The sequence below is a fragment of the Scyliorhinus torazame genome, chromosome 1 (assembly GCF_047496885.1).
Source record: "Scyliorhinus torazame isolate Kashiwa2021f chromosome 1, sScyTor2.1, whole genome shotgun sequence".
Taxonomy (NCBI): domain Eukaryota; kingdom Metazoa; phylum Chordata; class Chondrichthyes; order Carcharhiniformes; family Scyliorhinidae; genus Scyliorhinus; species Scyliorhinus torazame.
The window spans coordinates 328,117,276-328,189,364 of record NC_092707.1 but is presented as its reverse complement, the minus strand read 5'-3'; positions in this window follow the sequence as shown (position 1 = coordinate 328,189,364).

Sequence of the window (72,089 nt, the reverse complement as noted above, 5' to 3'; positions counted from 1 at the left end):
TGGCAGGTGTTAGGTAAGATCCCAGATCTCCTTAGAGTCACAAAACCTGATCATGGGAGAAGACTTTAACACAGTCATTGATCCGGAATTGGACCGGTCAAAATCCAGGACAGGGAGGAGGCCGGCCGCGAAAAGGAATTGAAGGGGTTTATGGAACAGATGGGGGGAGTAGACCCATGGAGGTTTGCACGGCCAAGGGCAAAGGAGTTTTCTTTTTTCTCACATGTCCACAAGGTATACTCTCGCATCGACCTTTTTGTTCTCAACAGGACGCTAATACCGAAGGTGGTGGATACTGAGTACTCGGCAATCGCAGTGTTGGATCATGCCTCAAATTGGGTGGATCTAGGGCTTAGTGTGGAGAGAGGGCAACGCCCGCTGTGTGGAATGGATGTGGGGTTGCTAGCGGACGAAGCGATCTGTGGGCGGGTTAACAAGTCCATCCAGAACTACCTGGAAACAAATTATACGGGGGACGTCTCTGCAGCGACGGTTTGGGAAGCTTTGAAGGCAGTGGTCAGAGGGGAATTAATCTCGATACTGGTCCATAGAGAAAAGGTGGAATGGGCTGAGAGGGATAGATTAGTGGAGGAGATACTCCAGGTGGACAGGAGATACTCGGAGGCCCCGGACGCGGGGCTACTGAGGGAGCAGCAGAGGTTACAGGAGGAGTTTGGGTTGTTGACTACAGGGAAAGCAATGGAACAGTTGAGGAAGTCAAGGGGGGCGATTTATGAGTACGGGGAAAAGGCAAGTAGAATGTTAGCTCAAGAAAAGAGAGGCGGCCAGGGAGATAGGTAAAGTATAAGTAGAGGCGGGAATACTGTCCTGGACCCAGTGAGGGTGAATGAGGTGTTTAAGGACTTCTATAATAAATTATATGAGTCGGAACCCCCGGCTGGGGTGGAGGAATGAGGCAGTTTTTGGATCAGTTGAGGTTTCTGAGGGTAGATGAGGATCTGGTGGAAGGGCTGGGAGCCCCAATTGAGATTGAGGAAATAATCAAGGGGCTGGAGGACATGCAGTCAGGCAAGGCCCCAGGGCCTGGCGGCGACCCGGTGGAATTCTATAAGACGTTTTCAGAGAAATTGAGCCCACTGCTGGTGAGGACATTCAATGAAGCAAGAGAGAAGGGAGTCCTCCCCCCCCCGCCAATGTCGCAGGCCTCAATTTCATTGACCCTGAAACGGGAGAAGGATCCGGAGCAATGAGGGTCATACGGGCCAATTTCTCTACTGAATGTGGACGCCAAACTGCTGGCTAAGATACTGGCCACAAGGATAGAGGACTGTGTACCGGGGTGATAGGGGAAGACCAGACGGGATTTGTTAAGGGCAGGCAACTCAAGGCCAATGCTCGAAGGCTTTTGAATGTTATTATGATGCCCTCAGAAGGAGTGGAGGTGGAGGTGGTGGTAGCGATGGATGTGGAGAAGGCTTTTGATTGGGTGAGTGGGATTACCTGTGGGAGGTGCTGGGAAGGTTTGGGTTTGGTGAGGGCTTTATTGACTGGGTGCGGTTGCTCTATCAGGCACCAGTAGCGAGTGTGCGTACGAACCGGCTGAGGTCGCGGTACTTTAAACTACACCGAGGGATGAGGCAAGGGTGCCCCCTCTCCCCGTTACTGTTTTCTCTGGCCATAGAGCCATTGGCCATGGCGTTAAGAGCCTCTAGGAACGGGAAAGGGCTGATTCGGGGGAGTGTCGGGGTTGAGCACCGGGTCTCGCTTTACACAGATGACCTGCTCTTGTCCATTTCAGACCCGTTGGGAGGGATGGGGGAAGTCATGCGAATTCTGGGGGGATTTGGCAATTTTTTGGGGTATAAATTGAACATGGGGAAAAGTGAGATGTTTGCGATCCAGGCAAGAGGACAGGAGAAGAGACTGGGAGAGCTGCCGCTTAGAATGGTGGGAAAGAGCTTTCGGTATCTGGGAATCCAGGTGGCCCGGGAATGGGAGGCACTGCACAAGTTAAACCTATTCCGGCTGGTATAACAAATCGAAGGGTCTTTAAGAAATGGGACATGCTTCCGCTAGCCCTGGCGGGGAGGGTATAGACTGTGAAAATGACGGTCCTTCCCAGATTTCTGTTTGTCTTTCAGTGCCTCCCCATCTTCATCCCTAAGGCCTTTTTAAAGTGGATGAATAAGGTTATTTTAGGCTTTGTGTGGGCGAGTAAAACCCCGCGAGTGAAGAAAGTGTTGCTGGAGCGCAGTCGGGGGGAGGGTGGGTTGGCGCTGCCGAACTTGTGAAATTACTACTGGGCGGCTAATATAGCCATGATTAGGAAGTGGGTAGTGGGGGAGGGGTCGGCATGGGAGCGGATGGAGGCGGTGTCATGCAAAGACACCAGTTTGGGAGCACTGATAACAGCACCTCTTCCGTTCTCGCCGGCAAGTCTGGTGGTGGTGGCGGCTCAGAGATCCTGGGGGCAATGGAGGAGATATAAGAGAGTGGACGGAGCATCGGTTTGGACCCCGATTTATAATAATCATCGGTTTGTACCGGGTGGGTTGGATGGCGGGTTCCGGAGTTGGCAGAGGGCAGGAATTGGAATGATGAGGGATCTATTTATAGACGGGAGCTTTCCCAGCTTGAAGGCTTTGGAGGATAAATTTGAATTGCCAGCAGGGAACAGGTTTAGGTATTTGCAGGTGCAAGACTTCCTGAGAAAGCAGGTTCCGGCCTTTCCGTTGATGCCGTCACGGTGGATACAGGATAGAGTAGTCTCCAGTACCTGGCTGGGAGAGGGGAATGTTCCAGATATTTATCAGGAGCTTTTGGAGGCGGAGGAAACCCCGGTGGAGGAGCTTAAGGGCAAGTGGGAGGACGAGCTAGGAGGAGAGATAGAGGCGGGTCTATGGGCGGATGCCCTAAGCAGGGTTAATGCCTCCCCATCATGTGCCAGACTTAGCCCGATACAATTTAAGGTAATCCACCGGGGACACATGACAGTGGCTAGGATGAGCAAGTTTTCCGGGGTTGAGGATAGGTGTGCGAGGTGCGCGGGAAGCCCAGCAAATCAGGTCCACATGTTTTGGGCATGTCCGAAGCTTTGAGGGTTTGGCAGGGTTTTGGTTAGGCAATGTCCACGGTACTAAAAACAGGGGTGTTGCCGAGTCCGCAGGTAGCGATCTTTGGAGTGTCGGAAGAGCCGGGAGTTTAGGAGGCAAAAGAGGCTGACATCTTGGCCTTTGCCTCCCTGGTAGCCCGGAGACGGATCTTGTTGATGTGGAGGGACTCGAAGCCCCCGAGTGTAGAGACCTGGGTTAGTGACATGGCTGGGTTTCTCAGTCTCGAGAAGATAAAGTTCGCCTGAAGAGGGTCAATGGTCGGGTTCACCCGGAGGTGGCAGCCGTTCATCGACTTACTCGGGGAAAATTAAAATGTCAGCAGATGCAGTATTCCAAGGGTGGGGGGGGGAGAGGGCCGGTGTGGCGCACAAAGACTCCGTGAGACGAATAGAGTGAAGTCGATGAGGCTTTATTAAGCGTGTCTGTTCCCCAGCAGCCCGATAGTAAACTGGCCTGTGGGGGAAGGCACCGGCTTCTTATACTTCGCCTTCAGGGGGGAGCATGAGGTCAACGGCCAACCAGGACCCGGGATCTGTCAGCCAATGACATTAGGGCTTCCAGTCCCACATGACCCCCAATACATACTACCACATTCACCCCTTGTCAAAAATGAACCCGGCGGGGTGATGCTTCGTATGGTGGTAAGGGTTTACAGGGCTGGTCCTGGGAGGATAGAACAGTTACATGGTAGTACAGTATTGGACAGTATCGTCCTGTTACAACTATTTACAGAGGGTATAGGAAAAACAAAATGTTCATTGGACAGTCCATCTTTGTTTTACATCGACGCCACGAGTCGGTCGGGCGGTCTGGTCGTCCGTGTCGATCGCCTCGGCCCTGGCGGTGGTGGTGGTGCTTGTACCAGCGTTGTCGCCTCCGGGAGCCGCACGGTTTCAGCTGTCGGTGCAAAGGGGAGGGGGACTGATCCTCCTGGGAAGGGGGCGGTCGCGGGGTGCGGCGGTGGCAGGAAGGGGGGACGGTTGGGTTGATGGTGTCGGGGGAGTGTGCGTGGTGCCGGCGGGCGCCAGATCCCGCAGGGAGACCGTGTCCTGTCGGCCGTCGGGGTACTCCACGTAGGCGTACTGGGGGTTTGCGTGGAGGAGGTGAACCCTTTCGACCAACGGGTCCGCCTTATGTGCCCGCACGTGCTTTCGGAGCAGGATGGGTCCTGGGGCCGCCAGCCAGGTCGGCAGCGACGTTCCAGAGGAGGACCTCCTAGGGAAGACAAGGAGACGCTCGTGAGGCGTTTGATTAGTGCTTGTACATAATAACGACCGGATGGAATGGAGAGCGTCCGGGAGGACCTCCTGCCACCGTGAAACTGGGAGATCCCTGGACCGTAGGGCCAGTAGGACGGCCTTCCAGACCGTGCCGTTCTCCCTTTCTACTTGCCCGTTTCCCCGGGGGGTTGTAGCTGGTCGTCCTGCTTGAAGCTATGCCCTTGCTGAGCAGGAACTGGCGCAGCTCGTCACTCATGAAAGAGGACCCCCTGTCGCTGTGGACGTATGCGGGGTAACCGAACAGCGTGAAGATGCTGTTCAGGGCTTTAATGACTGTGGCCGCGGTCATGTCGGAGCAGGGAATGGCAAAAGGGAAGCGGGAGTATTCGTCCACTACATTAAGGAAATACGCGTTGCGGTCGGTGGAGGGGAGGGGCCCTTTGAAATCGAGACTGAGGCGTTCAAAGGGGCGGGAAGCCTTAATCAGGTGCGCTCCATCTGGCCTGAAAAAATGTGGTTTGCATTCTGCGCAGATGTGGCAGTCCCTTGTGACTGTACGGACCTCCTCTAAGGAGTATGGGAGATTGCGGGACTTGATGAAGTGGTAAAACCGAGTGACCCCCGGGTGGCAGAGGTCCTCGTGGAGGGCTTGGAGGCGGTCAATTTGTGCGTTGGCACATGTGCCGCGGGATAGGGCATCGGACGGCTTGTTCAGCTTTCCGGGCCGGTACAAGATCTCATAGTTGAAGGTGGAGAGTTCGATCCTCCACCGCAAGATCTTGTCGTTCTTGATCTTGCCCCGCTGTGCATTATCGAACATGAAGGCTACCGACCGTTGGTCAGTGAGGAGAGTGAATCTCCTGCCGGCCAGGTAATGCCTCCAATGTTGCACAGCTTCCACTATGGCTTGGGCTTCCTTTTCCACTGAGGAGTGACGGATTTCTGAGGCGTGGAGGGTTCGGGAGAAGAAGGCCACGGGTCTGCCCGCTTGGTTAAGGGTAGCCGCTAGAGCTACGTCAGAGGCGTCGCTCTTGACCTGGAAGGGGAGGGACTCGTCAATGGCGCGCATCGTGGCCTTTGCGATGTCCGCTTTGATGCGGCTGAAGGCCTGGCAAGCCTCTGTCGACAGAGGGAAAGTCGTGGTCTGTATTAGGGGGCGGGTCTTGTCTGCGTACTGGGGGACCCACTGGGCGTAGTATGAAAAGAACCCCAGGCAGCGTTTCAGGGCTTTTGGGCAGTGCGGGAGGGGAAATTCCATGAGTGCGCGCATACGTTCGGGGTCGGGGCCTATTATCCCATTGCGCACTATGTAGCCCAGAATGGCTAGCCGATCGGTGCTAAAAACGCACTTGTCATCGTTGTACGTGAGGTTCACGGCTTTGGCGGTCGGGAGGAATTTTTGGAGGTTGGCGTCGTGGTCCTGCTGGTCGTGGCCGCAGATGGTTACATTGTCGAGGTACGGGAACGTGGCCCGTAACCCATGTTGATCAACCATTCGGTCCATCTCCCGTTGGAAGACCGAGACCCCGTTTGTGACGCCAAAAGGGACCCGGAGGAAATGGTATAATCGCCCGTCTGCCTCGAAGGCTGTGTACTTGCGGTCACTTGGGCGGATGGGGAGCTGATGGTAGGCGGACTTGAGGTCCACGGTGGAGAAGACTTTATACTGGGCAATCCGATTGACCATGTCGGATATGCGGGGGAGAGGGTACGCGTCTAGTTGTGTGTACCTGTTGATGGTCTGGCTATAGTCAATGACCATCCTTTGTTTCTCCCCTGTCTTCACTACTACCACCTGCGCTCTCCAGGGACTATTGCTGGTCTGGATTATGCCCTCCTTTAGTAGCCGCTGGACTTCGGAGCGAATGAAGGTCCGGTCCTGGGCGCTGTACCGTCTGCTCCTAGTGGCGACGGGTTTGCAATCCGGGGTGAGGTTCGCAAACAAGGACGGGGGTTGCACCTTGAGGGTGGCGAGGCCGCAGATAGTGAGTGGGGGTATGGGGCCGCCGAATTTAAACGTAAGGCTCTGTAGGTTACATTGAAAATCTAAGCCCAGCAAGGTGGGGGCACAGAGTTGGGGAAGGACGTTAAGTTTGTAGTTTTTGAATTCCCTCCCCTGTACCGTTAGGGTAACTATGCAGAATCCCTGGATCTGTACGGAGTGGGATCCTGCAGCTAGGCAAATCTTTTGTGCGCTGGGGAAGGTAGTTAAGGAACAGCGTCTTACCGTGTCGAGATGTATAAAACTTTCCGTGCTCCCGGAGTCGACTAGGCATGGCGTCTCATGGCCGTTAATTAGGACCGTTGTCGTCGTCGTCTGGAGAGTCCGGGGCCGAGCCTGATCGAGCGTAACCGAAGCGAGCCGTGGTTGTAGTAGTGGGGTGGGGTCCGTTGTTGCCGTCCAAGATGGCGTCGGGGATGGCCAAAATGGCCACCCCCATACATCGCACGTGGCTGAGGGGTCACAAGATGGCGTCGGGGGTGGACAAAATGGCCGCCCCCATGCGTCGTACAGGTCGGGGGCGGTCCAAGATGGCGGCGCCCCTCCTCCCCTTGTGGTGGTCGGGACCCAAAATGGCGGCGTCTGCGGGTCGCACATGGTGTGCTGGGGGGTCTGGGGAGCGCTAGGACCGCGCGGAGTTCCTGCATTGCGAGCGCCAGGGCCGCGGGCGCTAGGACCGCGCGGAGTTCCTTGACTGCGAGCGCCAGGGCCGCGGGCGCTAGGACCGTGCGGAGCTCCCTCGCCGGGGACAGCGGTGGTCGGGGCCCAGGCCGGCGGGTCAGTCGTGGGGCCGCGAGCGCTGGGACGGTGCGGAGCTCCCTCGCCGGGGACAGCGGTGGTCGGGGTCCAGGTAGGTTGCGCCGGCGGGTCAGGCGTGGGGCGCGGGACAGGGGTGAGGGTCCAGGTCGGCGGCGCCGGCGGGTCAGTCGTGGGGCCGTGAGCGCTGGGACCGTGCGGAGCTCCCTCGCCGGGGACAGCGGTGGTCGGGGCCCAGGCCGGCGGGTCAGGCGTGGGGCGCGGGACGGGGGTGAGGGCCCAGGTCGGCGGCGCCGGCGGGTCAGGCGTGGGGCGCGGGACGGGGGTGAGGGCCCAGGTCGGCGGCGCCGGCAGGACAGGCGTGGGGCAGCGAGCGCTAGGACCGTACGGAGCTCCCTCGCCGGGGACAGCGGTGGTCGGGGTCCAGGTAGGTTGCACCGGCGGGTCAGGCGTGGGGCGCGGGACGGGGGTGAGGGTGGCGTTCGGGATGCGAAAAACCCCTTCCTCTCCGTGGAGAGTGTTGGCCGGCACCCAAATCGGGAGCGCCGGCGGCGGGTCGTACATGGGCTGCGGGGAGGGGGGTTGGGGAGCGTAGGCGGCGTGCAGGGCTCCCAGTTCTCCCGGGACCGCGGTGGTCGGGACCCAAAATGGCGGCGTCTGCGGGTCGCACATGGCGTGCTGGGGGGGTTGGGAGGCATCGACTGCCTGTAGGGCTCCCTGTGGCCCTGGGACGGCGGCGACCTTGCGGGACCGGCACACAACCGCATAGTGGCCCTTTTCCCCGCAGCTTTTGCAGATAGCTGCGCGGGCCGGACAGCGTTGTCGGGGGTGCTTCGCCTGGCCGCAGAAATAACAGCGGGCGCCCCCGGTGCGACTCGGCGTTTGGACTGCGCAAGCCTGTGGGGTGTCCGGGGGGGGGGGTAGGGGGTTTGGCGCGGCGGGTACGTATGGGGCCCAATGGCCTGCCGCGCGGTCGGGGCCGTAGGCGCGGGTATTACGCGCGGCTACGTCCAGCGAGGCTGTCAGGGCCCGTGCCTCTGAGAGTCCTAGCGACTCTTTTTCTAGAAGTCTCTGGCGGATTTGGGAGGATTGCATACCTGCCACAAAAGCATCGCGCATTAACATGTCCGTATGTTCGTTTGCATTCACCGACGGGCAGCTGCAGGCTCTTCCCAAAATCAGCAGCGCGGCGTAGAACTCGTCCATCGATTCTCCGGGATCTTGCCGTCTTGTCGCGAGCTGGTAGCGAGCGTAGATTTGGTTAACTGGGCGAACATAGAGACTTCTCAGTGCTGTGAACGCCGTCTGGAAATCGGCGGTGTCTTCAATGAGGGTGAAAATCTCCGTGCTCACCCTCGAGTGCAGGACCTGCAGTTTTTGTTCGTCTGAGACTCGGCCTGTGGTCGATCTGATGTAGGCCTCGAAGCAAGTCTGCCAGTGTTTGAAGGCTGCTGCCGCATTCACTGCGTGGGGGCTGACCCTCAGGCATTCTGGAATGATCCTGAGCTCCATAGTCCTTTTTAGGCACGCTTAATAAATTGTGGCACACAAAGACTCCGTGAGACGAATAGAGTGAAGTCGATGAGGCTTTATTAAGCGTGTCTGTTCCCCAGCAGCCCGATAGTAAACTGGCCTGCGGGGGAAGGCACCGGCTTCTTATACTTCGCCTTCAGGGCGGAGCATGAGGTCAACGGCCAACCAGAACCCGGGATCTGTCAGCCAATGACATTAGGGCTTCCAGTCCCACATGACCCCCAATACATACTACCACAGCCGGATTGTTGTTTAATGGTTGGGATGTGTGAAGATTGAGATGGGGGTGGAAATGTTTATTGTACCATGTTTATGTCATTGTTATTGTTATTATTTTAAAAATTCAAATACCTTTAATAAAAATATATTTTTAAAAAAGAATATGCAATGGATAATGATTAATTCAAAGTGACCAAACAGATTCCCTTATGCCTCATGATTTCAAGATGTTAGGAACATAATCAAGAAATCCCAAGTGCCTAAAGATTTATATTTCACATGCATTTTGAATCATATCGCTGCGACATGGTAAAATAACAACTAAAAGATAAAATGATAGACTGTGTAAGCTGCTAACATTTCTAGCTTTGTGCTATCAGACAGGCATACGTGACCCCAAAATCGAAATCAGCACCAGGAATCCCACCGGACGTAACCACCTACCTTCCACAAGGTCAGGCTGACCTTGCTGACATTGGGTCCCGGGACCAGACAGAAGCAGCCGCCGACTAGCAGCAGCCAGAGCAGTGGCACCACGGCTGGCTCTGATGTTCAGAAGGGAGGGTCAAAGCGCAGAAGAGTAATAGTAATAGGGGACTCTATAGTCAGGGGCACAGATAGGCGCTTCTGTGGACGTGAAAGAGACTCCAGGATGGTATGTTGCCTCCCTGGTGCCAGGGTCCAGGATGTCTCCGAACGGGTAGAGGGCATCCTGAAGGGGGAGGGCAAACAGGCAGAGGTCGTTGTACATATTGGTACTAACGACATAGGCAGGAAGGGGCATGAGGTCCTGCAGCAGGAGTTCAGGGAGCTAGGCAGAAAGTTAAAAGACAGGACCTCGAGGGCTGTACTCTTGGGATTACTCCTTGTGCCACGTGCTAGTGAGGCTAGAAATAGGAAGATAGAGCAGCTAAACACGTGGCGAAACAGCTGGTGTAGGAGGGAGGGTTTCCGTTATCTGGACCACTGGGAGCTCTTCCGGGGCAGGTGTGACCTGTATAAGAAGGACGGGTTGCATCTAAACTGGAGAGGCATAAATATCCTGGCCGCGAGGTTTGCTAGTGTCACACGGGAGGGTTTAAACTAGTATGGCAGGGGGGTGGGCACGGGAGCAATAGGTCAGAAGGTGAGAGCATTGAGGGAGAACGAGGGAATAGGGACAGTGGGGCTCTGAGGCAGAGCAGACAGGGAGAAGTTGCTGAACACAGCGGGTCTGGTGGCCTGAAGTGCATATGTTTTAATGCAAGAAGTATTACGGGTAAGGCAGATTAACTTAGAGCTTGGATTAGTACTTGGAACTATGATGTTGTTGCCATTACAGAGACCTGGTTGAGGGAAGGGCAGGATTGGCAGCTAAACGTTCCAGGATTTAGATGTTTCAGGCGGGATAGAGGGGGATGTAAAAGGGGAGGCGGAGTTGCGCTACTAGTTCGGGAGAATATCACAGCTGTACTGCGGGAGGACACCTCAGAGGGCAGTGAGGCTATATGGGTAGAGATCAGGAATAAGAAGGGTGCAGTCACAATGTTGGGGGTTTACTACAGGCCTCCCAACAGCCAGCGGGAAATAGAGGAGCAGATAGGTAGACAGATTTTGGAAAAGAGTAAAAACAACAGGGTTGTGGTGATGGGAGACTTCAACTTCCCCAATATTGACTGGTACTCACTTAGTGCCAGGGGCTTAGACGGGGCAGAGTTTGTAAGGAGCATCCAGGAGGGCTTCTTAAAACAATATGTAGACAGTCCAACTAGGGAAGGGGCGGTACTGGACCTGGTATTGGGGAATGAGCCCGGCCAGGTGGTAGATGTTTCAGTAGGGGAGCATTTCGGTAACAGTGACCACAATTCAGTAAGTTTTAAAGTACTGGTGGACAAGGATAAGAGTGGCCCTAGGATGAATGTGCTAAATTGGGGGAAGGCTAATTATAACAATATTAGGCGGGAACTGAAGAACATAGATTGGGGGCGGATGTTTGAGGGCAAATCAACATCTGACATGTGGGAGGCTTTCAAGTGGCAGTTGAAAGGAATTCAGGACCGGCATGTTCCTGTGAGGAAGAAGGATAAATACGGCAATTTTCGGGAACCTTGGATAACGAGAGATATTGTAGGCCTCGTCAAAAAGAAAAAGGAGGCATTTGTCAGGGCTAAAAGGCTGGGAACAGACGAAGCCTGCGTGGAATATAAGGAAAGTAGGAAGGAACTTAAACAAGGAGTCATGAGGGCTAGAAGGGGTCACGAAAAATCATTGGCAAATAGGGTTAAGGAAAATCCCAAGGCTTTTTACACGTACATAAAAAGCAAGAGGGTAGCCAGGGAAAGGGTTGGCCCACTGAAGGATAGGCAAGGGAATCTATGTGTGGAGCCAGAGGAAATGGGCGAGGTACTAAATGAATACTTTGCATCAGTATTCACCAAAGAGAAGAAATTGGTAGATGTTGAGTCTGGAGAAGGGTGTGTAGATAGCCTGAGTCACACTGAGATTCAAAAAGACGAGGTGTTGGGTGTCTTAAAAAATATTAAGGTAGATAAGTCCCCAGGGCCTGATGGGATCTACCCCAGAATACTGAAAGAGGCTGGAGAGGAAATTGCTGAGGCCTTGACAGAAATCTTTGGATCCTCACTGTCTTCAGGGGATGTCCCGGAGGACTGGAGAATAGCCAATGTTGTTCCTCTGTTTAAGAAGGGTAGCAAGGATAATCCCGGGAACTACAGGCCGGTGAGCTGAGCCTTACTTCAGTGGTAGGGAAATTACTGGAGAGAATTCTTCGAGACAGGATCTACTCCCATTTGGAAGCAAATGGACGTATTAGTGAGAGGCAGCACGGTTTTGTGAAGGGAAGGTCGTGTCTCACTAACTTGATAGAGTTTTTCGAGGAGGTCACTAAGATGATTGATGCAGGTAGGGCAGTGGATGTTGTCTATATGGACTTCAGTAAGGCCTTTGACAAGGTCCCTCATGGTAGACTAGTACAAAAGGTGAAGTCACACGGGATCAGGGGTGAGCTGGCAAGGTGGATACAGAACTGGCTAGGTCATAGAAGGCAGAGAGTAGCAATGGAAGGCTTTTCTAATTGGAGGGCTGTGACCAGTGGTGTTCCACAGGGATCAGTGCTGGGACCTTTGCTCTTTGTAGTATATATAAATGATTTGGAGGAAAATGTAACTGGTCTGATTAGTAAGTTTGCAGACGACACAAATGTTGGTGGAATTGCGGATAGCGATGAGGACTGTCAGAGGATACAGCAGGATTTAGACTGTTTGGAGACTTGGGCGGAGAGATGGCAGATGGAGTTTAATGTGGACAAATGTGAGGTAATGCATTTTGGAAGGTCTAATGCAGGTAGGGAATATACAGTGAATGGTAGAACCCTCAAGAGTATTGAAAGTCAAAGAGATCTAGGAGTACAGGTCCACAGGTCATTGAAAGGGGCAACACAGGTGGAGAAGGTAGTCAAGAAGGCATACGGCATGCTTGCCTTCATTGGCCGGGGCATTGAGTATAAGAATTGGCAAGTCATGTTGCAGCTGTATAGAACCTTAGTTAGGCCACACTTGGAGTATAGTGTTCAATTCTGGTCGCCACACTACCAGAAGGATGTGGAGGCTTTAGAGAGGGTGCAGAAGAGATTTACCAGAATGTTGCCTGGTATGGAGGGCATTAGCTATGAGGAGCGGTTGAATAAACTCGGTTTGTTCTCACTGGAACGAAGGAGGTTGAGGGGAGACCTGATAGAGGTCTACAAAATTAGGAGGGGCATAGACAGAGTGGATAGTCAGAGGCTTTTCCCCAGGGTAGAGGGGTCAATTACTAGGGGGCATAGGTTTAAGGTGAGAGGGGCAAGGTTTAGAGTAGATGTATTACATAGAATTACATAGAACATACAGTGCAGAAGGAGGCCATTCGGCCCATCGAGTCTGCACCGACCCACATTAATCCCTCACTTCCACCTTATCCCCGCAACCCAATAACCCCTCCCAACCCTTATGGACACTACGGGTAATTTATCATGGCCAATCCACCTAACCTGCACGTCTTTGGACTGTGGGAGGAAACCGGAGCACCCGGAGGAAACCCACGCGGACACGGGGAGAACGTGCAAACTCCGCACAGACAGTGACCCAGCGGGGAATCGAACCTGGGACCCTGGCGCTGTGAAGCCACAGTGCTAATCACTTGTGCTACCGTGCTGCCCTGGAGGTAAGTTTTTTACGCAGAGGGTAGTGGGTACCTGGAACTCGCTACCGGAGGAGGTGGTGGAAGCAGGGACGATAGTGACATTTAAGGGGCATCTTGACAAATACATGAATAGGATGGGAATAGAGGGATGCGGACCCAGGAAGTGTAGAAGATTGTAGTTTAGTCGGGCAGCATGGTCGGCACGGGCTTGGAGGGCCGAAGGGCCTGTTCCTGTGCTGTACATTTCTTTGTTCTTTGTTCTTTGTTGACCGAGGAACTGAGGGAAATGCGGTGGTCTGCAGGTGAGAGCAAAACAACACGGTTTCAAGTCTCCTCTCCCCAGCGTACCCTGGCGAACGTGAAGCGATTGAAAAATAGCTGGACGATCTTAACGCTAGATTTACCTCAGAGGGAAGTAAGAGACTGCTGTGTGCTCTGTATCACGGAGACATGGCTCGCCCCTGCGTCACCCGGACTGTGCCATACAACTTGATGGTTTCTCAATACACCGGATGGACCGCATCATCGGGCAAAACGAAGGGTGGAGGGGTTTGCCTCCTCATTAATTCCTCCTGGTGCTCGGATGTGATGACCCGGTCTGGAATACCTGACTGTGCAATGCCGCACATACTACCTTCCACAGAAGTTCACTTCAGCCATTATCAGTGTGGTCAACATCCTACCCCAGGCAGAAGTGAAGAAGGCGCTTGATGAATTGTACACCTCTATAAATAACAGTGAAACAGAGCACCCGGAGCCTTGTTCACTGTAGCTGGGGACTTCAACCAGGCCAACCTCAGAGTGTACTGCCAAAATTATACCAACACATCTCCTGTCCCATCAAGGGTGGCAACACTCTCGACCACTGCTGCACAAACATCAAGGGTGCCTACCGATCCATCCCCCAACCGCACTTCGGAGAATTGGACCATAAGACGGTGCTCCTTATTCTGGCATACAAATATAAACTTAATCGGGAGAATCCGGTTAAGAAGGTTGTGCAATGCTGGTCTGCTGCAACAGATGAGCTCCTACAAGACTACTTGGAGTGAGTGGACTGGTCCATAATCAAGAACTCAGTGGCCAACCTAAACGGGAATGCCACCACTGTTACAGTCTTCATCAGCAAGTGTGTAGAAGACTGCATGCCAAAGAAGGTAGTACATACGGTCCCCAACCAGAAGCCATGGTTTAATATGGAGATTCACCCCCTACTGAAGGCCAGGTCTGAGGCGTTCATGACAGGTGACCCTAACCTATACAAGAAAACCAGGTACAACCTGCGCAAAGTCATCAGGGATGTCAGGAGATAATATCGGACTATGCTAGAGTCACAAACTAACGACACAGACTCTTGTCGGTTGTGGCAAGGCTTAAACAACAAAACGGGCTACAAAGCAAAGCCAAGTAGAATCTCTGGCAGCACGCACCCCGCCCCAATGAACTCAATGCATTCTATGCTCAGTTCAAGCAAGAAACCATCAAACTGCTGTCAGCTGCCCCATACTCACCGTCACAGCTTCCGAAGTCAGATCGGCCTTCTTGAAAGTGAACCCTCGGAAGGCGACGGGTCCTGACGGAGTCCCTGGTCATGCACTCAGATCCTGCGTGGACCAACTGGCAGGTGTGTTCACGGACATCTTCAACCTCTCCCTACTCCGTTCCGAAGTTTCCACCTGTTTCAAAAAGACCACCATCATACCGGTGCCAAAGAAGAACCAGGCAACATGCCTCAATGACTACCGTCCGGTGGCCTTGACATCTATCATTTTGAAGTGCTTCAAGAGGTTGGTCATGAGACACATCAACACCATACTCCCAGAATGCCTTGATCAACTGCAATTCGACCACCACTGGGGCTCTCCAGGGGCTGGTACTAGACTCAATGATCCCCTCTCGTAGGAGTCGCTGGACCTCCGACCTGATAAAGGCCCTGTCCCGGGCACTGTATCGTCTGCTCCTAGTAGCGACGGGCTTACAGTCCGGGGTGAGGTTAGTGAAGAGTGAGGGTTGGGCGACCTTAAGGTTACAGACGGTGAGGGGAGGCAGGGGTCCACCGAACTTTAAAGTAAGGCTTTGGAGGTGGCACTGGAAGTTGAGCTGCAGTAATAGGGCAGCGCAGAGATGGGGAAGGACATAGAGCTTAAAGTTAGTGTACTCTATGCCTTGTGTGGTAAGGGTCGCGACACAGTACCCCTGGATTTCTATTGAATGTGATCCGGAAGCCAGGAAGATTTTCTGGGTCGCGGGTAAAATTGGGAGGGAGCAGCGCCTTACCGTATCTGGGTGTATGAATCTGTCTGTGCTCCCGGAGTCGAAAAGGCAGGCCATCTCGTGCCCGTTGATCTGGACGGTTATCGCAGATTTTGTGAGGTGATGAGGCCGGGACTGGTCGAGCATGATGAAGGCGAGTTTCGGAAGGTGATGGGTAGGCCGGTTGGAGGTGGCGGCGGCTAGCGTACGACCGGGTGAGCAGGGCTCCCGGGAGGCTGTGGAGTGGTCCCAAGATGGCGGTCCCCATGGGTCGCGTGAGGCGGGTGGCATCGGAGATGGCGTCAAAGATGGCGGCCCCCGTGGGTCACTCGTGGCGGGTGGAGTACAAGATGGCGTCAAAGATGGCGGCCCCCATGGGTCGCGCGTGGCAGGCAAAATCGAAGATGGCGGCAAAGATGGCGGCTCCCTCGGGTCACGCATGGTGGGTGGCGCGGCAGTTGGGGGCGGCCCCGACAAGCAGCAGGCAGCGCTGCTGGGCCGAGGAGTTTTAGGGAGAGACTGGGCCTGGCAGGCTTTCGCAAAGTGGCCCTTCCTCCCACACCCATTGCAAGTCGCGTTCCGTGCAGGGCAGCGTTGTCTGGGATGCTTACCCTGGCCGCAAAAGTAGAACTTTGGGCTTCCGGCGTTGGCGGGCTGCTGCGCGGCACAGGCTTGTGCCGCACCCGAGTCGGATGATGGCGGCGCGTGGTCGGAGGTGTAGGCCTCCATGTTCTGGAAGGCGACCTCCAGCAAGTTTGAGAGCTGCACTGTCTCTGGGAGGCCGAATGTACCCCGTTCTAGCAATCGCTGGCGGATGTAGTTCGATTTCATGCCTGCGACATAGGCGTCCCTGATCAACAGCTCCGCATGTTGGGTAGCCGATACCGCCTGGCAATTACAGTTCCAGCCGAGTACCAGCAAGGCGCGCAGGAATTTTGCTAGTGATTCCCCAGGGCGTTGTCGCCTCGTGGCAAGAAGGTGCCTAGCATACACCTCGTTTACAGACTTTACATATTGTCCCTTCAGCAGCATTATCGCCTCCGTACACAAGAGGGCATCCCTGATGAGAAGGAAGACTTGCGGGCTCACATGTGCGTAGAGGATCTGCTTCTTTTGGAGGTCAGTGAAGTCTTCGGTGGAGGATCCGAGGTAAGCTTCGAAGCAGCTTAGCCAGTGCTCGAATGTTGCAGTGGCGTCGGCTGCCTATGGGTCCAGCTCCAGGCGATCAGGCTTGAGCGATGAATTCATCTTAGAAGTTTAGTTTATTAAATTGATGTGCCATCAATGAACACAGAACGAGTAGTGAATGTAACTGAAGCTTTAATAAACTAAACAGAAAGCCTCCTGGCCTCTGATCCTGAACTGGGTCAGAGGCGGAGACCAGCCACCTTTATACCGGGCTCGAGCGGAGGCGTAGCCATCGGGCAGTGGTTTACCACATTACATGTAATACAGTAGCCGTTTACCACAATACACGTATTATATACTACAGTGGTTTACCACACGTACGTAGCACCCTACTATACTCCCTGTAAACACATGACTGTGTCGCAAAATGTGGCTCCAATTCCATCTATAAGTTTGCTGATAACACAACCGTAGTGGGTCGGATCTTGAACAACGATGGGTCAAAGTACAGGAGGGCGATAGAGAACCTAGTGGCATGGTGTAACAACAACAATCTCTCCCTCAATGTCAGAAAAACTAAAGAGCTAGTGATTGACTTCAGGAAGCAAAGTATTGTACACCCTCCTGACTGCATCAACGGTGCAGAGGTGGAGATGGTTGACAGCTTCAAATTCTTAGGTGTAAACGTCACCAATAATCTGTCCTGGCCCACTCACGTTGACACTACGACCAAGAAGACACAACAGCACCTATACTTTCTCAGGAAACTAAGGAAATTAGGCATGTCCACATTGACTCTTCCCAATTTTTACTAACAGGTCCAAAAATGGCTTCTTCCTTGCTGCTACCAGACTCCTGAATGATCCTCTTATGGCTGAACTGATCTCTTCACACATCTTCTGTACTGAGTACTGCTACACTCCGTATGCTCACCCGATGTCTATGCCTATGCATTTATATTGTGTATTTATGCATGTCCCATGTTTTGCATGTATGGAATGATCTGTCTGGACTGTATGCAGAACAATACTTTTCACTGTACCTCGGTACACGTGACAATAAATCAAATTCAATTCAATTAAAAATCAGACTCTTAAAATTGAGATATGGAGGAAGGTATGTTATGAGCAGTTGGAAATTCTCGATTGCATTATTGGTTGTTCCCACCAGAAATGTAAGTGAACACCTGATATAGAGAATTGCAGGAAACAGAACAGGCCTTCAGTAATGGTTTAATCATTATCTTGCAAGCCACCCTTTGTAAAATGGAGACCCACATGTATTTCTGAGGATGACTGAATCTAATAATTTAGGTTGGCTAAGTTCAATGATAATTTTTTGCAGCAGCAAAAATTGAATATAATTTAAATATATAATTAATCTCATCATCCAAAATAATCATTGGAGTTGAATAAAAGTTGTTCGCCATGTGGTTTTCTCTTTTAAGGTGCATCTAGGGTCAGTTATTTTCCTAAAACTCTGAGGAAGCTATAATAATGAAAATAATAGCATGAACTGCTGGTGTGTGGAATTACTACCATGGATTACTAACCTGCACATTTAATTCTCCCTCTGCTATATGGGTTCTCATTCAACCTACTGATAGAAACATTTGCTAGGAAAGGAGTCTAACCATGCTGCTTACATATGCCCAAATGTTCACTCTGTCATACAGGAATGCGTTTGATTGCAACAGTGCTTTCAAAAGCAACTTGAAGGTGTGAATTATCTTGAACCAATGCCCTCAGAAGTACTTTGTTCTCTGAAGGGTCTTGAGATGCTTTCTATGTGCAAAATACTACCCAAATTGGGCTGGATTCTCCACAGTCTGACGCCATAATCGCGGGTGGCGCCGGGGCAGAGAATCCAGTTTAACGCCGAAATCGGACCCGCGCCGGTCCGTCCATTCTCCGGGCACCAAAAATCGGCATCATCGCGGAGGCGCGGCTGGGGCCCATTGCCAGATGCCCGCTCATCGAACCTCCGCTCCCGACCAGCCAAGTTCCCGACGGCGTTGAACAACCACCTATTGCCGGTCGGGAGGCTCGCGTGGTGGCTGCGGACTGAGTCCGCGGCCGCCCTGGTCAGCGGGGGGGGGGGGGGGGGCGGATTGGACACCAGGGTGGGGGCCTTATAGGCGGCCAGCGATTAAAGGCGCGCGGCCTATTAGGGGGTTTATTTTTTTTGTCTGGCTCCGTGGCCCGAATCCGCCATGGAGCACAGCGCGGCCCCTGGAGGTCGCCGCCGTGCGCATGCGCGGCCTCTGACCCGGAAGTGCAGGGGCCCATACCTGCAGCAAAAGCTGGGAGATTCACTCCGGGTCCCTGCTAGCCCCCTGCAGGGCATTGAATTTGTCTAACTTTTTTCTAGGAATCTCGGGAGTAAAACTCCACCGTTCTTACGCCGGCGTGGGGACATAGTCTCATTTTGGGAGAATCCATCCCATTGTTCTTGAATTTCTTCAACGATTTCATAATAGTCAGTGTAACATCATTGTGAGAGAAATGTGCACCAGGTGCTTATAGACCAGTTACCCTCATGTGTGATGAAGGCAAACTCTTAAAATGAACATTTTGAGATAAAACTATAATGCATTTGAAAATGTATTGTTAATCAAAAGCACTCAGCAGAGATTTTTAAAGGCAAGTCATAATGGTCAAATGTGATAATTTTTGAAGAGAAGTCTGATTGGATGAAATAGCAGATAGAGTTCAATCTGGACAAAAGATGCATTTTGGAAGATCAAATTCAGGTGTGAATTATACAGCTAATGACAGAACCCTTAGGTGCATTGACATACAGAGGGATCTGGGCGTTCAGGTCCATAGTTCCATGAAAGTGGCAATGCCGGTGGATAAGATGGTCAAGTAGACATACAGCATTCTTGCCTTCATCGGCTGGGTCTCTGAATACAAGAGTTGGCAGGACATATTAGAATTGTATAAAAATTTAGTTAGGCCACATTTGGAATATTGCGACCATTCTGGTTGCCACACTAGCGGAAGGACGTGGATGTTTTGGAGAGAGTGCAAAGAAGGTTTACCAGGATGTTGCCTGGTCTGGAGGGCGTTAGCTATGAGCAGAGGTTAAATAAACTTGGATTGTTTTTGTTGGAAAAGCGGAGGCTGAGGGGAGACCTGATTGAGGTCTATGAAATTCCGAGTGGTATAGACAGGGTGAATAGTCAGAAGTTTTTCCCAGGCTGGAAGACTCAATTACAAGGGGGCACAGGGTCAAGGTGAGAGGGGGAAAGTTTAGGGGAGATGTGCGGGGAAAGTTTTTCACGCAGAGGGTGGTGGTGCCTGGAACCCAATGCCAGTGGAGGTGGTGGAGGCAGGCACGATAGCAACGCTTAAGATGTATCTAGATAGACACATGAACGGGCGGATACAGATCATTTGGGCAATAAGTAGTAGCTCTAAATAAGGAATCTGGATCGGCGCAGGCTTGGTGGGTCAAAGGGCCTGTTCCTGTGCTGTAATCTTCTTTGTTCTTTGATAAACTGAATTAAGTGGATGTAGATTTTCAGCAGGTTTTTAGTATGGTGTGTCATGGAATACTTGTTTGAAATATTCAGGTGCATGGAATCAGGGGAATGCAATAGAAAGTTGGTCAATGACCATAAAGCAAAGTGTTAGGGTGAAAGAATGTTGCTTAGACTGGAGAAGAGATGGAAATTCTGTACCCTAGAGGTCAGCAGTGGATCCACTTCTGCTCTTGTTGGTCCAGAGGCTTTCAGTGGTCATCAACATGACAGAGAATATTGAATGTTCATAGTATTATAGAATTTACAGTGCAGAAGGAGGCCATTCGTCCTGCACCAGCCCCTGGAAAGAGCACCCCACAAGCCCACACCTCCACACCATCCCCGTAACCCAGTAATCCCACCTAACCTTTTTGGACACTAAGGGCAATTTACCATGGCCAATCCAGCTAATCTGCACATCTTTGGACTGTGGGAGGAAACCAGAGCACCCGGAGGAAACTCACGCACACACGGGGAGAACGTGCAGACTCCGCAAAGACAGTGACCTAAGCCAGGAATCAAACCTGGAACCCTGGAGCTGTGAAGCAACTGTGCTAACCACTGTGCTACTGTGCTTTAATTGTCTGTTAGCTTTAATTGTCAACATACATACATTTAAACATGGGGTGGAATTTTGCAGAAGTGGGATTTCACTTTTAAAAATTTTTATTAAAAAGGTGGTCCTGCAGAGGGGATGACTGGGCCTCCCAAACATACTGTACCACTATTGGGCGGCAAATGTGGAGAAAGTGTGGGGCTGGATTAAGGAGAGGGAATCCGGTGGGTTAAGATGGAGGCAGGCTAGTGTAGGGGGTCAGGGTTACAGGCGCTGGCAATGCCCCCGCTTCCGGTGGCTCCAGGAAGGTACTCAGCGAGTCCGGTGGTGGTGGCAATTTTGAAGAACTGGAGGCAGTTTAGGCAACATTTTAAGCTGGTGACCGGGTCAGGGGGGATGCCGTTTAGGGGGAATCATGGGCTCGAGCCGGGGAGGATGGATGTGAGATTTCGGAAATGGGATGAGAAGGGTATTGAAGGATTTGTTCCTTGATGGGGGATGGGTGTGGGTGTGGGGTGTGATTCGCGAGCCTGGAGGAGTTGGGAGAGAAGTATGGGTTGGCGCAGGGGGAAGGATTTAGGTACCAGCAGGTTTGGGATTTTGCAAGAAAGGTTTTCCCCACATTCCCGATAGCGTCGGGCTCTTCGTTGCTGGAGGCGGTGCTGTCAGCGGGAGGGCTGGAGAGGGGGGGCTGTTTGAGCGATCCATGGAAGGATCCTGGAGGAGGACAGGGTGTCTATGGACGGGATTAAGGCAAAGTTGGAGGAAGAGCTGGGGGGGCGTTGGAAGAGGGTTCGTGCTGTGAGGTGCTGCGGAGGGTGAATGCATCGACCATGTGTGGGTGGCTGGGAATGGGGGCGGGTCCTGTTGGGATGGATGTCAGTCTCTCCACGGCATGGCGGAGGGACCTGCTGGATTTTTGACCCTGAGGAAGATGAAGTTTGAGCTGAGGGGGGTGTAGGGGGGGTTCTATAATTGTTGGGGTTTGTTCATTATGCACTTTCGGGAGTTGGTTACCGATGACTGTTGGATGGGGGGGACCGGGGGGAGGGGGGTTTTCTCAGGTTTGGGTGGGACTGTTTCCTTTTATATATTGTTGAGGTTGTTCTTGTTTTTCTTTTGTATGAAAGGAATCATTTGATTAGAGATAGTCATCACGGTTTTGTGAAGGGTAGGTCGTGCCTCATGAACCTTATTGAGTTCTTTGAGAAGGTGACCAAACAGGTGGTTGAGGGTAAAGCAGTTGATGTGGTGTATATGAATTTCAGTAAAGCGTTTGATAAGGTTCCCCACGATAGGCTACTGCAGAAAATACGGAGGCATGGGATTCAGAGAGATTTAGCAGTTTGGATCAGAAATTGGCTAGCTGGAAGAAGACAAAGGATGGTGGTTGATGGGAAGTGTTCAGTCTGGAGTCCAGTTACTAGTGGTGTACCACAAGGATCTGTTTTGGGGCCACTGCTGTTTGTCATTTTTTAAAATGACCTGGAGGAGGGCGTAGAAGGATGGGTGAGTAAATTTGCAGATGACACTAAATTCGGTGGAGTTGTGGACAGTGCGGAAGGATGTTACAAGTTACAGAGGGACATAGATAAGCTGCAGAGCTGGGCTGAGAGGTGGCAAATGGAATTTAATGCAGAAAAGTGTGAGGTGATTCATTTTGGAAGGAATAACAGGAAGACAGAGAAGTACTGGGCTAATGGTAAGATTCTTGGCAGTGTGGTTGAGCAGAGAGATCTCGGTGTCCATGTACATAGATCCCTGAAAGTTGCCACCCAAGTTGAGAGGGTTGTTAAGAAGGCGTATGGTGTGTTTGCTTTTATTGGTAGAGGGATTGCGTTTCGGAGCCACGAGGTCATGTTGCAGCTGTACAAAACTCTGGTGGGCCGCATTTGGAATATTGCGTGCAATTCTGGTCGCCGCATTATAGGAAGGATGTGGAAGCATTGGAAAGGGTGCAGAGGAGATTTACCAGATTGTTGCCTGGTATGGAGGGAAGACCTTATGAGGAAAGGCTGAGGGACTTGAGGCTGTTTTCGTTCGAGGGAAGAAGGTTAAGAGGTGACTTAATTGAGGCATACAAGATGATCAGAGGATTGGATAGGGTGGACAGTCGAGTGTTTTTCCTCAGATGGTGATGTCTAGCACGAGGGGACATAGCTTTAAATTGAGGGGCGATAGATATAGGACAGATGTCAGAGGTAGGTTCTTTACTCAGAGAGTAGTAAGGGTGTGGAATGCCCTGCCTGCATCAGTAGTGGACTCGCCAACACTAAGGGCATTCAAATGGTCATTGGACAGACATATGGACGATAAGGGAATAGTGTAGATGGGCTTTAGAGTGGTTTCACAGGTCGGCACAACATCGAGGGCCAAAGGGCCTGTACTGCGCTGTAATGTTCTATGTTCTATGTTTAACAAAGCATGACAGCGGAGGCGAGAGAGGCTGACGTTTTGGCCTTCGCCTCCTTGGTAGCCCGGAGACGGATATTATTGGCATGGAGGGACTCGGAGTCCCCGAAATCGGGGGTATGGGTTAGGGACATGGCTCTGTTTCTCAGGCTTAAGAAAATCAAGTTCGCCCTAAGGGGATCAGTGTTAGGGTTCGTTCGGAGGTGGCAGCTGTTTATCGACTTCTTCGGGGAAAACGAAACTGTTAGCAGATACAATAAGGGGAGCGGGGTTAGGGAATAAGGGTGGTAGGGAGGGTTAGTTTAGTTTATTTTAGTTTATTTTAGGCGGGTACAGTGAGAAGAGATGGAGGGACTTGGGGAGTGTGTCGAAAAGCCAAGTTGGCGGGGTATGGTTGTTGGTTGGGGGGGGTGTTACGTACTGAATTATGTTTATATTTGTATTTGTATCTTTTGTTGGTATAAACCCATAAATGTTTTAATAAAATGTTTGTTAAAAAAACAAAGCATGGCAGCGAATACATGGGTATCCAACGGCTCTTGTTTTCCAGTTCAGCTGAGGGCACAGGGTGACACTTGGCTTCCCCTCTCGCCCCGCAAACTCAGTGGGTCTTCTGCTTCCCTGTGGACAGTAGGCTTGCAAACTTCATTTTCAAACTTGGTGCACGCCATGTTTACTGAAAACTGCTGTTTATTAACCCTTTCCAAGACACAACCTGCAGCGTGATCAATGTTGATATTATTGCCTGATTGGTCTAAGTGAGCTCTACACCATCCAAGACAAAGCAGCCCGCTTGATTGCTCTCCTTTCCACAAACGTTCAAACCCTCCACCACCGACGAACAGTGGCAGCCGCGTGTACCATCTGCAAGATGCACTGCAGTAACTCACGAAGGTTCCTGTGATAACACCTTCCAAACCCATGAACACTACCATCTAGAAGGTCAGGAGCAGCAGATACCTGGGAATCCCACCACCTGGAAGTTCCCCTCCAAATCACTCACCATCCTGACTTGGAAATATGAAAATGAAATGAAAATCGCTTATTGTCACAAGTAGGCTTCAAATTAAGTTACAGTGAAAAGCCCCTAGTTGCCACATTCCGGCGCCTGTTCGGGAAGGCTGTTACGGGAATTGAACCGTGCTGCTGGCCTGCCTTGGTCTGCTTTCATAGCCAGCGATTTAGCCCTGTGCTAAACAGCCTCTGTATCGCCGCTCTTTCACTGTTGCTGAGGCAACATCCTGGAACTGTCTCCCTAACGGCATAGTGGGTGTGCCTACACCTCAAGGACTTCAGCGGTTCAAGAAGGCAACTCACAAACACCTTCTGAAGGGCAATTATGGATGGACAATAAATACTGGCCTAACCAGCGACGCCCGCTTCCCGTAAATTAATTTTTAAAAAGAATTAATCACACTGTTACAAAGTTTATCTCTAGTACAAAGTTAAAGGTAATTGCTTCTTCTTAACACTAATGAGGTAAACTAATGAGGAACATCTGTTGTTATGCGTCTCTCCCTTGCACCCACAATCTCCTGTTGATTATTCCTTCTGCTGATAACAAATGTGAGCAGTCCAGTCAACCTTGAAGGCTTCAGACGCCTGTGGTAATTTATAATAGGGAGCTCTTCAGGCACTGTCTGTGACTAGCTCACCCACTGTTAGCTCATTTGTCTAAAGTCCCAAGATGCACTGTTATGCCAAGTGAAGATTAGGAACTGTCCCATGATGCAAAAGCCCTAACAGTCCACTACTAGTATAGTCTGAATTATATAATATTCACCACTACACTAAACTAAAACTATTCATGTTCTATCAATTTCCCTCCAGATGGGTCAATGTTTCTCAACAAAAAGCCCAAATTCTAGAAAGATAGGTCGAGCACTCTGACCTCATCCTCAATTGACCTTCATCCTTAAATGAAAAAGCAACCACCAGGCTGCTACAGGTTGTCATCAACTCCATTCTTAATAACCCTCCCACCATGTTAGCCACGACAAACACAGTCAAACTCTGGCCTAGCAGCAAAACCCCAGGAACTGATGCTACTCCAGTTGAAGTCTTCAAGGCTGGAGATCAATGCCTGGTCAAGACGTTCAACTGGATGTTTTCAGTCTAAGAAATGAAATGAAATGAAAATCGCTTAAAGAGCTGGCTTTGAAAGCAGACCAAGGCAGGCCAGCAGCACGGTTCAATTCCCGTACCAGCCTCCCCGAACATGCACCGGAATGTGGCGACTAGGGGCTTTTCACAGTAACTTCATTTGACGCCTACTTGTGACAACAGGCGATTTTCATTTCATTTAATTTCTTAGACTTAAAACGTCCCGTGAACGTCTTGACCAGGCATTGATCTCCAGCCTTGTAGAGGGAGCAAGAAATCATCTCGCAAGAGTGAAAAGATGCTTCCATTCTCCACCTGTACCTGAGGGCATGGATATGATGGATAGGGACCAAATGTTCCCCTTAGTTGAAGGGTCAGTTACGAGGGGACACAAGTTCAAGATGAGGGACTCTTCGGCCTATCGAGTCTGCACCAAAGCATGAAAAACACCTGACCTGTCTACCTAATCTAATTTGCCAGCACTTGGCCCATGGCCTTGAATGTTATGACATACCATGTGCACATCCTGGTACTTTTTAAAGGATGCGAGGAAATCCGTTTCTCTCACTCTCCCTAGCAATGCATTCCAGACCGTCACCACCCTCTGGATTAATAATGCTGTGTGTGGTGCCTTTCCAGCATGCTGTCTGATGATTTCCATGATAGCAATCCTGGCATCTGAATCAGATATCACACGGATGGGAAGCTGCTCAATCTGAGGTGAATCCAGGCGAAGACCAACATGTCCAAGGGCATACTCTGCAAGTTCCTGTTTGCTGGTTACTGTACAGTAACCACTGCTTCGGAATTGCACATGCAATGTAGCAAGGCCTTATTCTCCAATGCACGTGGCAACCTCAGCCTTACAAGCAGCATGAAGAAAACTGAAGTAATACACCAGCTTGCTCCAAGAAAGCTCTATCGTGAGCCCAAGGTTTCAGTCCAAGATTAGAACCTGTCAGCAGTGGATAAGTTCACTTGTCTTGGCAGCACATTCTCTCTCGTGCTGTTTATGTTGACAATGAGACACGCGTATGAATTGCCAAAGCAAATATAGCCTTCAGCAGACTTCAACTATCAGTCTGGGAATAAAGAGGAGCAAGTTTGTCGATCAGACTGCAAACCTTTCAAGCAATAGTCCTATTCGCTCTGTTCTATGCATATGAGTCTTGGACTGTGTACCAGTATCGTGCCAAGAAGCTCAACCACTTTCACTTGAGCTACCTTCAGAAGCTTCTGAAGAACAGATAGCAGGTCAAAATACCAGATGCTGAGGTGCTCACTGATGTGTTGGGTGTTTTGGATCACAGACAGGTCAGCAACACTGGAAGTGGTGCAACTCTCTTTTATTATAAGGTTAACTATATTAACATACTTGGACTGTGGGTAAATGCTGTGGTAATACCAGGTATTGCGGTACCTGAGAGGTGGATGACCATTGGCTAGACCCAGGAGTCTACCATTGGCTGATGTACATAGCTCCGCCCTGAGAGGCGGAGTATAAGAACCGATGCCGTCCCAGCAGCCTTCACTTTCTGTATCGAAGCTGCTGGGGAAGAGTTCTAGCAGATTAAAGCCTATTAGTTATGACTCACCTTGCCTCGAGAGTAATTGATTGCGCATCAATTTAATCTGCTACAACTTCAGTTGAAAGGATGGATCTTCGTATCAAACCGGAGTGCCTTCAGCTCAGCCCCCACGCGGACAACTCTGCTGCTATCGTCAAACATTGGCTGGCGTGTTTTAAGGGCTACCTCGACACGGCCGCCGACACCCCCACGGAAAGACAAAAGATGCACCTTCTATGCTCACGGGTCAGCCCTAGGATCTACCCTCTGATCGAGGAGGCGGAGAATTACGCTGCCGCTATCGAGCTGCTAGAAGGACATTACATCCGCCCTGTGAACCAGGTCTACGCTCGTCACCTGCTGGAGACTAGGAGGCAAAGCCCCGAAGAAACGCTGGAAGACTTCTATCGGGCGCTGCTGATGCTGGGCCGAAACTGTGGCTGCCCGCCAGTTTCGGGGAACGAACACACGGAACTTTTGATCAGGGATGCTTTCTTGGCAGGTATGACTTCACCCGATATCCGCCGAAGGCTCCTAGAAATGGACACACTAGAAATGGACGTTGCGTATAACAACGCGCTGGCTTTTGTTCCCAGATGCGCGGCGGCCCCCTGGGCTGCGTGGCACCCCGTTGCGGCAGCCCCTGAGACCTTCCCTCTGACCCCGCAAGCCTGCGCGGCGAGACGGCCCGCTACCGCCGCCGGACAACGCTATTTCTTCTACGGGCAGGCGAATCATCCCCGCCCGAGCTGCCCGGCCCGCACCGCCACCTGCAAAGGATGCGGCAAGAAGGGCCACTATGTCGGGGTCTGCCAGGCCCGCGCCGTGGCCGCGGTCTCCAGCGACTATTGGCAGCCCCCTTTTCAGGCCCCGGCCATCCAGCGCCCACCGCCACCCCCCTATCCTCAGGCCGCATGCGACCCGTGGCCGTGGCCATTTTGCCCCCCGGCCACCACGCCATTTTGTCCCTCGCCACCGTCATTTTCGTCATCCTCGGACTCCATGGGCGACCCATGGCTGACGCCATCTTGGATGGGGCCCCAGACCCCCAGCACAGCCAACTGCACGCTGCCCGACCAGAATTCTCCTTTACTGCAGCTGGCCTCGGTGACTCTGGACCAGAGCCGGCCCCGGACGCTGGCGAAAGCTACAACGATGATCTCCATCAACGGCCACGTGACGTCATGCCTGATCAACTCTGGGAGCACGGAAAGCTTTGTTCACTCCGACACAGTAAGACGCTGTTCTCTTGTCATCCATCCCGTAAACCAAAGGATCTTCCTGGCCTCCGGGTCACACGCGGTGGAGATAAAGGGATTCTGCCTAGCGAACCTCACTGTCCAAGGCAGGGAATTCCGCAATTTCCGCCTGTACGTCCTGCCGCACCTCTGCGCAGCCACCCTCCTTGGGCTGGATTTCCAGTGCCATCTGCAAAGCCTGACATTTAAATTTGGCGGCCCTATACCCCCCCTTACTGTCTGCGGCCTCGCAACCCTTAAGGTCGACCCGCCTTCCCTGTTTGCGAACCTCACCCCGGATTGCAAACCCGTCGCCACCAGGAGCAGACGGTACAGTGCCCAGGACCGGACCTTTATCAGGTTGGAGGTCCAAAGGCTGCTGAGGGAAGGGGTCATCGAAGCGAGCAACAGCCACTGGAGGGCTCAAGTAGTGGTGGTAAAGACCGGGGAGAAACATAGGATGGTCATTGACTACAGCCAGACCATCAACAGGTTTACGCAGCTGGATGCGTACCCTCTCCCCCGTATAGCCGACCTGGTAAACAGGATTGCGTAATACAAGGTTTTCTCCACGGTGGATCTCAAGTCTGCCTACCACCAGCTACCCCTCCGCAATGGTGACCGCCAGTACACTGCCTTCGAAGCAGATGGGTGGCTCTATCACTTTTTAAGGGTTCCCTTCGGTGGTCTTCCAACGTGAGATGGACCGAATGGTTGACCGGTACGGCTTACGTGCAACGTTCCCGTATCTTGATAACGTCACCATCTGCGTCATGACCAGCAGGACCACGACACCAACCTCCGAAAATTTCTCCTGACCGCGAATATCCTTAATCTGACCTACAATAAGGATAAATGCATGTTTAGCACCGACCGTCTCGCCATTCTAGGTTACGTAGTGTGAAGTGGCATCATATGCCCCGACCCTGAGCGTATGCGCCCCCTCATGGAATTCGCCCTCCCTCACTGCCCCAAGGCCCTCAAGCGCTGCCTCGGCCTCTTCAGCTATTATGCACAGTGGGTCCCCAATTACTCAGACAAGGCTCGACCCCTGATCTAGTCCACAACCTTCCCCATGTCGACGGAGGCCCGCCAGGCCTTCTGCAGCATCAAAGCAGACATTGCAAAAGCCACGATGCGCGCCATCGACGAGTCCCTCCCCTTCCAGGTCGAGAGCGATGCGTCCGACGTAGCTCTGGCGGCCACCCTCAACCAAGCGAGCAGGCCCGTGGCTTTCTTCTCCTGCACCCTCCATGCTTCCGAGATCCGCCACTCCTCGGTCGAAAAGGAGGCCCAGGCCATAGTAGAAGCTGTGCGACACTGGAGGCATTACCTGGCCGGCAGGAGATTCACTCTCCTCACGGACCAACGGTCGGTTGCCTTCATGTTCAATAATGCACAGCGGGGCAAGATTAAGAACGACAAGATCTTGTGGTGGAGGATAGAACTCTCCACCTACAATTACGAGATCTTGTACCGTCCCGGGAAGCTGAACGAGCCTCCTGATGCCCTGTCCCTCGGCACTTGTGCCACCGCACAAGTGGACTGCCTCCGATCCCTCCACGAGGACCTCTGCCACCCGGGGGTCACTCGTTTCTTTCATTTTATCAAGACCTGCAACCTGCCCTACTCCATCGAGGAGGTCAGGACAGTCACCAGGGACTGCCAAATCTGCGCGGAGTGCAAACTGCACTTCTACCCACCAGAGAGGGCGCACCTGATAAAGGCTTCCCGTCCTTTTGAACGCCTCAGCATGGATTTCAAAGGCCCCCTCCCCTCCCCCGACCGCAACACGTACTTTCTAAACGTGATTGACGAGTACTCCTGGTTCCCATTCGCCATCCCCTGCCCTGACATGACCACAACCACCGTCATCAAGGCCCTCAAGGGTATCTTTACACTGTTCTGTTTCCCTGCATACATTTACAGCGATAGTGGGTCCTGCTTTATGAGTGACGAACTGCGTCAATTCCTGCTCAGCAAAGGCATCGCCTCGAGCAGGACGACAGTTACAACCCCCGGGGAAACGGGCAGGTTGAGAGGGAGAACGGAACGGTCTGGAAGACCGTCCTGCTGGCCCTGCGGTCCAGGAATCTCACAGTCTCCCGCTGGCAGGAAGTCCTCCCGGTCGCCCTCCATTCCATCCGGTCGCTGCTCTGTACTACCACAAATCAGACACCTCATGAACGTCTCCTTGTTTTCCCCAGGAAGTCCTCCTCCGGGACCTCGCTCCCAACCTGACTAGCGACACCCGGACCCATCCTGCTTCGGAGATATGTGAGGGTGCACAAGTCGGACCCGTTGGTCGAGAGGGTCCACCTGCTGCACACCAACCTCCAGTATGCCTATGTAGTGTTCCCTGACGGCCGCCAAGACACGGTCTCACTTCGGGATCTGGCGCCCGCCGGAGCCCCACGCGCACCCGCACCATTGCCCCCACCCCCACCCTCCCCGCAGCACCTGACCGGAGGGTCAGTACTCCCGCCGCCCCTACCTAGGCCTGAACAAGCACCGATGCCCCCTACAGGCGCCCCTCCCCCTGCACACTTTTCGCCCCAACAGCGCCGTCTCGGGGTGACGAAGCTACCTGTGAGGACGACACCACGTTCCCGGAGTCGCAACCGCTGGGGCCCCCATCAGGATCACCGCCGAAGTCCAGATGCTCCAGAAGGACGACCAGGCCACCCGATCGACTGATTGCTGCACCATGAACACTTTGCTATTACCCTCAACATCACGGCACCTCCATACCTGATCCTACCATGCGAAAGGCGACATTAACGCTGGCCATCACCCCGCCGGGTTCTTTTTAACAGGGGGTGAATGTGGTAATACCAGATATTGCGGTACCTGAGAGGTGGATGACCATTGGCTAGACCCAGGAGTCTACCATTGGCTGATGTACATAGCTCCGCCCTGAGAGGCGGAGTATAACAACCGATGCCGTCCCAGCAGCCTTCACTTTCTTATCAAAGCTGCTGGGGAACAGTTCTAGCAGATTAAAGCCTATTAATTATGACTCACCTTGTCTCGAGAGTAATTGATTGCGCATCAAATGCAATACCAGCTTTCACTGTTGACCCTTGCCTAGTCCTAACCAGGTGATGCACTCAGCACATGGTGAATGTCTGTGTTGCAGGCTGTGAGCTCTGTGCCCCGAGCTGGCTGATACTAGAAAGAGCGGGAACTCTCCCGTCCCCTGTCTTTATAGTGCGTGTGCTCTCACTGGTGATTGGCTGCGGTGTTGTGTATGCTGATTGGTCCCACTGTGTGTCCATCAGTGTGTGTGTGTGTGTCTGCACCATAATATACTGGTGTATATTATGACACTCACCTGAGTTGGCATGCCAAGCAGCCACATCATATTGATACAGTCACAACTGAGTTGCACTGGTTGTGTAGCCAGAATGCCTGACACTCACTTACCAAAGTCAATCTTCTATGGAGTGCTTGAGTCCGGAGTGCGCTCTCATGGTGATCAAAGAAGTGCCGCAAGGACAGTCTCTGACAGCTTCCCTTAAGTTTTGACATTGACTTCCAGTCCGAGGAGAAACTCGCCCAGGATCCTTGCACCTGGCACTACCAAATAAAACAGGGTGCGGCTTCCTTCAAAAGCAAGCACATATCGCAGGCAGAGAAAAAACACAAAATAATGAAATCCCAAGCCAACGACTGACCCAAAATTCAGTCATCTGCAGTATCCTGCAGAACCTCTAGGTGCAGACTGGCCTTTGTAATCATGTACTTACCCACCGGAACCCTACTAAATACTGCAGATGATGAACACGGTCACAAAACCTTTGTAAATATGTATCAGGACCTTCTGACTCCAATAACCATGTATGGGCCAGAGTGTGTGACATGCACATTCTGTACTCTATCAGCTGGTAGTTCAGAACACAGTAAGTACATTTTAATTTAGTTTTGTGGGACCAAGAAGCTTCCCTCCCCAGCCTACTCCTGAAGAATGGATGCTTTCAAATCTACCTACCTTATTCCAGCCCAGAGGTTGGATAAACTGCCCAGTAACATGGTGGCCCAGGGCTGGTGAGCCTCTCTGGGAATGCTAGTCTTCTGCTCATAACCCAAAGGCAAGTTCAGCACAAGGCACGTGATGATTTCCAAGATCGGAAATGGATCCTGCAAGACAGGTAGGAGCTTACTTTACATATTCTATTAAAATATTCCCAAACTGCTTCTGCTGCCAGCACCTCTACCATTTCCAATATGACTGGGATTATGTCTGCTCTTCATACCCACCAAAAAGGTGTTAAGAGGTCTTTTAGAGCCCAAATACGTTTCCTGTCCGGTGGAATTTCTAAGTCCCAGCTCAGAGAGACGCTATGTGCTTCAAGTTTGAAACTGTTAAAGGAAGTATTGTGAAACCTCCAACAGACTGCAGTGATGTTGGTAAAGACTGATTTGTCCCTTTTCGAAGGTTGATCTATCTCCATTGATGGTTCAAGGTTTCTTCAATGTCCTTTTGAAAGTCATGTTCCACTATGTGGTGAAAATGCCACACCATTATTTAAAAAAAATAAAAAAAAATTTTATTCAAGGTTTTCATAAAATATCAATAACAAAATGAGAAAGAAAAAATAACCCAACAGGGTTAAGTACAAAACACAATCTAAAAAAGCAACCCCCCAAACCCCTCCCCCCCGTACCTAAATAATAAATTAACATTAACACCCCGACTTAACACAACAGGTGTATACACCCCCTCAGACCCTCCAGTGTGAATAATATAAACAAAAATAATGTAAACCCCCCCCCCGAGCTGCTGCTGCCATTGACCAATGTCTAGCGTTCTGCCAGGAAGTCTAAGAACGGTTGCCACCGCCTAAAGAACCCTTGTATCGACCCTCTCAAGGCGAATTTCACCCTCTCCAATTTAATGAACCCTGCCATATCGCTGATCCAGGATTCCACGCTTGGGGGCCTCGTATCTTTCCACTGAAGGAGGATCCTTCGCCGGGCTACCAGGGAGGCAAAGGCCAGAATACCGGCCTCTTTCGCCTCCTGCACTCCCGGCTCCTCTGCCACCCCAAATATCGCGAGCCCCCAGCCCGGTTTGACCCTGGATCCTACCACCCTCGACATCGTCCTCGCTACGCCCTTCCAAAATTCCTCCAGCGCTGGGCATGCCCAGAACATATGGGTGTGATTTGCTGGGCTCCCTGAGCACCTCACACACCTGTCCTCACCCCCAAAGAACCGGCTCATCCTTGTCCATGTCATGTTTGCCCTGTGCAGCACCTTAAACTGTATGAGGCTGAGCCTCGCGCATGAAGAGGAAGAGTTCACCCTCCCTAGGGCATCTGCCCACATCCCCGCTTTGATCTCCTCTCCCAACTCCTCCTCCCACTTACCTTTCAACTCCACCACCGAGGCCTCCTCCTCCTTCTGCATCACCTGGTAAGTTTCCGAGATCTTCCCCACTCCCACCCACCACCCGAGAGCACCCTGTCCTGTACTGTGTGTGGTGGTAGCCGCGGGAATTCCGCCACCTGCCATCTGGCAAACGCCCTTACCTGTAAGTACCTGAAGGTGTTCCCTGGGGGGAGCCCGTACTTTTCCAGCTCACCCAAGCTTAAGAACTTCCCGTCCACAAACAGGTCCCCTAACTTTCGTATCCCTGCCCTGTGCCACCCCGAAAACCCTCCACCTGTTCTTCCTGGGGCGAACCGGTGGTTCCCCCGTAATGGGGTCCACGCCGAGGCCCGAACTTCCCCCCTATGCCGCCTCCACTTCCCCCAGATTTTGAGGGCCGCCACCACCACTGGGCTCGTGGTATACATCCTTGGAGGAGCGGCAGCGGCGCCGTTGCCAGCGCCCGCAGACTCGTACCCACACAGGACGCCGTCTCCAGCCTCTTCCATGCAGCCCCCTCCCCCTCCATCAACAACCTGCGCACCATCGTCGCATTGGCGGCCCAGTAGTACCCACAGAGGTTGGGCAGCGCCAGCCCCCCCTTATCTCTACTCCGCTCCAGGAACACCTTTCTCACCCTCGGAGTCCCTCGCGCCCACACAAACCCCATTATACTCCTGTTAACCCGCCTGAAAAAAGCCTTCGGGATATACATGGGGAGGCACTGGAACAGGAACAAAAACCTTGGGAGCACCGTCATTTTGATTGACTGCACCCTACCCGCCAAGGACAGCGGCAACGCGTCCCACCCCTTGAACTCCTCCTCCATTTGCTCCACCAGCCTTGTAAAGTTAAGCCTATGCAGGGCCCCCCAGCTCCTGGCCACCTGGACCCCCAAATATCTGAAGCTCCTCTCCGCCCTTTTTAGTGGGAGCTCGCCAATCCCCCTCTCCTGGTCCCCCAGCTGAACTACGAACAACTCGCTCTTCCCCATATTGAGCTTTTACCCCGAAAAGTCCCCGAATTCCCTAAGGATCCTCATTACCTCTGGCATTCCTCCCACCGGGTCCGCCACATACAGCAGCAGGTCGTCCGCATAAAGCGACACCCTATGCTCCTCCCCACCCCGCACCAACCCCCTCCAGTTCCTCAACTCTCTCAGTGCCATAGCCGGGGATTCAATTGCCAGTGCGAAGAGCAGGGGGGACAGGGGACACCCCTGTCTCGTCCCTCGGTGCAACCGAAAGTACTCGGACCTCCTCCTGTTTGTGGCCACACTCGCCATCGGGACCTCGTACAACAGGCTAACCCACCTGACAAACCCCTCCCCAAACCCGAACCTCTTCAGCACCTCCCACAGGTACCCCCACTCTACCCTATCGAAGGCTTTCTCAGCGTCCATCGCCACCACTAACTCCGCCTCCCCCTCCCTCGCTGGCATCATGATAATGTTCAAAAGCCTCCGCACATTCGCATTCAACTGTCTCCCCTTCACAAACCCCGTCTGGTCTTCATGGATGATCTGCGGCACACAATCCTCAATCCTCGTGGCTAAGACCTTCGCCAGCACCTTGGCATCTACATTTAGCAAGGAAATCGGTCTGTAAGACCCACATTGCAGGGGATCTTTGTCCCACTTCAGGATCAAGGCGATCAGTGCCCGGGACATCGTCGGGGGGTAAAGCCTCCCTTGCCTCATTAAAGGTCCTAACTAACAGCGGGCCCAACAGGTCCATATATTTTTTATAGAACTCGACCGGGAAACCATCCGGACCCGGTGCCTTCCCCGCCTGCATGCTTCCTATCCCTTTGATCAGCTCCTCCAGCCCAATTGGGGCCCCCAGTCCCGCCACCAGCCCCTCTTCCACCTTTGGAAACCTCAATTGGTCCAGGAAGCGGCCCATCCCTCCCTCCTCCCGTGGGGGCTCAGATCGGTACAATTCCTCGTAGAAGTCCCTGAAGACCCCATTGATGCCAACCCCACTCCGCACCACACTCCCTCCCCTGTCCTTAACTCCCCCGATCTCCCTAGCTGTGTCCCGCTTCCGAAGCTGATGCGGCAGCATCCGTCTTGCCTTTTCCCCATACTCGTAGACCGCCCCCTGGGCCTTCCTGCAATGCACCTCCCCCTGCCTGGTGGTCACCAGGTCGAATTCGGCCTGGAGGCTGTGCCTCTTCCTCAACAATCCTTCCTCAGGCTCTTCCGCATACCTCCTGTCTACCCTCACCATCTCCCCCACCAGCCTCTCCCTCTCCCCCCGCTCCCTCCGCTCCTTGTGGGCCCTAATGGAGATCAGCTCTCCCCTCACCACCGCCTTCAGTGCCTCCCATACCATCCCCACTCGGACCTCCCCGTTGTCGTTGGTTTTCTTTAAAGCGACAGATTTTTTTTCACACATCTTTGTTGCCGAACAAAAGCACATTCCAGGGAAACCGAGCTTGAACTATCAGAACGAAAGAAATAATAGGTTCTGTTAGTGTGTCAGCAAACTCTGTGATCACAATGATCTTTGAAGCACAAGATCTGAAAAAAAACATGAAAACAGCTAATTCTGTGTCAAAAGACCAATTTCAAAAATCAGTTATCATGACAAAACAAAAAAAAGATGTAGTTGCTTCTACTTCAGAAATTCCCTGTGGTTCTCGTGAAAATGTAACCATTCTCCAGGTTAACATGACTGAATGTTATTAGCATAATACAGAAGTAAAAATGCATCATACTGATCAGTGAACCACAGAGAAACAAAAACATTTTACACCATATAACGTGGCACTTAGTGCAAAAAGAAGGCAGGCAGAAGTTTCACGATGTATTGCTGGTGGTTGGCCTCTAATTTGCCCACCCACCATCAGCTCAGTACTTTGATGACCTGGGCACCATATTTAAAGGACACCCCAGCACACCAGGAAACATTCTTCACCCAGGTGAATCCCCCGGGGATGACAGAAAATCCCATTGTTTCAACCACAGACATGTTTGAAGTATCCTTTAATGGTATAATGATTGGAAACTTGGAAAAATAATCAGTGACTGAGGGAAGTCATCGCCATGCGATGTGAGCACTGCTGGTTGTTGCCCACTCCAAATTGCCCTTGAGGAAGATGGTTATGAACCACCTCCTTGATCTGCTGCCGTCCATCTGTAATCCACCCACAGTGTTGATAGGACGGGAGTTCCAGGGTTTTGACCCAGTGACAGTGAAGAAACACTGAATATATTCCCAAGTCAGGATGGTGTATAGCTTGGAGGAGAACTTGCGGATGATGGCATTCCCACGCATTTGTATATGATACACGCTGATGTCACTGTGCATCAGTGGTGGAGGGTGTGAATGTTTAAGGTGATGGATGTGGTGCCAATCTAGCAGGCTGCATTATCCTGAGTGGTGTCAAGCTGATGGTGTCATCTAGGCAAGCGGAAAGTATTCCATCATGGCCCGGGCTTGTGCCTTGTGGAAGGTGGACAGGCTTAGGGAGCCAGGAGGTGAGTTACACGATGCAGGATTCCCAGCCTCTGACCTCCTCTTGTAGCCACAGTATTTATATAGCTGGTCTGGTTAGGTTTCTGGTCAGTGATAACCACCAGAATGTTACTAATAATATTAATGATCTTTATTGTCACAAGTAGGCTTACATTAACACTGCAATGAAGTTACTGTGAAAAGCCCCTAGTCGCCACATTCCAGCGCCTGTTTGGGCACACAGAGGGAGAATCCAGAATGTCTAATTCACCTAACAGCATGTCTTACGGGACTTGTGGGAGGAAACCAGAAACCGGAACCCATGCAAACACGGGGAGAACGTGCAGACTCCGCACAAACAGTGACCCAAGCCGGGAATCAAACCTGGGTCCCTGGCGCTGTGAAGAAACAGTGCTAACTACTGTACTACCGTGCTGCCCAATGGTGGGGGATTCAGTGATGCTAATGCCATGTCAAGGTGAGATGGTTAGATTCTCCCTTGTTGGAGATGGTCATTGCCTGGCACTGTGTGGTGAAAATGTTACTTGCCATGTGTCAGCCTAAGCTTGAATTTTGTCCAGATTTTGTTGTATATGGACACCGACTGTATCGATGCAAGTTTAATTCCAAGTGCAAATTCACCCAACAGGATACATGGTGGTTATGATGGGAAGATAAATATTTCATGTCATAGCGTAGAAAGGACAAATAAAGTGGGAAAAGTGATAAGCAACAGCATTCATAAGGGACAGTATCTCCAACACCATAAGCTCTTAGCTTGTGCAGTAATCTTTTATATGACACCTAATTGAATGTCTTTTGAAAATCCAAGTACGCTGCACTTGCATGCTTGTTAAATCCTCAAAGTACTAAATTCTCTCAAACACGACTTCCATTTCACAAAGCCATGTTGTCTCTGCCTTATTGTATTACAGTGCCTGAGATGTTGTCGGGCATTGGCAATGTGCGTTTTCATGGTGCAGTAGGAATTATGAGGGTGGAGGTGTCAGCAGTTTTCTGGTGCGGAGCACCCTCGCCGGCGGCGAAACGGCGGGCAGGTTTCAACAAGGCCAAGGCGGTTCTGTACCGGCGGCAGATCAGGTTTGGGGTGCTCTGCCCGGCGAAATTATGGGTGACGTTCGGAGGCCGGGAGTATTATTTTGGACCCCAGAACTGGCCGAAGACTTCATTAAGGAGCATAAACTGGGGGAGAACTGAGTGGACAATGCTTGGGAATCGGGGTGCTGGCACTATGTAATGGTCGGGAGCATGTTTGAAGTGGGTGTAGGGATTGGGGGATTTTCACCTTTTTTTTGGGGGGGGGGGGTCTGTTCAATGTTGAGATTGTAAGGAGTTGTAGGGGTGAAATGTTTATGTGGGGATGGATGTTCCCATCCCCCCTCCTGTTTTATGGGACTGTTTGTTTGCTTTTGGGGAAGGCTACCTGGAGTTCAGGAGAAGTCCTTGTTTGGGTGGGGGAGGGTAAGGTCAGCAGGAGGCCTTCTTCCTTGAGCTGAGGAGTGAGGGGTGATCGGGAGAGGGAGGGGGAGGTCATTAGGATGTGCCTTTGGATCGGGGCAGCCGCGCTAGCAGGTTATGCTGGTGAACGGAAGTGAGGTGGTGGCCAAGAGGGGTGGCTGGGGGCCGGGGGGGGGGCGGGGAAGATGGGGAAGGGGAAAACCAGGAGGGGGTGTTCTACGACGCGGCAGGGGGTGAGTGATGACATGGTCAAGGGCGAAGAAAGGGGCCATCTGGGATGCGCTATGTACAGAGTGGAATTAAAGGGGCAGGTGTTAAGTGGGGAAGATTGGAGGCGCAAGCCTCCGGTAAGGTTGGAAACGTGGAACGTCCGGGGACTGAATGGGCCGGTTAAAAGGTCGCGGGTGTTCGCGCACCTCAGGAGCTTGAAAGCAGGGCTTGTCTTTTTGCAGGAGACACACCTCCGTGTGAAGGACCAGGTTAGGTTAAGGAAGGGGTGTGTCGGGCAGGCTTTTCACTCGGGGTTTGATTTGAAATCGAGGGGTGTGGCGATTCTAATGAGCAAAAAAATGGGATTTGTGAGTGCGAAGGAGGTGAGGGATCCAGGTGGGAGATATGTGATTGTGAGTGGGGTATTGGAAGGGGCACCGGTAGTGTTGGTAAACGTGTAGGCCCCAAATTGGGATGATGTGGGTTTTATGAGGGGATTACTGGCAGCAATCCCGGATTTGGCCACATACCAGTCGATCATGGGAGGAGATTTTAACTGTGTCCTGGAGCTGAGGGTGGATAGATCGAGTCCCAGGTCGATGGGTGGGGTACGACTGGCAAGGGAGCTGGGGGGGTTTATGGAGAGGATGGATATGCTGGATTCATGGTGCTTTCAGAACCCAGGGGGGAGGGAGTATTCCTTCTTTTCACACGTCTATAAGGTGTACTCGAGGATTGATTACTTTGTAGTGAGTCGGGAGATTTTGGTTGGGGTGGAGGGGGCAGAGTATGTGGGGATAGTTATCTCGGACCATGCACCCCACTGGCTGGATATTCGCTTCAGTACGGGACGAGAGCAGAGGCCGGGGTGGAGGGTTGACTCGGGGTTGTTGGCGGATGGAGGTTTTTGTGATAAGGTGCGGTTGGCGATTAGGGATTATGTGGAGTTGAATCAGAATGGGGAGGTGTTGGCGGGCACTTTTTGGGAAGCACTGAAGGCAGTGGTCTGGGGAGAAATGATCTCATTTATGGTTTGTGCGAATAATGAAAGGAGGGCGGAACATGACCGTCTAGTGAGCGAGATAGTGGAGGTGGACAGGGAATATTCAAAGGTGCCCACCGTGGAGGGATTGGCGAGGAGGAAAAAGTTGCAGGGGCAATTTGACAGGCTGACAATGGGAAGGGCAGTAGGGAAACTGCGTCGGGCAAGGGGGGTGCAATACGAATATGGGGAGAAGGCGAGCCGCATGCTGGCGCAATAGCTGCGGAGGCAGGCTGCGTCCAGGGAAATATTGAAGATCCGGACTGGGGCTGGGGATGTGGTGTCAGAGCCAGCGAAGATAAATGAAGCATTTAGAGAGTATTACCAGGGACTTTACGAGGCAGACCCATGTAATGTGAGAGTACCTTTAAGAAATGGGTGTTTACAAATGGGTATGCATATAAATATCTGTAGTGAGAGTACCTTTGAGAAATGGGTGTTTATTACTGCAGTGATGTCAGAGAGTGGATGGAGCTGGGCTGTATGTCAGATTTTTACTTTAGTTTTAGACTGTTTGCTGCAGGGTGTGTTTTAGTTTCGTTTTCGGAGATGGATAGCTGCAGTCACAGCCAGAAGGTGTATGAATCTCTCTGTAATCTAAAGACTGTAAATCGATCCTGGTGATTTAAAACTAATAACAGTAATGACTTTAACCTGATGTGCTTCTGGGAAAAGGTGTTTTAAGTCTAATGGATGTTAAAAGGAAAGCTTAAAGGATTACTTAGTGTTGTATTCTTTGGGGGTTGTTAATGGTTGCTAAGATGTTCATTTTATGTGTCGTGTTATTCACCCTGGGGTAACATGGACTGCAACTCGATGCAGTGAAATGATCAAGCATACACCAAATGTAGGCGTTGGTTCAATAAGATGTATTGAACTTCAGTAACGAAGCACACAGCTGCCTGTGGGTTGACTCTCTACTACTCTAAGTAAACTAACATTAACTATCTAGACCAGGCTAGCTCTGATCCACGTGTAGAAGGTGTTGAATGATTTGTACACCCTGACTGTCACTACAGTTGTCACCAGTGGAAAGAGGCAGAGTGCTGATGCCTCGTGTGTTTTATAGTTGGAAGCCCCCCCTCTGGTGTTCTGTCTGGTGATTGGTTGTGTTCTGTTCTGTATGTTGATTGGCTCACCTGGGTGTCTGTCATTGCCTGCTTTTACCTCATGATGTGCATGAGTGCATATTATGACAGTATGTTTTAAAAAAGTTAACTTGAGTTCATAAAATAAACATTGTTTTGCTTTAAAAAATATTTTTCCTTTCTGCTGTACCACACCTGTAGAGTGGGCCGTGTGCTCCCCATACCACAATCTATTAAAAGTTGTGGGTCAGGTAAACTCCATGATACATTTGGGGGTTCTCTAAACCATGGCCCATAACAAATTGGGGGCTTGAGGGGGATAAAAGTCTATCTATTGGATTAGCTTTGTGAACTTAAAGACAGTGAGGGGTGAGCATATTGTGGGTACTTTTCAGGTGTGGTATTTTAGTTTAAGTAGGGAGTGTGTTGTGGACAATGGCTCTTTCAGAGGCTCAGATGTTTTTGGGGGTGCAGACGGTCACACACACTACCTTACGGACAGAGACTAAAAGCAGACTGTTAGATTTGGCAAAAACATTGCAGTTAACATTACCTGACAAAATGCAAAAAGATGAGGTCATTATGGCGGTGGCTAAGCATTTAAAGTTGCCTGAGATACAGTTTGACTCATTGGAAATAGCAACATTTCTGTTGCAAATTAAACAAATGGAACATGAGAAAGAATTGAATACGAAAGAGAGAGAGAGAGAGTAAAAAGAAAGAGAGAGAGAAAGAGAGAGAGAGGAAAAAGAGAGCGAAGAAAGGAAAACAGAAAGAATAGCCCTAGCAGAACAAAAAGAAAGAGAAAGGGAGATACAGATCAGGGAAAATGATAAAGAGAGAGAGTTTGAACTTCAGAAAATGGCCATGAAACATGACAGTCAGTTAAAATTGGCAGACGTAAAGGGAAATGTACAGTTGGTGGATAGTTATGAGGATAGTGAGAAAGAGCGTCATAGTCAAAGGCTTGGTGGAAATCTATTTAAATATGTCCAAGCATTGCCAAGGTTTGACGAGAGGGAGGTAGAAGCCTTTTTCATTTTATTTGAGAAGGTAGCTAAACAAATGAAATGGCCACAGGACATGTGCGTATTACTGATTCAAACAAAGCTGGTAGGTAGGGCTAATGACATGTTTGCATCACTACCGGAGGAGGTATCTGGGACGTATGAGGAGGTGAAAAAATCCATCTTAGGTGCATATGTACTAATGCCTGAAGCCTGCAGACAAAGGTTTAGAAATTTAAGGAAAGAATTTGGTCAAACACACATGGAGTTTGAAAGCATGAAACAGAGTAATTTTGATAGGTGGATAAGGGCTTTGAAAATATACCAAACGTATGAAGCTCTCAGAGAAATTATACTTTTGGAGGAGTTTAAAAGTTCAATTCCTGATGTAGTGAGAACTTACGTGGAAGAGCACAGGGTTAAAACTGCGAGGTTAGCAGCAGCAATGGCAGATGATTATGAATTAGTTCATAAATCGAAGTTTGGTTTCCGACATCAGCTTCAGCCTGTGAGGGATAGAAACTGGGGACATGAGAAATACTCAAGTGGTAAAAGTAAAGGTGATCTGATGGGAGATAATAAGGAGAGTGCAACTCAGATTAAAAAAGAAATCCATGAGGATGGAAAAGAAATGAAAAGTTTCAAATGTTTTCACTGTAACAAACTAGGCCATGTAAAGTCACAGTGTTGGTGGTTGAAGAAAAGCACTGGGAAGGCTGATGTGGTAAAACAGGATAAGACAGTGGGGTTTGTTAAAGTGGAAAAGGAAAGCCCAAGTGAAGCGAAGGAGGTGCAAAAGGTTGTGCAACCTGATCAAGAGGTGATTGATCAGAAGGTGCCAGATCTCTTTAAAGAATTTACTTATGTGGGCAAAGTTTACTCATGTGTATCAGGAGGAGCAAGTAAAGAAGTCACAATTTTAAAAGATACGGGAGCTAGTCAATCTTTAATGGTGAGAGATGAGGAGTTATATAGTTTGGGAAGAATGTTGCCAGAAAAGGGGTAATATGTGGAATTCAGGGTGAGAGGAGTAGTGTTCAATTGTACAAGGTAAGGTTGGAAAGTCCAGTGAAGAGTGTTGAAGTGGTAGTAGGAGTAATAGAGAAACTATCTTGTCCAGGAATACAGTTTATCTTGGGTAATGATATAGCTGGATCGCAGGTGGGAGTGATGCCTACGGTGGTGGATAAGCCAGTGGAAAATCAGACAACTGAAGTCTTGAAGGTCGAATATCCTGGGAATTTTCCGGATTGTGTCGTAACAAGGTCGCAAAGTCACAAGTTAAGACAAGAGGAGAAATCAAAGAGTGAAGATGAAGTGGAAGTGCAATTATCAAAAATGATTTTTGATCAGATGGTTGAAAAAGACCAAGAACAGGTGGAGGATGAGGCGGATGTTTTTAATTCAGGAAAATTGGCGGAGTTACAACAAAAAGATGTAGAAATAAAACGGATGTATCAGAAAGCATACATGGAAGAGGAATCTGAGTGGATACCAGAGTGTTATTACCGTAATAGTGATGTCTTGATGAGAAAATGGAGACCTTTACATATGCAGAAGTTCATCAAGTAGTATTGTCAGTAGGGTATAGAAAGGAGGTGTTGTGAGTTTGCACATGAGGTACCAGTGGGAGGTCATTTGGGAGTAAGGAAAACTCAAGCTAAAATCCAAAAACATTTTTACTGGCCTGGACTACATAAAGATGTAGTTAAATTTTTTCAATCATGTGACACATGTCAAGTGATAGGGAAACCTCAAGCAGTGATAAAACCAGTGCCCTTAATACACATTCCAGCATTAGAGGAACCTTTTATAAGGGTCCTAATGGATTGCGCAGGACCGCTTCCTAAAACAAAAAGTGGGAATCAATATCTTTTGACTATAATGGATGTGTCTACTAGGTTTCCAGAGGCCATTCCAGTACGTAATATTACAGCTAAAAATATTGTGATGGGGTTACTTATATTCTTTCCTAGATATGGACGACCCACAGAAATACAATCGGATCAAGGATCAAATTTTACCTCAAGGATATTCAAAGAAGTTATGGATAGCTTAGGAATAAAACAACTGCATACCATCCAGAATCGCAGGGAGCGTTAGAAAGGTGGCATCAGAAATTAAAGACAATGTTGAGGGCTTATTGTTACGATTACACGAGGACTGGGATAAAGGAATTCCATTCGTACTGTTTGCAATTAGTGATGCACCTAATGAGTCAACCAAATTTAGTCCTTTTGAACTAATTTTTGGTCATGAGGTAAGAGGACCACTTAAATTGATTAAGGAAAAATTGGTGAGTGAGAAATCGGAAATTCCATTATTGGATTACGTGTCAAATTTTAGGGAATGATTAAATAGAGTCGGTGAATTGGTGAGACAACATTTAAAAGTTGCACAAAATGTGATGAAACGGGTTGCGGACAAGAAATCCAATGTTCGTAGTTTTGCCAGTGGAGATAAAGTTTTAGTGTTGTTACCAATGGTAGGTGAACCTTTAAAAGCAAGGTTTTGTGGACCTTATCAGATTGAAAGGAAATTAAGTGAGGTGAATTATGTGGTTAAAAACACCAGATAGAAGGAAGACTCATCGAGTGTGTCATGTGAATATGCTTAAAGGTACTTTGAAAGGGAAGGAAAGAAAAATGAGGGGGTTTTAATGATTCTAACTCAAAGTGACGATCCAAATCCAGATGGCTGTGATTTTGACATACCTCAAATTAAATTGGAAAATGAGGATGTTCTTAAAAATTGGGATCCATTGTTGAGTTACGTTCCAGAGGAAAAACGAACTGACCTGAAAGAGTTATTGATATCACATGGGCAAGTTTGTAGCGATAAATTGGGAAGTATTAAAATGGCTATACATGATGTAGATGTGGGAAATGCTGTTCCAATCAAACAACATCCATATAGACTTAACCCTTTAAAATTGGCACAGGTTAACAAAGAGATTGAGAGTATGCTTAAAAATGGCATAATTGAAGTGGGTTGCAGCCAATGGAGCTCACCCATAGTGATGGCACCAAAACCAGATGGTACCCAACGGTTGTGTGTGGACTATATAAAGGTTAATGCAGTTACAAGAATGGACTCTTATCCTATCCCACGTTTGGAGGATTGCATTGAGAAAGTGGGACAATCAGCTTTTATTTCCAAACTGGATTTACTTAAAGGTTACTGGCAGGTACCTTTATCCGAAAGGGCGAAGGAAATTTCAGCTTTTGTGACTCCAGATGGTATACACCAATTCAAAGTTATGCCATTTGGCTTGAAAAACGCCCCAGCCACATTTCAACGGTTAACTAACAAAGTTGTTTCAAGATTACCCAATTGTGCGGTATACATCGACGATCTGGTAATTTTCAGCCAGACATGGACAGAACATTTGAAACATCTGATGGAATTATTTGATCGACTTCAGGAGGCGGGTTTGGTGACAAACCTCGCCAAAAGTGAATTTGGAAAGGCCCAAGTCACTTTCCTTGGCCATACAATCGGACAGGGTCGAATGGTCCCACGGGATGTGAAAACAAAAGTTATTCGGGATTTTCCGATACCCTCGACACGATGGGAAATAATGCGATTTCTTGGTATGAGTGGATTTTACCGGAAATTTGTACCCAATTTTAGCAGTGTGGTCGCTCCACTGACGGACTTGCTCAAGAAGCGTAACAAATTCTAGTGGACAGCGGAGTTTCAACAGGCATTTGACGGCTTGGAAGCTGTGTTAACCACTGCTCCTGTGTTAGTCATCCCAGATTATACGAAATCATTCAAAGTGGCGGTTGATGCGAGTGATGTGGGCGTAGGTGCGGTGCTTCTACAAGACGGCGATGAAGGGCTATAGCGGCCTGTTGGTTATTTTTCAAAGAAATTGAATTCTCACCAGAAAAAGTATTCCACGATTGAGAACGAGACTTTGAGTTTGGTGCTGGCTTTGCAACATTTTCACAATGATGTGACCAGCAATCCGTCTGACACCGTTATACATACTGATGATAATCCGTTGACGTTTTTGGAGCAATTCCGGACTAACAATGCAAGGCTGTTTTGCTGGAGTTTATTGTTGCAGCCATTTCATTTAAAACAATACATGTGGCAGGACGAGAAAACATGATAGCTGTGCTTTGTCACGAATGTGATGAATGGAAGCAATTTCAGTTGGAGGAAGAAAAATGAGAAAAAAATGGACTATATTATTATACCTGTTTGCGTGTTGTTTTTTGAAATGAAAATGTATATTTACTGTGTGCATTTCTTAAAGGATAGTGAAAAGGTGAAAAATGAAACCATCTTGATGTTGATGGTTTATTTTTTTTTCTTGGGGGGAGGTGTCATGTGAGAGTACCTTTAAGAAATGAGTATTTCTAAATGGGTATGTATCTAAATATCTATAGTGAGAGTACCTTTAAGAAATGGGTGTTTATTACTGGAGTGATGTCAGAGAGTGGGTGGAGCTGGGCTGTCTGTCAGCTTTTTTACTTTCGTTTTAGGCTGTTTGCTGCAGGGTGTGTTTTAGTTTTGTTTTCAGTGTTGGAGCTGAAGCCAGACAAAGCAGGTGTACTGCAGTTCTCTCTGCCATGAAAAAATTATCTCTTGATCATTTGGTGAATTCAGAATTATAAATGTTCTCAGTCGTGAATGTAAACTCAATGTGCTTCTGTTAAAAGGTGTTTCTTTTGTCTTCTGGATGTTATTTGGGAAGTTATTAAGGATTACTTAGTGTAATTACACCCTTAACTCATACTTTATCTTGTCTAACAGCAGGAAGTCATACAGGTCACAGCCAGAAGGTGTATGAATCTCTCTGTAATCTAAAGACTGTAAATCAATCCTGGTGATTTAAAACTGATAACAGTAATGACTTTAACCTGATGTGCTTCTGGTAAAAGGTGTTTTAAGTCTTATGGATGTTAAAAGTTAAGCTTAAAGGATTACTTAGTGTTGTATTCCTTGGGGGTTGTATTTGAATTGATGGTTGCTAAGATGTTCACTGTATGTTTTAAAAAGGTTAACTTGAGTTCATAGAATAAACATTGTTTTACTTAAAAAAATTATTTTCGATTTCTGCTGTACCACACCTGTAGAGTGGGTCATACCACAATCTAGTAAACGTTGTGGGTCAGGTGAACTCCATTTTACACTTTGGGGTTCGCTAAAGCCTGACCCATAATACCCAGGAGGAGAGGGGGGATATGGGGTGGTTTCTGGACGAGCTGGAATTTCCCCAGGTGGAGGAAGCAAAGAGGCAGGCTTTGGAGGAGCCCCTGGGGCTGAGGGAGGTGCTGGATAGTATCAGGGATATGAAGTCGGGGAAGGCCTCTGGGCCGGATGGGTACCCGGCAGTATTTTATAAGGAATTTGCGACGGACCTGGCACCACATCTGTTGGGGGCGTTTAATGAAGCACTGGAGAAGGGGGAGTTGCCGGAGACGATGGCGCAGGCAGTAATCACACTAATCCCCAAAAAAGGGAAGGATCCGGTGGAATGTGGGTCGTATAGACCCATATCACTACTGAACACGGATGCAAAAGTATTGGCTAAGTTGTTGGTGGGGAGAATGGAGGATTGTGTCCCGGGGGTGGTTGCAGAAGGGCAAACAGGCTGCGTGAAGGCCATTCAGCTCGCGAGTAATATAAGACGGCTGTTGACTGTGGTGATGAATCCGTCGAGAGCTCTGGTACCGGATGTGGTGGTGTCCATGGACGCGGAGAAAGCATTTGATCAGGTGGAGTGGCGGTACTTGTTCGAAGGTTTGGGTTTGGGCCAAGATTTGTGGCACAGGTGCGGTTGCTGTATGTAGCACCAAGGGCAAGGGTGAGGACGAATGATATGAGCTCACAAAGCTTTGATTTGCACAGGGGTACGAGGCAGGGGTACCCGCTGCTGCTGCTGTTTGCGCTGGCCATAGAGCCATTGGTGATGGCTCTTAGGGGGTCGGCAGAGTGGCAGGGGATAATGAGGGGACAGAGGGAGCATCAGGTGTCGCTCTATGCCGATGACCTCTTGCTGTATGCTTCGGATCCGTTGGAGGGTATGGGAAGGACTATGGGCCTGCTGGGGAGGTTTGGAGGGTTCTAGGGATTCAAGCTGAATGTAGGGAAAAGCAAGGTATTCCCTGTGAATGAGCTGGCACAGCGGGCTAATTTAGGGGGGATGCCATTTACAGTAGCGAGGGATAGGTTTAGGTACTTGGGGATTCAGGTAGCGAGGGAATGGACGGGGCTCCATAAGTGGAACTTAATGAAGCTGGTGGAGGAGGCCAGGGAGGATCTTAAGAGGCGGGATACACTGCATTTAACATTGGCGGGGAGGGTCCAAGTGGTGAAAATGAATATTCTGCTGAGGTTCTTGTTTATCTTTCAGGCTCTCCCGATCTTTATACCAAAGGCCTTTTCTCGGAAAGTAGACACAATCATCTCTGACTTTGTATGGGCAGGGAAGGTGCCGAGGGTAGGGAGGACCCTGCTACAGAGGCAGAGGCACAGGGGGGGTTGGCGTTGCTAAACTTGCTTCATTATTATTTGGCGGCGAATGTGGACAAGGCGCGCCGGTGGTGGGAAGGAGAAGGGGTTGAATGGGTTAGGGTGGAGGAGGAATCTTGTAAGGGGTCTAGTTTGAGGGCTATGGTGACGGCAGCATTGCCAATGGCTCCGAGTAGATATTTAGGGAGCCCAGTGGTGCAGTCCACGGTGAAGATATGGAATCAGCTGAGGAGGCATTTTAGGGTGGAACGGATGTCGGTGCTAACGCCGCTGTGCGAGAATCATGGGTTTGAGCTGGGAGGATGGATAGTGTATACAGGAGGTGGAGGGAAGTGGGGCTGGTCACGATGAGGGATTTGTATTTGGAGGAAGGGTTTGCCAGCCTGGAGGAGCTAAGGGAGATGGTAGAGCTGCTGAGGGGTAGTGAGTTAAGGTATCTACAGGTTAAGGACTTTGCACAAAAGGTCTGGAAGGGGTTCCCTAGATTGCCTGGGTACACCCTGCTGGAGCGACTGCTGCTTCCAGATGTGGAAGGGGAGGGAAGAATTGGGGATATATATAAGTGGCTGGGGGAAGCAGTGAGGTGAGCGGGTGGTGAAGATCAAGGAGAAATGGGAAGTGGAGTTGGGAATGGAGATTAATTGGGGAGTATGAAGTGAGGCACTGCGAAGGGTAAACGGGGCCTCCTCTTGTGCAAGGTTGAGCCTGATACAGTTTAAGGTGGTGCACAGGGTGCATATGACTCGGGCGAGAATGAGTGGGTTCTTTCAGGGGGTAGGAGACGAGTGTGAGAGGTGTGGGCGGGGGCCAGTGAATCATGCGCACATGTTTTGGGGTTGTGAAGAATTGGGAAGTTTCTGGGCGGGAGTATTCGTGGTCTTAGCCAGGATAGTGGAGAAGGGAGTGGACTCGGACCCTTTGGTGGCAATATTTGGGGTTTCAGAGAAGCCTGAGCTCATGGAGAGGAGGAAGGCCGATGTCTTGGTCTTCGCCTCTCTGATTGCACGGTGACGAATTTTGCTGGAGTGGCGGTCGGCATCGCCACCGGGGGTAGCAGCATAGTTGGGTGACCTGTATGACTTCCTGCTGTTAGAGAAGATAAAGTATGAGTTAAGGGTGTTATGGGTCAGGGTTTAGAGAATCCCAAAGTGTATCATGGAGTTCACCTGACCCACAACTTTTAATAGATTGTGGTATGGAGAACACACGGCCCACTCTACATGTGTGATACAGCAGAAATCAAAAAGTATTTTTTATAGCAAAACAATATTTATTCTATGAACTCAAGTTAACCTTTTTAAAATATACAGTGAACACCTTAGCAACCATCAATTAAATTACAACCCCCAAAAGAATACAACACTAAGTAATCCTTAATAACTTCCCAAACAACATCCAGAAGACAAAAGAAACACCTTTTAACAGAAGCACATTGAGTTTACATTCACTACTGAGAACATTTATAATTCTGAATTCAACAAATGATCAAGAGATAGTTTTTTCATGGCATAGAGAACAGCAGTACACCTGCTTTGTCTGGCTTCAGCTCCAACACTGAAAATGAAACTAAAACACACCCTGCAGCAAACAGCCTAAAACAAAAGTAAAAAGCTGACAGACAGCCCAGCTCCACCCACACTCTGCCATCACTGATCAATTATAAATGTACTCTCACATGACACCTCCCCCCAAGAAAAAACTCCCATCAACTTCAAGATGGTTTCATTTTTCACCTTTTCACTATCCTTTAAGAAATGCACACAATAAATATACTTCTTAGTTTCGAAAAATAACACACGCAAACAGGTATAATAATATAGTCCATTTTTCTTTTGTTCCTCCAACTGAAATCCTTCTCAATTGACAGTCTCTTTGAACAAGAAGGTCTCTGCACGATCCATCCATTTCTCTATGCCTCGGCATTTCTGTTTAAAGTCAGATACTTTAGTTCAATCTGATCACATAGTCCCTTGTAATTCTCCAAAACATGAGCATTGGTTATCACAGTTTTCAGGCAGTCAAATGCCTGTTGAAAGTCTGCTGTCCACTGAAATTTTCGACGTTTCTTCAGCAAGTCCATCAGTGGAGCAACCACGCTATAAAACATTTTCACAAATATTCGATCAAATCCACTCATGCCAAGAAATCGCATTATTTATCATTGTCTTGAGAGTATCGGAACCTCCACAATAACTGTTGTCTTCACACCCCGTGGGACCATTCGACTCTGTCCGATTGTATAGCCAAGGAAAGTGACTTGGACCTTTCCAAATTCACTTTTGACTAGGTTAATCATCAAACCCGCCTCCTGAACTCGATCGAATAACTCCATCAGATGTTTCAAATGTTCTGTCCATGTCTGGCTGAAATTTACCAGATCGTCGATGTATACCGCACAATTGGGTAATCCTGAAACGACTTTGTTAGTTAACCGTTGAAATGTGGCTGGGTTGTTTTTCATGCCAAATGGCATAACTTTGAATTGGTATATACCATCTGGAGTCACAAAAGCTGAAATCTCCTTCGCCCTTTCGGATAAAGGTATCTGCCAGTAACCTTTAAGTAAATCCAGTTTGGAAATAAAAGCTGATTGTCCCACTTTCTCAATGCAATCCTCCAAACGTGGGATAGGATAAGAGTCCGTTCTTGTAACTGCATTAACCTTTCTATAGTCCACACACAACCGTTGGGCACCGTCTGGTTTTGGTACCATCATTATGGGTGAGCTCCATTGGCTGCAACCCACTTCAATTATGCCATTTTTAAGCATTCTCTCAATCTCTTTGTTAACCTGTGCCAATTTTAAAGGGTTAAGTCTATATGGATGTCGTTTGATTGGAACAGCATTTCCCACATCTACATCATGTATAGCCATTTTAGTACTTCCAAATTTATCTCCACAAACTTGCCCATGTGATATCAATAACTCTTTCAGGTCAGTTTGTTTTTCCTCTGGAAGGTAACTCAACAATTTATCCCAATTTTTAAGAACATCCTCGTTTTCCAATTTAATTTGAGGTATGTCAAATTCACAGCCATCTGGATTTGGTTCATCAGTTTGAGTCAGAATCATAAAAACCTCCTCCTTTTTCTCTCCTTCCCTTTCAGAGTATCTTTTAAGCATATTCACATGCCACACTCGGTGAATCTTCCTTCTATCTGGTGTTTTTACCACATAATACACCTCACTTAATTTCCTTTCAATCTGATAAGGTCCACAAAACCTTGCTTCGAAAGGCTCACCTACCACTGGTAACAACACTAAAACTTTATCTCCACTGGCAAAACTATGAACTATGGATTTCTTGTCCGCTACCCGTTTCATCACATTTTGTACAACTTTTAAATGTTGTCTAGCCGATTCACCTACTCTATTTAATCGATCCCTAACATTTGACACGTAATCCAATAATGTAATTTCCGATTTCTCACTCACCAATTTATCCTTAATCAATTTAAGTGGTCCTCTTACCTCATGACCAAAAATTAGTTCAAAAGGACTAAATTTGGTTGACTCATTAGGTGCATCCCTAATTGCAAACAGTACAAATGGAATTCCTTTATCCCAATCCTCTGGATAATCGTGAGAATAAGCCCTCAACATTGTCTTCAATGTCTGATGCCACCTTTCTAACGCTCCCTGTGATTCTGAATGGTATGCAGTTGATTTAAATTGTTTTATTCCTAACCTATCCATAACTTCTTTGAATAACCTTGAGGTAAAATTCGATCCTTGATCCGATTGAATTTCTGTGGGTAGTCCGTATCTCGTAAAGAATTTAAGTAACTCCTCCACAATCTTTTTAGCTGTAATATTACGTACTGGAATGGCCTCTGGAAACCTAGTAGACACATCCGTTATAGTCAAAAGATATTGATTCCCACTTTTTGTTTTAGGAAGCAGTCCTACACAATCAATTAGGACCCTTGTAAAAGGTTCCTTAAATGCTGGAATGGGTATTAAGGGCGCTGGTTTTATCACTGCTTGTGGTTTCCCTATCACTTGACATGTGTGACATGATTGACAAAATTTAACTACATCTTTATGTAGTCCAGGCCAATAAAAATGTTTTTGTATCTTAGCTTGAGTTTTCTTTACTCCAAAATGACCTCCCAGTGTCACCTCATGTGAAACTCGCAACACCTCCTTTCTATACCCTACCGGCAATGCTACTTGATGAACTTCTGCCCACTTTTCATCCGCCTGCATATGTAAAGGTCTCCATTTTCCCATCAAGACATCACTTTTACGGTAATAACACTCAGGTATACACTCAGATTCCTCTTCCGTGTATGCTTTCTAATATATCCGTTTTATTTCTACATCTTTCTGTTGTAACTCCGCCAATTTTCCTGAACTAAAAATATCCGTCTCATCCTCCACCTGTTCTTGTTCTTGTTCCTTTTCAACCATCTGATCAAAAATCGTTTCTGATAATTGCACTTCAACTTCATCTTTACTCTTTCATTTATCCTCTTGTCTTAACCTGTGACTTTGCGACCTTGTTACTACACAATCCAGAAAAATCCCAGGATATTCGTCCTTCAACACTTCAATTGTCTGATTCTCCACTGGCTTTTCCACTAGGCATCACTCCCACCTGCGATCCAGCTATATCATTACCCAAGATAAACTGTGTATTCTTGGACAAGATAGTTTCTCTATTACTCCTACTACCACATCACCACTCTTCACTGGACTTTCCAACCTAACCTTATATAATTGAACACTACTCCTCCCACCCTGAATTCCACATATTACCACCTTTTCTGGCAACATTCTTCCCAAACTACATTACTCCTCATCTCTCACCAGTAAAGATTGATTAGTTCCCATATCTCTTAAAATTGTGACTTCTTTACCTGCTCCTCCTGATACACATGAGTAAACTTTGCCCACACAAGTAAATTCTTTGAAGACATCTGGCACCTTCTTATCAATCACTTCTTGATCAGGCTGTGCAATCTTTTGCACCTCCTTCGCTTCACTTGGGCTTTCCTTGACCACTTTAACAAACCCCACTGTCTTATCCTGTTTTACCACATCAGTGTTCCCAGTGCTTTTCCTCAACCATCAACACTGTGACTTTACATGGCCTAGTTTATTACAGTGAAAACATTTGAAACTTTTCATGTCTCTTCCACCCTCCTGGATTTCTTTTTTAATCTGAGATACACTCTCCTTATTATCTCCCATCAGATCACCTTTACCTTTACCACTTGAATATTTGCCATGTCCCCAGTTTCTATCCCTCACAGGCTGAAACTGATGTTGGAAACCAAACTTTGATTTATGAACTAATTCATAATCATCTGCCATTTCTGCTGCTAACCTCACAGTTTTAACCCTCTGCTCTTCCACATGAGTTCTCACTACATCAGAAATTGAACTTTTAAACTCCTCCAAAAGTATAATTTCTCTGAGAGCTTCATACGTTTGGTATATTTTCAAAGCCCTTATCCACCTATCAAAATTACTCTGTTTCATGCTTTCAAACTCCATGTATGTTTGACCAAATTCTTTCCTTAAATTTCTAAACCTTTGTCTGCAGGCTTCAGGCATTAGTTCATATGCACCTAAGATGGATTTTTTCACCTCCTCATACGTCCCAGATACCTCCTCCGGTAGTGATGCAAACACATCACAAGCCCTACCTACCAGCTTTGTTTGAATCAGTAATACGCACATGTCCTGTGGCCATTTCATTTGTTTAGCTACCTTCTCAAATAAAATGAAAAAGGCTTCTACCTCCCTCTCGTCAAACCTTGGCAATGCTTGGACAGCTCCAGGGTCCCAGGATTCCAGCTTGGGTCACTGTCTGTGCGGAGTCTGCACATCCTCCCCGTGTGTGAGTGGGTTTCCTCTGGCTGCTCCGGTTTCCTCCCACAGTCCAAAGATGTGCAGGTTAGGTGGATTGGCCATGATAAATTGCCCTTTGTGTCCAAAATTGCCCTTGGTGTTGGGTGGGGTTACTGGGTTATGGGGATAGTGTGGCGGTGTTGACCTTGGGTGGGGTGCTCTTTCCAAGAGCCGGTGCAGACTCGATGGGCCGAATGGCCTCCTTCTGCACTGTAAATTCTATGATAATCTTTCTCACTATCCTCATAACTATCCACCAACTGTACATTTCCCTTTACGTCTGCCAATTCTAACTGACTGTCATGTTTCATGGCCATTTTCTGAAGTTCAAACTCTCTCTCTTTTTCCCTGATCTGTATCTCCCTTTGTCTTTCCTTTTGTTCTGCTCGGGCTATTCTTTCTTTTTTCCTTTCTCCTCTCTCCTTTTCTTTTTCCTCTCTCTCTCTTTTCCTCTCTATCTCTTTCTCTTTCTTCTTCTGCTCTCTCTCTTTCTTTTTCCTCTCTTTTGTATTCAAGCTGCTTTAATTCTTTCTCATGTTCCATTTGTTTAATTTGTAACTGAATTTTTGCCATTTCCAATGAGTCAAACTGTATCTCAGGCAACTTTAAATGCTTAGCCACCGCCATAATGACCTCGTCTTTTTGCATTTTGCCAGGTAATGTTAACTGCAATGTTTTTGCCAAATCTAACAGTCTGCTTTGAGTCTCTGTCCGTAAGGTACTGCATGTGGCCGTCTCCACCCCCAAAAACTTCTGAGCCTCTGAAAGAGCCATTGTCCACAACACACTCCCCACTTAATCTAGAATAACACACCTGATAAGCAACCACAATATGCTCACCCATCACTGTCTTTAAGTTCACTAAGCCAATCCAATAGATAGGCTTTTATCCCGGATGAGCCCCCAATTTGCTATGGACCAGGGTTTAGAGAACCCCAAAGTGTATCATGGAGTTCACCTGACCCACAACGTTTAATAGATTGTGGTATGGGGAGCACACGGCCCACTCTACAGGTGTGGTACAGCAGAAATCAAAAAGTATTTTTTAAAGCAAAACAATGTTTATTCTATGAACTCAAATTAACCTTTTTAAAACATACAGTGAACATCTTAGCATTCAAATACAACCCCCAAAGAATGCAACACTAGGTAATCATAGAATTTACAGTGCAGAAGGAGGCCATTCGGCTCATCGAGTCTGCACCGGCTCTTGGTAAGAGCACCCTACCCAAGGTCAACACCTCCACCCTATCCCCATAACCCAGTAAACCCACCCAACACTAAGGGCAATTTTGGACACTAAGGGCAATTTATCATGGCCAATCCACTTAACCTGCACATCTTTGGACTGTGGGAGGAAACCGGAGCACCCGGAGGAAACCCATGCACACACGGGGAGGATGTGCAGACTCCGCACAGACAGTGACCCAAGCCGGAATCGAACCTGACATCCTGGAGCTGTGAAGCAATTGTGCTATCCACAATGCTACCGTGCTGCCCCTTCCTTAATAACTTCCCAACCAACATCCAGAAGACAAAAGAAACACCTTTTAACAGAAGCACAATTAACTGTATAGTTAATTGTTGGGAAGAATGTTTCCCGGGGTGTTTATTTGCTGTAACCTACTTTGATACCAGTTTGAATAAAATGCGTTTAAAAAAAAAGAGAATCCCGACAGTGGAGAATCCAGCCCGAGGTGTTGTTCCTTGAGTTTACATTGAGCTTAATTAGAAGTTTAGGAAACCGAGGACAGACAAATCAGAGTGGGAATGGAATCATAGAATCATAGAAGTTTACAGCATGGAAACAGGCCCTTCGGCCCAACCAGTCCATGCCGCCCAGTTTTTACCATTAAGCTAGTCCCAGTTGCCCGCACTTGGCCCATAACCCTCTATACCCATCTTACCCATGTAACTATCTAAATGTTTTTTAAAAGACACAATTGTACCCGCCTCTACTACTACCTCTGGCAGCCCATTCCAGACACTCACTACCCTCTGAGTGAAGAAATTGCCCCTCTGGGCCCTTCTGAATCTCTCCCCTCTCACCTTAAACCTATGCTCTCTAGTTTTAGACTCCCCTACCTTTGGGAAAAGATGTTGACTATCTACCTTATCTATGCCCCTCATTATTTTATAGACCTCTATAAGATCACCCCTAAGCCTCCTACGCTCCAAGGAAAAAAGTCCCAGTCTATCCAGCCTCTCCTTATAACTCAAACCATCAAGTCCCGGCAACATCCTAGTAAATCTTTTCTGCACTCTTTCCAGTTTAATAATATCCTTCCTATAATAGGGTGACCAGAACTGCACACAGTATTCCAAGTGTGGCCGTACCAATGTCTTGTACAACTTCAACAAGACGTCCCAACTCCTGTATTCAATGTTCTGACCAATGAAACCAAGCATGCCGAATGCCTTCTTCACCACCCTGTCCACCTGCGACTCCACCTTCAAGGAGCTATGAACCTGTACTCCTAGATCTCTTTGTTCTATAACTCTCCCCAACGCCATACCATTAACTGAGTAGGTCCTGGCCTGATTCGATCTGCCAAAATACATCACCTCACATTTATCTAAATTAAACTCCATCTGCCATTCGTCGGCCCACTGGCCTAATTGATCAAGATCCCGTTGCAATCCTAGATAACCTTCTTCACTATCCACTGTGCCACCAATCTTGGTGTCATCTGCAAACTTACTAACCGTGCCTCCTAAATTCTCATCCAAATCATTAATATACATCACAAATAACAGTGGACCCAGCACCGATCCCTGAGGCATACCACTGGTCACAGGCCTCCAGTTTGAAAAACAACCCTCTACAGCCACCCTCTGCCTTCTGTCGTCCAGCCAATTTTGAATCCAATTGGCAACCTCACCCTGGATCCCGTGAGCTTTAACCTTCTGCAACAACCTACCATGCGGTACCTTGTCAAAGGCTTTGCTAAAGTCCATGTAGACAACATCTACTGCACTGCCCTCATCTACCTTCTTGGTCACCCCCTCAAAAAACTCAATCAAATGGAGAATGGAATGGAGAATTGAAATGACTGATGACTGACTGCTCGGGGTCATGCTGTGGACTGAATTAGAGCAATTCACCTGAAGCTCGTGGCCCTTTAAAAAGTCTTGGTTCAGCCCATTTTTCAGCAGAATGCTTGATCTTTGATAAGCCATGTCTAATTTAGCTGCCTGGACCTGTGTGGTTCAAATTAGGAGAATGGGCATCACATGACATCAGAATAGTGCTGATTCAGAATCCTCTTGTTTGGGAACACTCGCATAAACACCCTTTTCATGATGGAGCACTGTGTGGTCTGCGTCAAAGTGGCTGTTTGCACTGTGTGCCCCAGCAGAAAGACGCTAGACCTTTATATTGCCACTTGCAGCAGTGTTAAAGAGATCAAAGTCACACCCATATATTTTAGCTTGACATGAATAGATTGTAAGATAATTGTCTGTAACAGAGATATCTATTACTTTCTATGAATGTACTGTCACAGGCTTATTCAACACACTTCAACAACATGTTCCAGGAGGAGGGCTAGGGAGCCACCCTTCCCTATCCCTGACCACCCAGGGGTCTCCAAGGCCTAGGAGACCACATTTGTGTGCATCAGTACTGAACGGCGCTTGCCTGGGAACCTGCCTGTAGAGGCCAGTAAATCCCGGGAGGCCGGTGGATCCCGGGCGAGCCCACTTAAATAGGTTTAAAACAAACTTATGTGAGCGCGACTTGGTCATACCCATTCTGGATGGGATCCTGATGCTTCACGAGATCTGGGTAGACCTCGCGAGGTGTGCTGCTTGCTGGAAAGCCCGTGGGAGGCTTCACCCGGCATCTACCAGCCATACCTCGCTCCCGGTCTAACGTGATGCGGCCGCTGGATTGCACTTGAAGTCTTTATGGCACTATGCTAGTTCTGTGGCAAAAATTGCAAACATGTTGATCAAGGCGCGCTAATTTCAAAAGTTGATTGTATGCTCGGACTCATAAGGTTAGCACACATGAAAGCTGTTCCTGCAGTGCCAGCGTATTGTTTTATTTCTCTTACTTGCGCGATTGGTAATTCATACCATTGTTAATGTTTCCAAAGAAGCATGGAGCAGTCAGAGTAATCTTTTCCATATCTGTATTATTTTATGTTTTTTGACATAATTCCATTAGGAACTGATTAAATGGATGTAAAATGTAAATATTGCCACAATCCCAGAGGACCATAGGCCGGCTGTCCCCTTTGAGAGCTGACTGGTGGTGATTTAACCTGAGGGTCACCACACCTCAGGCGAGGGGCAAAGTTGAGAAGGCAGGGCCTTGATGAATAACTTCAGCTCGTATGGGAATTGAACCCATGCTGATGGCATCGTTCCACATCTTGAACCAGCCAACTGAGCTAACCAACCCACCAAATGGAATCATAGAATCCCTACAGTGCATAAGGAGGCCATTCGGCCCATCAAGGTCTGCACAACCCTCAGAAAGAGCACCCTACCTAGGCCCATACCCTCACCCAATATGTGTCACCCAATAACCCCACCTAACGTTTTGGACACTAAGCGGCAATTTAGCATGGCAATCCACCTAACTGGCACATCTTTGGACTGTGGAGGAAACCATAGTACCTGGATGAAACCCACGGAGACATAGGGAGAATGTACAAACTCCACACCGACAATGACCCAAGGCTGAAATTGGACCGGGTCCCTGCCGCTGCGAGGCAGCAGTGCTAACCACTGTGCCACCATGCGTCCCTGGGCGGAAATGTTAGGATACGGGAAAACAAGCCCTTCCTTTTTGGTTAATCTTGACCTTTCCATCAGATTCCTAAACCCATGTTTTCTCCACAAAAAAGGCCTGTTGTCTCTTGAATAAATTCATATAATCTTCTGCAATGGCATTCCTCCATAATTTACATCACCTTCTATGAAATTGTTATCTAGTTCATAACTTATTTGATTTTTAAATTTAAAAAAAATTCCTTAATATTTGCTGTTTGAACTATTTATCTGGCTCAACTTCATCAGCCCCTTGCAAAATCTTCCCGAAACATCTAAATCCTGGAACGTTTAGCTGCCAATCCTGTCCTCCCTCAACCAAGTCTCTGTAATAGCAACAACATTATAGTTGCAAGTATTAACCCAAGCTCTAAATTCATCTGCCGTGCCTGTTATAGTTTCTACCAGATGAGGTGATGAGATTTGAACCCGTGTCCCCAAGGCCATTAGCCTGAACTTGGATTATTAATCCAGTAACATTACCAGAATGTATCACCCATCCCTGGCTACTTTGAGATATTCCTTACCCTGCCAGTGTACCCTTCTGGATTGTTGACTTTTTACTAAAGGAATACCCTCAATCTCTCTAGTTATCAAATCCCCGAGAATTACAAGCATTCTATTGTGCTCCCTCTTTGCCTTGTTACCACTTGATTTGGTGCTGCAGCTTCACTTCTGTCAAATTTCCTATTTTTTTCAATTTTGGATTTTGTTACAGAACCAAATATTCAGCTTTCTCTCACTATCGAGCTCTTGGTATACACATTTCTTAAGAGCAAATTGCTAAGACTAATGTACAAAAAAGCAATTCCCAGTGTGTTGCAATCACACAGTTAAAAGGTGAACCTTGCCTAAGAACCATTTACCAAGCCACAGAGATCAGAACACTGTACAGAAAGGCTGTAAAGAAGTTGTTTCCTCTCGCTCTCACTCCCAACAGTATTGTGCCCGAGTTTGCAAAGTAGCCATTCTGGGAAGAGAAATCTACTGCAAACCGATTTATTTTGGGAATAAAGTGTGGTAAGTTTCTCCATACAACAATGCCCAGGAAGATAATTGAACTCAGTCAGAACTATTATCCAATCCAATGAGATATGTGACATTTCAGTTCATGCACGGTGATCCTGACAGATACAAGTCACACGGTGGGGTGCCTCAACCCGACAGTAACAAATTCTTCTTCAGCCATTCTCTCCGCCCCTTCCTCAACGGATTTGAGTAATTCACTGTGTCGCCTTTGGAAGCTCACAAAGAAAGTTCAAAGTTTTTATGGCTCAGATTTGTGATCCCGGTGCCACAAGCTGCTAAACTCATTGTCACAGTTTTGCAGGGCAGGGTAACTCATCCTGAAGCGTGGTTCTCTGGACCAGATTATTAGCAAGGTCTGGTCATAGTCCCAGTGAAAGCTCTTACCCCTGGAAGGGTCATGCTGTAGTAAACGGGCCAAAGCAGAAACAGAGGCTGTAGCTGCAGGATAGGCTACAACCACCAGGGTTTTTTGGTCATTATTGGAGAAAGGATTGTGCAGGCACACGTCCTTCTGCCATTTCAGCATTTTCTCATGAATCGTCACCATTGATCAAAAAAGAAATAAAAAAGTGTGATGATCACCCAGTGTTAGAAGAGGCCAGTGGGAAGATTGACTGTATATTTCCATTGACTGTGGGAGTCCATTTCATTGCTGTATATGACAAATTCTGGTGGGTTCAACAGCCCAATGAAACTTGGAAGCAGAGTGACTCAGAATGATACATGTAACCTTCCAGCAGCCTGTGGTTCCACATTGGAATAGATTGGTCAAAGAGAAACCCCGTTTCTAAGCAGAAAATGCCAATATGCTCTTTCCTAATATACTTTGTCAGCTAGTCAAGAAACAAGTTTAGGAACAAAAAGCAAAAAGAGGATGTGATAGTGCTGAGGAGATTCATCCTAGATCTACATAAAATCTGGTACAAATGCTGGATGTTATGTACTCTGAGATTGCACAATCTGCTCACTACTTGTCCATTTACTGCTCCCACTTGGTTTGGGTGAGAATCAAATACATTTGATTCGATGGTTAACTGTCAATCCTCAATGTGCAACACAAGTTTTGAATGTTTCATGTTTGAATATTTGTGTGTGCTATGGAATGTGATTTTGTGCTGTAATCAAGACTGTTTTTTACTGGTTTTCTGCTGACTTTGCTTTATCCACATTCTGGACAATAGTGGCTTCATATTGCTACGGTGCTTATTTCAACCTTGATCTTGATTACTGGTACAGCTCATTTCTTAATATGAAACTAACTTTGACATCTGTTCATTGGAACAATAGTTCATTCATATTGTCAGTAAAAATGTTGTTTTTATCTCCAATTAGTTTGTGGATGTGTCAGGCTTTGAACCTCTGTTGATGTTATGTGTTCTGTCATGACCTAAGGTTATGAATACTGAAATCCTTATTTTAAAATGGGTACTAAAGACTGGGCTTTAATATTTACATTGAAGTAGCCTTTTACCTATCAGAAATAGTTGATTCCCTTCAGCATCCATTGCCTGTGGCATGAAAAGTCACAGCCGCCCTCAACCTTTACATGAATGGTTCCTTCCAGGGCTCCACTTCACTAGCCTCTGCCCATAAGTGCACCCAGGAGGTGACGGACACAATCCGCCAGCGTACACAGCTTTGTCCATTTCAGCCGGGATTAGGCTAGCCAGGATGCAACAGCCATGGGATTTGCCCAGATGTCTGGCTTTCCCCAGATGCAGGGTGCCATCTAGTGCATTCATGTGGCCCCCCGATGCCTGTGGCATCAAGCAGTGTAGTTCATCAACGGTAAGGGCTTCCACTCCCTAAATGCTCTTCTGATCTGTGACCACACAAAGTGCATCCTCCAGGTGTATGCTGGGTTCCTAGGGGGTGATTATGACTCATACATCCTGAGCTGCTTTCAGATCCCTGCCATCAGGAATGTGCTGGCAATCTTGCTGAAAGTGCATGGAAGGAGCCCGGGACTGAGTGCTCAGCCTTTCTCTGGTTCAGGAGTGCAGTTGGATGGCCGGCGCTATAGGAAGACACCTTATCAGAACACGAGCCATAGAACGAGAGCAATAGTGAGAGTTTATTTACAGAGCTGGATGCTATCTACAAGTGCCTAATATCTGTGCCCACATTGAGCAACTAGACATTTGTAACCTTTCTAACTCTGCTGCTACATCTTGATGCATCCCCAGCATCCACAGCTAAGGTGAAGGCAGCCTGTTGCCTGCCACGCCACTGTTGTTTGCAATGACATTGGCGGATATCATCTGGAGGGCCGAGACCTGGAGGGCCCTGGCCCGCTTTCAGGATCCTGCTGAGTGGCAGTGTCTCAGATACAGAGGACATAACTCACATCAGTTTTTTGTGATGGATGATGTTCTGCTGGATGCTCCCTTGGTTTATTGCCGGCCACTTCACCATCAGCACATGAGTGGGTGACTTCCTGCCCGGCCAGTAGGTCGGCTCTTTCCTGGAAGTCCATTTCTGGCCTATTTAATATGGAAACAATAAGGAAAACTAATAGATATCATGAGGAGGAAACATTTTAAAATGATGGTGCAAAATGATGGTTCCGTCTCTGGCATCCTTCCACCCATGTAGGATCACTCCCTCTTATTGTGAGCCAATGTGTCCTGCATGAAAACAGATGGAGAGAGTCTAAGCAAACTTACAGGATTCTTAAGGGGCTTTACAGTATAAATGCTGAGAAGATATTTCCCCTCATGGGAGAGTCTGGGACCAGATAGTGTCAGAATAAAGGGATGTCAGAGATGAGGAGGGATTTCTTCTCTCAGAGGGTTGTGAGTTTTATGGAATCCCTTGTGGGTGGGGGGGGGGGGGGGGTGCAGAGTCCTTCTGAATATTTAAGGCTGAGATAGATTTTTGATCAGTAAGGGTTTCAAGGGTTACGATGAAAGGGCAGGAAAGTAGACATGAGGAATGTCAGATCAGCCATGATCCCATTGAACGGTGGAACAGGCTCGAGGGGCCGAATGGCCTACTCCTGTTGCCATTTCTTATGGTCCTATGGACGTGTGTCACAGGCAGCTGCTAAGGGTGCCTGGCATGTGTGGATGGTGAGCAGGAGCAGTAAGGGGAGATGAAGATGTGTGTGGGAGAGCGAGTGGTGGTGTCCCTTGAGCTAGTGTTAGACGTTTAGCCGCTGTTGTATAAAAAGTCAAAGGTTCTGCTCCTTTTCACCAACACCTTTATTTCACTTTAACAGACTCTGCAACAAAATTTTATCGTCACATCACCTGACACAAAGGCCACCTGAAGCCCCTTTACATATCAGTGTCAATTATTGGATATTTAACATAAATGAGACAATTAATTGGAATGTCTCTTAACCCATTACTTAACAGTTGGCAGTGAGTGTTATCCCTGTGGATGTGTGATATGAGTGTGTGAGCTGAGAATGATGAAAAGAGTGACTTATCCTGGCAGAACGGAAGAGATCGTTCACCCTTTTCTGGCACTGGATGCTTGTCCTCTTCTGTAAGGCGTTGGCATTGGCCACCGTTGCCACTGCCGCCTATGCTGGCTTGGTGTCACGGCACAATGGTCTCCCTCTGCGTGGGTAGAGGATGTCACACCGCACCTCCAGTGCATTCAGCAGTCTGTTGAGGAAGGCGTCGGAGAACTTGTAGATATCAGTTGCCATCGGCCAAGGAGAAGTGGCTGGAAAGCGCTGGGGCAGGCGGTCTTTAAATGCAGCGCCCTGATCAATAACGTGCTGAGATGATGGCGGGGTGGATGAGTCAGAGGCCACCTGATACTGAGCTGGCGTGGATCCTGAGGCTTAAATTCTTTTTGCCTAAAATGCTGCACTTTACAAAAATCTGCCTTCAGGTGAATTCATTTTGAAGTGCAGTGATTTTTGGGATGAGAACATGAAGTACCAGAACTATGATATGTGAGTCAATAAGCACTGGTGAAGAAAGTCAATAACAATAGGGAATTATTCTGTGTTACGTTTGATCCAATATGGAAAATTTCATAAGGCTCCTTCACATTTAGAAGAGGAGACAAAGTTCACAAATCTGCCCGGTTACAAGTGCTGATCAATGACACTGTGGAAAACAATGAGTCATATGAATCCTTGACCTTCCCTTAGTTGCCTACACAGCAGATTGCTACTGAACATGTGGCAACAGCAGTGGATCTATTTTCCATCTTGCAGAACAGCTTTCTGCGAATGCCGTTCGGCATATCCTCAGCATCTGAAATTTTCCATCGTGCCATGGAGCACATTGTAGATGGCACAGCTGCTAAAAGAGGCCATTGATAGCGGAAGATATATACTTGGCACCTGTTAGCTATCGCTCAGCGCCACTCGTCAATGGGCTGTTGCCGGCACAGCTGCTCATGAACAGGTAGCTACGCATGACCCCACCTTCCATGGTGGCTCCCCCTATAAATTGATGAATACAGTGCAAATTGCTTTTTCAAAAAAGGAGGCAGAAATAGGTGTATGACAGGGCTACTAGGAAGCTCCAGCCTTGCAGCCAGGGGACACTGTCAGAATCGAGGATGCCGACGGAAATGGATGGCGAAAACTGGCCAATGTTGTGCAACAGGTAGCTCCACAGTCGTTCATGGTAATCACTGAGGATGGTTCAGTCCTGCGAAGGAACCGAAGGACATTACTAAACGTGCAATGGCCCTTCGTGCTGAATCCAGTGGACGAGATGGGGTGCAATACCAAATCTGAGGAAGACACGAACCACACAACAGAGCCAGTGATCAACGACGAATCCGCAGCAGCAAATGTGGAAAGAGCAGGAACACAAGCACCAGATGAAGGTGGGCATGTTCACCCATTTAGCCAAGACTCAAAACATCAACCAGATTGTGGCACAAGCCAGACAGACTGAACTTATGACAACCTGTGTTTAAAACCGTCATGCATTTGTAAATATTAATACAAATAATGTTTCTGTATATAAACGTTGACATCTCCAAAGGAAGGGGGAAGTGGTGAAGTGTCCATGAATAGTTTTGTGCATAGTTAGCAATGCAACCTCCAACCAGCTGGTGGCGTCAGACCTTGGTCATGTCATAATATCCACTCATGTATATAATGAGATGCAGACAGGCAGTGATTGACACACAGGATGGCCAGTAAGCACACAATCCAGTGCAGCCAATCACCAGACAGGACACTACCACTATAAAGCCAGAGAGCACTAGGTTTCCCGCTCTCTCGGGACCCAGCCACTGAGACAGTCAGAGTCCACAAGCTAGCAAGTGCAAACACCATGCGGTAGCTAGTAAGTCTGGTCAGGCTACTACAAGGTGTCCAGTCAGTTCAGGAAAGTGTCGACCCATAGCTGAATATGTATATCAGTTCTATCGTTGAATAAAAGTGTTGGATCTTCTCCAGTGTTAGACATCTGTTTCTAGCTTCCCTGCATCAAGTGACGTCCACATCGAACCTACCTGCCTAACACATCAGGTCACGTGACGTGGACCACCCACCAGTTCGTGATAGGACGTACAACAGGACAGTTGCACTTAAAGTAGCCTCCAAGGAATTCAAATAACTTTGTCTGCATATATTTCTGTTAGTTATCCTTCCACGTATTCGAGAATAAATCTCATGTTAGTTGAACACATATATTTTCTGTGTGTATCCTTGTTAACGGTGGCACCACAGAACACAACACAAGTCGGCAGCATGGTAGCACAGTGGTTAGCACAGTTGCTTCACAGCGCCAGGGTCCCAGGTTCGATTCCCCGCTGGGTCAATGTCTGTGCGGAGTCTGCACGTTCTCCCCGTGTCTGCGTAGGTTTCCTCCGGGTGCTCCGGTTTCCTCCCACACTCCAAATATGTGCAGGTTAGGTGGATTGGCCATGATAAATTCCCCTTAGTGTCCAAAAATGTTAGGTGGGGTTACTGGGTTTCGGAGTTGGAGTGGAGGCGTGAGCTTAAGTAAGCTGCTCTTTCCAAGGGCTGGTGCAGACTCGATGGGCCGAATGTCCTCCTTCTGCACTATAAATTCTATGATATTGTCTCTGACAACACTTACTTTCAGAACAACCAGGGGCTGAGTTGGCAGAACTGTTGCAGGCACACATACCCACCCGTATTATTTAACTACAATAAGCAGGCTGCAGGTAGGGTTTGCTATTATTTTCCTGTGGGTATTCTGACCAGTGTGTGGAGATGGCGAGGGCAGTAGAATGGTGAGACAATGCTCAAAGAATGATATAGCTCTTTACCATGTTGAAAAACCTCCAAGCACTTTACAATTTCAATTATTCATCGACGGGTGGCAAAAGTTGTTAAGTGGACACATTTTTCAGTCGAGATAAAGTTAGAATCACAGAATGCTTACATCACAGTCATAACCCCCACGAGGTTCACAGGGAAACCATTATCGATCTTCCTGTGGGGCTCGTCGAGTACGATCTTCCCAGGTAGGAGGCGAAGGCCCACCCAGCTGGGCTTGTTAAACTAAACATAAAAGCTGACCCGGTCAGAGACAGTCATGTTGGTTGTCCCAATGGGGACTGGCATTGGAGATGGCTACCGCCGTGGGCACCTTATTGTTTAAAGTAAAATAAATCTTTACCTTCCTACCGCTGATTTCCCTAGTCATTAAACTGGCGATGAGAAAAAACTCCGGACTCGCTTTTCAAGTCTCCCAGCCATCCCGGACGACTACCGTACAGCAACGTGAGGTTATAAGGTTTAAAACTGCTGCTGTTAGAAACCTTTGACATGGGCGTGGAAGATTGAGGCCAATATGCAGAATTATGAGGTACTTCTTTCAGGCCAATGGTATCTTTGGGGAAGACCATCAAATGAATTTGGGAATTGATGCACTATCAATTACGACGAGACAAGGGTAGAATGTAATCAAGGCTTTATTACACAGAGATGTGTGGCCTCCTACAGCAGCTGATGAAATGGCTGCTGTTCGGAGAGCACACACATATATACTCCGCCTACTGGGCAGAGCCAGCAGGCAGGGATCTACCCCTGTACCTATAGTACAGGGGCCTTACCGTAATACCCATATATACAATATAATACAACAGTGGTGACTATCACAGGAATCATATGTCCAGTATGTTTTGCAGAGTGGGCTGCACCTGTAGTACCGGTTATGAAGCCAGACATGTCTGTCCAACTCTGCGGAGATTACAAACTCACGGTGAACAGGGCTTCGCGTCTGGACCATTACCTGATGCCCAGCGTTGAAGACTTATACACGAAACTGGTTGGATATGAACCATGCCTATTTGCAGGTGGATCTGGACTCCGCATCTAGGAAATGCTCCAGTATAAACTCCCAAAGAGGGTTATTTCAGTACACTGGCTTCCCGTTCGGAGTCTTGTCTGCTCCAGCAATCTTCCAAAGAGTAATAGGAAGTATTCTTCAAAGGCTGCCAAAAGTAACTATATATTTAGATGCTGTGCTCATCATGGGTGCCACCTACAAGGAGCACATGAAAAACCTGGAGGAAGTGCTCAGTTGGTTCTCCCAAGTTGGTGTTCGGCTAAAGAGGAGCAAGTGCGTGTTCAGAGCAAAGGCGGTAAAATACTTGGAATACAGGTGGACAGAGATGTCCTGCACCCTGTGGAGGAGAATATTTAGGCCATGAAAGGGGCCCCAACTCTGAGGAATGCCACCAAACATCGGTCATTCTTGGACCTGGTAAATTATTATTGGAAATTCATCTCAAAGTTGACTACTCTGTCGGCACCCCATCACATACTACTAAAGAAGAACCAGAAGTGGGTTTGGGGTGCCTCATAGGAAGAAGCATTTGCCGGGGTGAAGAAGCGTCTTTCATCCTCGCAACTCCTCACCCATTATGACCCAGCTCCACTGCTGGTCCTGACTTGCGATGCTGTCCCCATGGCATCAGGGCAGTGCTGTCCCACAGATAGGATGATATCGTGGAGCGCCCTATTGTTGCTTCGAGGACTCTGGCAGACATGGACTGCTGCCAAGCCCAAATAGAGAAGGAATGCTTGGCGGTAATATTTTGGGTGAAGAAGTTCAATCAGCATGTCTAGGGTGACACTACTTCATTGTGACTGATCAAAAAATCTCTGCTGGGCCTCTTTAAAGAGGATAAGGGGATTCCCCCCATTGCATCCGCCCGGATTCAGCAGTGGGCACTTTTGATCGCTGCCTTTGAGTACTCGTTCCAACATCATGCAGTTAAACAGATATCCCATGCTGATGTCCTTAGTGGTCCCCCACTGTCCATGAGTCTCCCGTCCCCATCAGTGGCGGATGAAGTTGTGGCGACGCTGAATTTTATGGATACTCTGTCGGTGATGACTGTTCAGGTTCAAACATGGACTCAATGAGATTCTAAGTTCAGGAAGCTTTGCTACATGCTATTAGATGGCAGATTATAGTGGACCCCCCCCCACCCCAACCTCCCCACCCCAGCCCCATGCCCAGAAACTCCAAGAGCTAAGTGTGGAGGATGGTATCATACTGTGGAGAGCTTGTGTGATCATCCCACTGCAGGGTGTGGAGTCCCTTCTGAAGGACCTGCACAGTGGTCACCTGAGCACCTTGAAAATGAAGATGCTACTCGGAGCTCGTATGATCGTCTGGCATCAATGGAAACAGAGCAAGGCGTACACAGTTGCCCAGCATGTCAGGAGCACCAAACTCTCCCACGACGGCCTCCCTTCATCCATGGGAATGACCAGGCCATCCTTGAGTGAGACTGTATGCCAGTTTTGTTGGGCCTTTTATGGGGTCCATGTTTCCCATCATTGTGGAATGACTCGATATTTATAAAATGACCTCAACGACATCAAGGGACACCATTCAGAAGTACCCACGGAATCCGTGAAGTACTGGTGATGGACACGGAACACCATTCATGAGCGAAGATTTTGTCACATTCACTGAGCTGAATGGAATCTGTCGCATCATAACCACCCTGTCCCTCACTGAACGGCTTGGTTCAGACATTCAGAAGAGGCACGAAAAAGCAGACCACAGGCTCCACAGGCACGCAACTGACATGGTTCCTTTTTAATTGCAGGATGATGCATGTAACACCAGGTGGAACCAGCAGAACTGCTGACTGGCTGCAAGCTCAGGAACCGGTTAAGCCTGACTTTCTCAAAGCTGGATGGAAAAGTGGAAGAGCAACTAGAAATGCAGAAACAGTATCATGATCATTGGGCACCAGGTCGGGCAGAAGTTCCAATCAGGGGACACGGTCTACACTCACAACTTTGGAGACGGGGCACTCCGACTCCCTGGAGCTGTAATTGAGAGAACAGGGCCAGTCTCCTATAAAGTCAAGGTCCAAGGGAAAATCCAAAGAAAACATGTGGACCACCTTAAGGAGTGGGAGCCCGCTCTAAACGTTGCTTAACTAGGGGTGGCAATGCTGCCGCCTTGCTAAGAACCACCCCTCAGCCAGGGAACCCATCCAACTATGGCCCATTGACGGGACAGCAGGAAGAAGATTACTCCAGCTTGGATATGGACACAGAGGCGTCAGCGCAGATGGACAATGTTATGTCCAGGACCGAGGCTCCGGCAATAGCCCTCCGGAGGTCAGCCAGAAAAAGGCGGTCGACCAACCGGTATACACCGACCCAGATCCACCACAGGCAGCAGCTCAGCCTCAGGCAAAGCGGCACAGAAAGTCCCCTGCAGTTGATGGCAGAGGAAGAACCTTTGGATTTGGGGAGGGATGGGGTGAAGGTGTCATAACCTCCAAAAGGCCCGGGGAGAAACCTTTATCAATCTCCCTGTGGGGCCTTTGAAGTACGAGCTTCCCAGGTAGGGGGCAGAGGCCTACCCAGCTGGGGCTCATTAAACCGAGCATAAAGGCCAGTTCGAGCAGGTTGGTTGTCCCAACGTGGGCTGTAATTGTAGATAGTTACTGCCATGGCCAGCTTACTGTTAAAAGTAAAATAAATGTTCCCCTCCTACTGCTGGCTTCCTTAGACATTAAAATCACAAAAGCAGTCCATTTGTTCCATTGAGTGGCCTCCACTCAATGGAATCAACATGAAAGGCTGTGGAGAAAGCATGGGGGTGTAGGACTAGCTAAATTACTCTTGCTGAGAAGCCTCTTCTCAGCAAGAGTAATTTAGCTAGTCCTACACCCCCATGCTTTCTCCACAGCCTTTCATGTTGATTCTCTTCAGATGCTTATCTAATTCTCTTTTGAAAACCACGATTGAATTTGCTTCCATTACCCAGTGCATTCCTGATTATAACAGAAAAATATTTCTGCATTTCCATTGGAGAAGGAGTTAAACGTGTTATCAGTGGATATGCTCTCTATTACGTCTCCCACACTGTTGTATAGCAACTGCTGGTTCACAACCAGTTATAATACAGCATGATCAGCATTCATTGATTTTTGCACACTGCCACTATGGACTATGACCTCCTAATTATTAATGCATTTTGTCTGCTAACATTCTTTAGTCGACATTTAGAATAATGTAAGATTATTTAGTTGACCTGTTAACCTACATGTTCATAATATAGTTGGAGCTGACCGTCTTGTTAGTTTATTAAATTCTGTCATACCTCTTAATTTGCAAATCCAGTTTTTTAATTCTCTTTTTGGGTGCAGGTGTCACTGGCAAGGCTAGAATTTGTTGCCCATCTTAATTGTCCTTTTACTCAGTGGCTTACTAGGCGTTTTCAGAGGGCAGTTAAGAGTCAACCAGATTGCTGTGGAATCTGGAGTCACGGAAAGGCCAGGCCAGGTAAGCACGGCAGATCAGTGAACCAGCTGGGTTTTTATAACTTGATGATAGCTCCATAGCCACCATTACTGAGACAAGCTTTTAGTTCCAGATTTCCCTTTATTAATTAATTGAAATTAAATTAGCTGCTATTAAGGGATATAATACAAGAGCAGGGATGTACTTCTGAGGCTGTATAAGGCTCTGGTCAGACCCCATTTGGAGTATTATGAGCAGCTTTGGGCCCTGTATCTAAGGAAGGATGTGCTGGCCTTGGAAAGGGTCCAGAGGAGGTTCACAAGAATGATCCCTGGAATGAAGAGCTTGTCATATGAGGAGTGGTGAAGGATTCTTCGTCTACTCATTGGAGTTTAGAAGGATGAGGGAGGTCTTATTGAAACTTACAGGATATTGCGAGGCCTAGATAGAGTGGACGTGGAGAGGATGTTTCCACTAGTAGGAAAAACTAGAACAGTCTGAAGGGACGATCCTTTAAACCAGAGATGAGGAGGAATTTCTTCAGCCAGAGGTGGTAAATTTATGGAACTCTTTGCTGCAGAAGGCCGTGGGGGCCAAATCATTGAGTGTCTTTCGGACAGAGATAAATGACTTCCAGTTGTGGTGATGCAGTGAAAGGTCGCGTACAAGGCGGCTCCCGTTCAGCGATGCGCTTTTGGCCCTTGTCATCCGATTAACAGGTGTAATTTTTTAAAAGAAAGGGAAGCGAATTTGCACTTACCCCACCAGTCTCTCCTCCGATGTGGAATGCCTGCAGGGGGTAAAACCAGGCAGAAGACACTTAAAAGCTCCTCAATTTAAAAGACAGCACCTCATGGTGAAGAGAAGGAAAACATGGCTGAGCCCTCCGGATCGCCGGCACCTACTCTGGAGCCAACGGAGAAATTGATGGAATTCCTTCTGGGGGTGTTCCATAAACAAAGGCAGTTAATGGCGGAAGATGTTTCTAGGGCAATCGAGGAAGCGGTGGCTCCACTAAGTTCAGTTAACTTTGGAGAGGGTGGAGCAGCAGATGGAGGCACGAAGATCCGTGAGATGGAAGAGGAGGTTTTGGATCATAGCGGCCGGATTGCCTCTTTGGAGACTGAGGTTAAGTTGATGGCGGAGACCCAAAAGGTTTTAAGAGCCACGGTTGAAGACCAGGAGAACAGGTCCAGGTGTCAAAATCTGTGGGTTATTGGGCTACTGGAGGGCATCAAAGGCACTAACACCACAGAATTTGTGGTGAAGATGCTTCCCCTCCACTATAAAGTGGGCCGTGTGCTCCTCATTCCACAATCTATTAAAGGTTGTGGGTCAGGTGAACTCCATGATACACTTTGGGGTTCTCTAAACCCTGGCACATAACAAATTGGGGGCTCGTCCAGAATAAAAGTCTATCTATTGGATTGGCTTAGTGAACTTAAAGACAGTGAGGGGTGAGCATATTGTAGTTGCTTTTCAGGTGTGGTATTCTAGTCTAAGTGGGGAGTGTGTTGTGGACAATGGCTCTTTCTGATGTTTTTGGGGGTGGAGACTGTCACACGCAGTACCTTACGGACAGAGACTAAAAGCAGACTGTTAGATTTGGCAAAAACATTGCAGTTAACATTACCTGACAAAATGCGAAAAGATGAGGTCATTATGGCGGTGGCTAAGCATTTAAAGTTGCCTGAGATACAGTTTGACTCATTGGAAATGGCAAAAATTCAGTTACAAATTAAGCAAATGGATATGAGAAAGAATTAAAGCAGCTTGAATACGAGAAAGAGGAAAAAGAAAGAGAGAGCGAAAGAGAGAGAGAGGAAAAAG